Genomic DNA, 72,089 nt, shown 5'->3' with positions numbered 1-72,089 from the left:
GTTGAAATGGTATAAGATCTGTAGGGGGGTGTTGTAGAGCAGAGAAGTTGATCAGACTGATAGACATATCTGTGGGAAGAGAGTCAGCAAAACTGGCATTTTATGCAGTGAAAAGTCCTGCCGTATGTACACTAGTCCAGTGGACGGTCCTACTAAGTGATTGACAGTTCCCTGTATGACCATGCAGGCAAAGATAGCTGTCAATCACTAGTAGGACCGCCCACTGGACTCATCTGTACAAACAGCAGGATTCCACTGAATAAATTGATACAGGAAAAACATCTATCTTTGTACCGTATTAGCCAGTAGATAGAAGAGTATTTAGATTTGAGAGTCCTCAGTGGTTGATACCATCTTTTCCGTTAGCCATTAAAAGGTAACAAATTGCAGGCTTTCCAGACTACTCAGGTCTCAGGTCTGCCTGATGAAGAAGCCGGAGTAGTCTGGAAAGCTTGCAATTTGTTACCATCTTTTCAGTTAGCCATTAAAGGTATCAACCACTGAAGACTCTCAAATCTAATGAATAAATTACAATTTATACTGAATCTTCTCCCACAAACCTATATATCGTTCTGCTCAGTTTCTCACGGATAAAACCTGTACATCTGAATGGGGCTTTAATGTTGTTATTACAATCATGTAACCGCAGATCACAAAATCTTTCATATGATCATTTTTTTAACACCTGAAACCCCAATGGGTCGTTCTTAGACCTGTGTGGCTTACCAAGCCCAATTTCTAAAAGTTGCAAGAGTGCTGTAAAATAGGAAGCTGCACATTTCTGCGCAAAAATGATGCGTCACAAAAGTTTTTTTTTTAACACCAAAAATTGATGTAAATTCCTCGCTACATTGCCCCTTTTCCAGCCACATTTTGTAGAAAAAAATAAAAAGACAAGGTACAGACAGCGAAGTTAAATTTGCCTACAGGAATGATTTTGATCTGGAGCGCATCGTACCCGGATACAGTCACTAGCGGGAACGTCAAACATCTTCTCAATTTGTTTCTCCACCCTTTCCGGATCTGCATTCTTCAAGTCTATCTAAAAGAATTAGTATAAATACTAATTATTTATCAAAGCTGGACAACATCTAGAAACCATATAAGAAAACTGGCTTAAAATATAGTGTGAACAAGAGTTTAGGGAGAGATGTACAACTGGCACTGGCCTATAAAAGGGATTGTGTAATCGTACAAAACTAGCAAAAATGTAAAGCGCCTGGAAAACAAGGAACGTGCAATTTACCTCTTAGTAAAATCCTATGCTTTCTCAAGAACAGAGGAATTTTAATTTCATATTTTTTTTAATCAAACCATTTTTATTGAAAAACTGCAACTACAAATATTCCATCTTTCAAATAACATACACGACATAGTAATTCCATAGTAAAAATATGAACAAAGTATCTGAACTTCAATTCCCATAACCCACCCTAAACCCAAATCCCAACACTCCAGAGAGAACCATTTTCAGAGCAGTTCTAGAATAACGGACTATAGCATTCGTAGAAGGAGAAGAAGATAAAAAAGTGACTAACAAAGGGGTAGCAGCGTTTTAATGTTATCATTTACTGCTTGATGCCGGAGCCGGGGAGTGCACGCTGAAAACTGTTGCAGGCTGCTGTAATCACAGGACACAAGCAAACAGCATGGCATTTCCTATCAGCAGGGAGGAAGTAAAGGGAACAGTAATGAAAGTCTCCTCCTACTCCGCTCCATATTGAAATGAATAGTGTGCATCCTACAAATGAGATGCATACAGCAAACAATTGATTTTCCATACATAGGTTTTGAGTTGACCACTGGATATACACATGTGTATCACTAATTACCAGAACTGGAAATCGAAAAAAAAGACGAGCAAGTTTGGGGTGAATCCTGCCTTCATTACTGCACAGCCGCTCAGAGGGATCGGTACTAGGAACAGCAGGAGTGCCGGCGATGGTCACAGATTTACCTGCTGCGGGACTGAAGGAGTCTGATCGCGCTCAGCTCGAAGCTTTTTACCTGGTTTACGATAGGAATAATTGAAAGCTGTGCTTCACAGGCCAGGAAGAAGTTTGCCACCATCTATTAGAAAATAGACAAACTTAGGATAGAAACAATATGAACATATACCCTGCTATAAGTAAGTAAAAAGCAATAGGAAATATATATAATATAGAGTACTTAGTAAACATGTTGTTTGATTAAAAAAAAAAAAAGCCATCCCACCAGCACCAAGGTGTACCCAGTCAGTTATGTGAAGTATATAATAAAATACACTTTAGTACAATATTAGTATCTTGTCCCTTTAAATCTGCTGCTACTTCTGTCACCATGGTAACTGCATTCATACTCAGCCAATAGGATTGCTCGGTTTGAATTAGAAGAAAAAAAAAAAAAAAAGTCCTATATGGTCAGTTTGTTCCATCTCATCTGAGTGTGAAGACAGACACCTGCGATCAGCGAGATTATAGGTATAAGACGTGATATAATATAACGGACGGAGCCACATCCCATCACACGCACTCAGCGACCACAACTGACCGGAATCAGCACATTTATCAGAGGAGAAGTCATTATTCCCCAACACATGATAAGTGACAACTTCTAGATCTGCTGGGAACCCAACTAATCCCTGCTAGTACCTCCCCGGACCACCGATCCATTCATTCTCTATGCAGGAGAAAGCGGAGTACAGCGCCCCCCATAGAGAATGAACGGACCGGCGGTTGAACATTTGCACTTCGCTCACTTCTATCTATAAGTGCTGTTCTGCTGATTGGGTCATAGCGGCCAAACCCACCGATCTAAGAGTCATCACCTATCCAGAGATCAGTGAGAACTTGTTCCAACTAGACATCCCCTTTAATTGAAGAGATCACATATCTAACAGCCAATCCTATTCATTCCCAATCTTCCCTGTGCCCAGTAATGCCCCTGGGTATATCGCCAATATGAGCCAATCACCAAACCCTCTGCTGACTGTTCCCCATGTTTTATAGATTTTGGATCCGTTTCTACAAGAGAAGATCTCAGCGGCCACCATGGGGATGGGTTACTCTGCCAGCGATGGAGCAGGTAGTATCCACCAGCCGGTGATATCTCACCTTCCTCCATATTCTGCTGTTACATGCGTTTCTTCAGCTTTACCCCTTCCCAACAGAACCAATTGATGTTTTTTTTCTGTTTTTTCCTTGGCTTTTTCCAAGGGCTATAACTTTTTCATGTCTGTCCACATATGTGAGGTCTTGTTATTTTGCAGGACGAGCGGTACTTATAAATCCCACCATTCATTTACCACATAGTACTAGAAAACGGGAAAAAAAGACCAAGTGCAGTAAAAGTGCGAGGAAAAAAAAAGCCTGACACTGTTTATCTGGGAAGGGTTTTAACGGCGTACATAGTGTGGTAAAAATGACCTGGTAATAGGATCCTACTCCTCAGTGTGATCACAGCAACACCAAACTTCTCCAAGAGTTTTGGCAAAAGAAAAAAACTTCATTTTTTCTGAGACCCGTAACATTTTCGTTTTTCGGGTTGATGGAGCTGTGTGGGGCTTATTTTTTGAAGGGCAAGAGGACTTTATTGATAACATTTTGGGACACATATGACATGGTCATCGCTTCTTACAGGGTTTTCTGCAGTATTGTGCCGAACGAAAAAAATGCAATTTGGGCTTTTTGAATTTTTTTCTGTGTTCACTGATCGTTTGTTTTTTATATTTGGATAGATTGTATTTCTCTGAAAGAGACCATACCACAAATGTGTATATTTTTATTATCTTTATTTTTAGTGGGAGGTGAGTTGAACTTGTGGGGTTTTAATATTTTACACTTTTTTTTTTTAATTTTCACTGCATTTGTATACATTATCTGATTGCTTGTGCTATATACAGCGATACCACAGTAATGCTCCATATAGCAAAATCACGGTCTTCTTTACAGCCCAAATGAAGCTTTATGATGACAGGCACGGAGGCTTCAGCAGACCCCCGGATGTCATAGCAGTCCATCTGCACCCTGTGATCGCGTCACAGGAGCACCGGTGGGCGCATGGAACGATGCGTCCCAATGCCGGCGCGCTGTTAATGCTGCTGTTAGAGATTGACAGCAGCACTGAACAGGTTAACAGTGGTGGGCAGATCTTCGCTCCACTCGCAGCTCTTAGAGGCAGGTCCTGGTTGTTTGTCACAGCCATTATCTGCCATGTACGGGGCGAGCTGACTCTGCTCCATACAGTCATGGCCAAAAGTTTTGAGAATGACACCAAAATTATATTTTCACATGATCTGCTGGCCTCTGGTTTTTATTAGTGTTTGTCTGATGTTTATATCACATACAGAAATATAATTGCAATCATATTATGAGTACCAATAGGTTATATTGACAGTTAGAAAGAGTTAATGCAGCAAGTCAATATTTGCAGTGTTGCCCCTTCTTCAAGACCTCTGTAATTCTCCCTGGCATGCTCTCAATCAACTTTTGGACCAAATCCTGACTGATAGCAGTCCATTCTTGCATAATCAATGCTTGCATTTTGCCAGAATTTGTTGGTTTTTGTTTGTCCACCCGTCTCTTGATGATTAACCACAAGTTCTCAATGGGATTAAGATCTGGGGAGTTTCCAGGCCATAGACCCAAAATCTCTATGTTTTGTTCCATGAGCCATTTAGTTATCACCTTTGCTTTATGGCAAGGTGATCCATCATGCTGGAAAAGGCATTGTTGGGCGCCAAACTGCTCTTGGACGGTTGGGAGAAGTTGCTCTTGGAGGACATTCTGGTACCATTCTTTATTCATGGCAGTGTTTTTAGGCAAGACTGTGAGTGAGCCGATTCCCTTGGCTGAGAAGCAACCCCACACATGAATGGTTTCAGGATGCTTTACAGTTGGCATGAGACAAGACTGGTGGTAGCGCTCACCTCTTCTTCTCCGAATAAGCTGTTTTCCAGATGTCCCAAACAATCGAAAAGGGGATTCATCAGAGAAAATGACTTTGCCCCAGTCCTCAGCAGTCCACTCCCTGTACCTTTTGCAGAATATCAGTCGGTCCCTGATGTTTTTTCTGGAGAGAAGTGGCTTCTTTGCTGCCCTCCTTGAAACTAGCCCTTGCTCAAAGAGTCTCCGCCTCACAGTGCCTGCAGAAGCACTCACACCAGCCTGCTGCCATTCCTGAGCAAGCTCGGCACTGCTGGTAGTCCGATCCCGCAGCTGAAACAGTTTTAAGATCTGGTCCTGGCGCTTGCTTGTCTTTCTTGGGCGCCCTGGAGCCTTTTTGACAACAATGGAAGCTCTCTCCTTGAAGTTCTTGATGATGCGATAGATTGTTGACTGAGGTGCAATCTTTGTAGCTGCAATACTCTTCCCTGTTAGGCCATTTTTGTGCAGTGCAATGGTGGCTGCACGTGTTTCTTTAGAGATAACCATGGTTAACTGAAGAGAAACAATGATACCAAGAGCCAGCCTCCTTTTAAAGTGTCCAGTGATGTCATTCTTACTTAATCATGACTGATTGATCGCCAGCCCTGTCCTCATCAACACCCACACCTGTGTTAATGGATCAATCACTAAAACGATATTAGCTGCTCCTTTTAAGGCAGGACTGCTATGATGTTGAAATGTGTCTTGGGGGTTAAAGTTCATTTTCTGGGCAAATATTGACTTTGCAAGTACAGTAATTGCTGTTAAGCTGATCACTCCTTGACATTCAGGAGTATATGCAAATTGCCATTACAAAAAATGAAGCAGTAAACTTTGGAAAAATTACTATTTGTCTCATTCTCAATACTTTTGGCCATGACTGTACACCCGCTACTGACTTATACCAGACACGTACGGCAGATGTTGGTAAGGAGTTAAAGCGGTTGTCCTGCTTTGGGGCCATTTGTTTTTTTTACTTTAATGCAAGTATTTGGGGCTAAAATTGATTTCCGTTATTGAGTTTCATTAAAAATGTTGCCTTCTGTAGCATCTGCGCTGCACTGTCTATTCCTGGCTGCAAAATTAGCTAACTGAGAATCTATCAGTGAGCTCCTTCTGGCAGTCTTAAGGGAGAGTTTGTAGATCTTTCATCTGTTTTTTTTCCTGAGTGCCTTTTAACTGATCTATGCCCAAAGAAAACATGAAACTTGAATGTGCAGGGAAGCAATAAGTCTGTAATAACCAGTGAAAAATGAAATCTAAATGTAAAAAATTACTTTTAGTAGTAAATACATGGACATAAGAAAATACACACTGCTCAAAAAACTAAAGGGAACACTTAAACAACAGAATATAACTCCAAGTAAATCAAACTTCTGTGAAATCAAACTGTCCACTTAGGAAACAACACTGATTGACAATCAATTTCACATGCTGTTGTGCAAATGGAATAGACAATAGATGGAAATTATTGGCAATTATCAAGACACCCTCAATAAAGGAGTGGTTCTGCAGGTGGGGACCACAGACCACATCTCAGTACCAGTGCTTTCTGGCTGATGTTTTGGTCACTTTTGAATGGTGGTTGTGCTTTCACACTCGTGGTAGCATGAGAAGGACTCTACAACCCACAGAAGTTGCTCAGGTAGTGCAGCTCATCCAGGATGGCACATCAATGCGAGCTGTGGCAAGGAGGTTTGCTGTGTCTGTCAGCGTAGTGTCCAGAGGCTGGAGGCGCTACCAGGAGACAGGCCAGTACACCAGGAGACGTGGAGGGGGCCGTAGGATGGCAACAACCCAGCAGCAGGACCGCTACCCCCGCCTTTGTACAAGGAGGAACAGGAGGAGCACTGCCAGAGCCCTGCAAAATGACCTTCAGCAGGCCACAAATGAGCATATGTCTGCACAAATGGTTAGAAACCGACTCCATGAGGGTGGTATGAGGGCCCGACGTCCACACATGGGGGTTGTGCTCACAATCCAACACCGTGCAGGACGTTTGGCATTTGCCACAGAACACAAGGATTGGCAAAGTCGACCACTGGCTCCCTGTGCTCTTCACAGATGAAAGCAGGGTCACACTGAGCACATGTGACAGACGTGACAGAGTCTGGAGACGCCGTGTAGAACGATCTGCTGCCTGCAACATCCTTCAGCATGACCGGTTTGGCAGTGGGTCACTAATAGTGTGGGGTGGCATTTCTTTGGAGGGCTGCAAAGCCCTCCATGTGCTCGCCAGAGGTAGCCTGACTGCCATTAGGTACAGAGATGAGATCCTCAGACCCCTTGTGAGACCATATGCTGGAGCGGTTGGCACTGGGTTCATCCTAATGCAGAACAATGCCAGACCTCATGTGGCTGGAGTGTGTCAGCCTCATTTTGACTTGTTTTAAGTACATTACATCAAAGTTGGATCAGCCTGTAGTGTGTTTTTCCAATTTAATTTTGGGGGTGACTCCAAATCCAGGCCTCCATTGGTTAATAAATTTTATTTCCATTGATGATTTTGTATGAACATTTGCTAAAGAAGAACTGCGCCCAGCGGAGCCAAGCTGAAGGAAGAGAATGGACTTGATCTGACTTCAGACATTTTTTCAAGTTTCCCCCCAGGAGGGGGCCAGTTCACTTTTTAGCTGGGTTAAAATACACTGCTCAAAAAAATAAAGGGAACACTCAAATAACACATCCTAGATCTGAATGAATGAAATATTTGTAAGGTGCCCCAGCGAGGTAGTCGTGGGCGAGCTGTAGCCCCCTCTCGCTATGGCACCCTACAGACAATACGTGTCCTCTCTTTGAAGCGTGGCTGTGTATGTAGTGCTCTTCACTTACTTCACGCCATCCGATCGCGGCTGTCTCCAGGCAATTTTCTTCTGGGACCAGGGCAGCAATAATTTCAGAGGACACGAGGATCTTAACCAGAACTTGGACTTTACTTCGGGAAGAGGAATATTTACAGTATTTACAGTCAGATATAATGGATAAGGCCCGACAGGCAATCATCTCCCTCACAGGCGCTGTTAACTGCTTCAGCCCTGGTTCCCTCTTTAGGCGGAGCATCTCTGTGGCTATAATTCCTGGCCCTAGAGACTCCTCTGTATTAACAGTGAACGGATCCGATATCTCTCCCCACGTCTTGGCTTGGAGTACTGTTTAGCTTCCTCTGCTGCCTGCAGACCAGAAGTGCCCCGTGTCCTCACTACGCTTTGGTGAGTTTCTACGGCGAGCGAACAGGACTCGTGCTCATGCGTGGGGAGAACTGCGCACTGGGATCTCACTGTCTGAGGGTTCGGAGCTCCCGTCTACCCTAGCAGCCACTATAGTAAGGCTGTCTCATCAGGTCGCAATCCCTTCTTGTACTACTCAATCACTTCCTGATACAGGAAATTAAAACAGAGACTTTCCTAATATGCCCACCCTCAGTGAGCTGTCATCACAGAACCTTAACCCATCACTGTCTATAGCTCGGCTAGCAGACTCAACCTGACATCTGCACCCCGAACAGTGGCATCTTGTGGCTGTTTTCAGGTACTACAGCCCAGAAGGAACTACCAGGAACAAGCTCTATATCTCTCTAGGCTTGATAAGGGCACTAAGTTCCCCCTCTGCTCTACCAACTGGACCACTAAAGCTAACCCCCTTAGCTTGGCCTACCACAGTTGGGGAGGTCTGTCTTCAGGAACTCTTCCTTTTACTCTCTCAGTCTCAAGGGAAGGCTACGACCTTCCCCACTATTACATTTTCTCATTGAATACTTTGTTCTGTACAAAGTTGAATGTGCTGACAACAAAATCACACAAAAGTCATCCATGGAAATCAAATTTATTAACCAATGGAGGCCTGGATTTGGAGTCACCCCCAAAATTAAAGTGAAAAAACACACTACAGGCTGATCCAACATTGATGTAATGTCCTAAAAACAAGTCAAAATGAGGCTCAGTATTGTGTGGCCTCCACGTGCCTGTATGACCTCCCTACACCACCTGGGCATGCTCCTGATGAGGTTGCGGATGGTGTCCTGTGGGATCTCCTCCCAGACCTGGACTAAAGCATCCGCCAACTCCTGGACAGTCTGTGGTGCAATGTGATGTTGGTGGATGGAGCGAGACATGATGTCCCAGATGTGCTCAATCGGACTCAGATCTGGGGAACAGGCGGGCCAGTCCATAGCTTCAAAGACTTCATCTTGCAGGAACTGCTGACACACTCCAGCCACATGAGGTCTGGCATTGTCCTGCATTAGGAGGAACCCAGGGCCCACTGCACCAGCATATTGTCTCACAAGGGGCCTGAGCATCTTATCTCGGTACCTAATGGCAGTCAGGCTACCTCTGGCAAGCACATGGAGGGCTGTGCGGCCCTTCAAAGAAATGCCACCCCACACCATTACTGACCCACTGCCAAACCGGTCGTGCTGAAGGATGTTGCAGGCAGCAGATCGCTCTCCACGGTGTCTCCAGACACTGTCACGTCTGTCACATGTGCTCAGTGTGAACCTGCTTTCCAGTGGCGAGTTTGCCAATTCTGGTGTTCTGTGGCAAATGCCAAGCATCCTGCACAGTGTTAGGCTGTGAGCACAACCCCCATCTGTGGACGTCGGGCCCTCATACCACCCTCATGGAGTCAGTTCTAACCGTTTGTGCAGACATGCACATTTGTGGCCTGCTGGAGGTCATTTTGCAGGGCTCTGGCAGTGCTCCTCCTGTTGCTTCTTGCACAAAAGCGGAGGTAGCGGTCCTGCTGCTGGGTTGTTGCCCTCCTAAGGCCCACTCCATCTCTCCTGGTGTACTGGCCTGTCTCCTGGTAGCGTCTCCAGCCTCTGGACACTACACTGACAGACACAACAAACCTCCTTGCCACAGCTCTCACTGATGTGCCATCCTGGATGAACTGCACTACCTAAGCATCTTCTGTGGGTTGTAGAGTCCGTCTCATGCTACCACGAGTGTGAAAGCACAACCAACATTGAAAAGTGACCAAAACATCAGCCAGAAAGCACTGGTACTGAGATGTGGTCTGTGATCCCCACCTGCAGAACCACTCCTTTATTGAGGGTGTCTTGATAATTGCCAATAATTTCCATCTATTGTCTATTCCATTTGCACAACAGCATGTGAAATTGATTGTTAATCAGTGTTGTTTCCTAAGTGGACAGTTTGATTTCAGAGAAGTTTGATTTATTTGGAGTTATATTCTGTTGCTTAAGTGTTCCCTTTATTTTTTTGAGCAGTGTATATAAAAAAATTACTGCAGCTTTAATGCTATTTATTACGTCTCAGGTAATTTTGTGACTAACTATACAGCATCAAAAATACCAAAAAGCTTAAATCGCCAATGGAAGCCGATAGCACTAGTGAGAACATGGCATAAGCGTAATTTAAAGGAAGAGGAGGACATTATTCACTCCAGTTTCCTGCGGCCCCTCGGGAGTATAGGTTGCTGCACAGTAGTCTGCATTCTGTGTAAAACAGGAAAAAACACTTTCTTAGAGGGATGAGGGCAGCGCGGTGGTCAGTAGTAGCACTCTGTCAGTTGAGGATTGCTCCTAATATCTGGTTGTGTTTCCTGAGAAGAGGAGACCCCACCCAAGAGGAGACCCACCCAAGAGGAGACCCCACCGAAGAGGAGACCCCACCGAAGAGGAGACCCCACCGAAGAGGAGACCCAACCGAAGAGGAGACCCCACCGAAGAGGAGACCCACCGAAGAGGAGACCCAAGAGGAGACCCCACCGAAGAGGAGACCCCACCGAAGAGGAGACCCCACCGAAGAGGAGACCCACCGAAGAGGAGACCCCACCGAAGAGGAGACCCCACCGAAGAGGAGACCCACCGAAGAGGAGACCCCACCGAAGAGGAGACCCCACCGAAGAGGAGACCCACTGAAGAGGAGACCCCACCGAAGAGGAGACCCCACCGAAGAGGAGACCCCACCGAAGAGGAGACCAAACCGAAGAGGAGACCCCACCGAAGAGGAGACCCACCGAAGAGGAGACCCAAGAGGAGACCCCACCGAAGAGGAGACCCCACTGAAGAGGACACCCACCGAAGAGGAGACCCCACCAAAGAGGAAACCCCACCGAAGAGGAGACCCCACCGAAGAGGAGACCCACCGAAGAGGAGACCCCACCGAAGAGGAGACCCCACCGAAGAGGAGACCCAGGAGGAGACCCCACCGAAGAGGAGACCCCACCGAAGAGGAGACCCCACCGAAGAGGAGACCCACCGAAGAGGAGACCCCACCGAAGAGGAGACCCCACCGAAGAGGAGACCCAGGAGGAGACCCCACCGAAGAGGAGACCCCACCGAAGAGGAGACCCCACCGAAGAGGAGACCCACCGAAGAGGAGACCCCACCGAAGAGGAGACCCCACCGAAGAGGAGACCCCACCGAAGAGGAGACCCACCGAAGAGGAGACCCCACCGAAGAGGAGACCCCACCGAAGAGGAGACCCACTGAAGAGGAGACCCCACCGAAGAGGAGACCCCACCGAAGAGGAGACCCCACCGAAGAGGAGACCAAACCGAAGAGGAGACCCCACCGAAGAGGAGACCCACCGAAGAGGAGACCCAAGAGGAGACCCCACCGAAGAGGAGACCCCACTGAAGAGGACACCCACCGAAGAGGAGACCCCACCAAAGAGGAAACCCCACCGAAGAGGAGACCCCACCGAAGAGGAGACCCACCGAAGAGGAGACCCCACCGAAGAGGAGACCCCACCGAAGAGGAAACCCCACCGAAGAGGAGACCCCACCGAAGAGGAGACCCACCGAAGAGGAGACCCACCGAAGAGGAGACCCAAGAGGAGACCCCACCCAAGAGGAGACCCCACCCAAGAGGAGACCCACCCAAGAGGAGACCCCACCAAAGAGGAGACCCCACCGAAGAGGAGATCCACCGAAGAGGAGACCGCACCGAAGAGGAGACCCCACCGAAGAAGAGACCCAAGAGGAGACCCACCGAAGAGGAGACCCCACCGAAGAGGAGACCCACCGAAGAGGAGACCCCACCGAAGAGGAGACCCCACCGAAGAGGAGACCCACCGAAGAGGAGACCCCACCGAAGAGGAGACCCACCGAAGAGGAGACCCAAGAGGAGACCCCACCGAAGAGGAAACCCCACCGAAGAAGAGACCCCACCGAAGAGGAGAACCACCGAAGAGGAGACCCCACCGAAGAGGAGACCCCACCGAAGAGGAGACCCAGGAGGAGACCCCACCGAAGAGGAGACCCCACCGAAGAGAAGACCCCACCGAAGAGGAGATCCACCGAAGAGGAGACCCCACCGAAGAGGAGACCCAAGAGGAGACCCCACCGAAGAGGAGACCCAAGAGGAGACCCCACCGAAGAGGAGACCCACCGAAGAGGAGACCCCACCGAAGAGGAGACCCAAGAGGAGACCCCACCGAAGAGGAGACCCCACTGAAGAGGAGACCCCACCGAAGAGGAGACCCAAGAGGAGACCCCACCGAAGAGGAGACCCACCAAAGAGGAGGCCCACCAAAGAGGAGACCCACCAAAGAGGAGACCCACCAAAGAGGAGACCCACCAAAGAGGAGACCCCACCGAAGAGGAGACCCCACCGAAGAGGAGACCCAAGAGGAGACCCCACCGAAGAGGAGACCCAAAAGGAGACCCCACCGAAGAGGAGACCCCACCGAAGAGGAGACCCCACCGAAGAGGAGACCCACCGAAGAGGAGACCCACCGAAGAGGAGACCCCACCGAAGAGGAGACCCACCGAAGAGGAAGCCCCACCGAAGAGGAGACCCAAGAGGAGACCGCACCGAAGAGGAGACCCACCGAAGAGGAGACCCCACCAAAGAGGAGACCCATGAGGAGACCCCACCGAAGAGGAGACCCACCGAACAGGAGACCCAAGAGGAGACCCACCGAAGAGGAAACCCCACCGAAGAGGAGACCCAAGAGGAGACCTCAACGAAGAGGAGACCCCACCGAAGAGGAGACCCACCGAAGAGGAGACCCCACCGAAGAGGAGACCCCACCGAAGAGGAGACCCAAGAGGAGACCCACCGAAGAGGAGACCCCACCGAAGAGGAGACCCCACCGAAGAGGAGACCCCACCGAAGAGGAGACCTCACCGAAGAGGAGACCCACCGAAGAGGAGACCCCACCGAAGAGGAGACCCAAGAGGAGACCCACCGAAGGGGAGACCCCACCGAAGAGGAGACCCGACCGAAGTGGAGACCCAAGAGGAGGCCCACCAAAGAGGATACCCAAGAGGAGACCCACTGAAGAGGAGACCCACCGAAGAGGAGACCCCACCGAAGAGGAGACCCACCGAAGAGGAGACCCACCGAAGAGGAAACCCAAGAGGAGACCCACCGAAGAGGAGACCCAAGAGGAGACCCACCAAAGAGGATACCCAAGAGGAGACCCACCGAAGAGGAGACCCAAGAGGAGACCCACCGAAGAGGAGACCACACCGAAGAGGAGATCCCACCAAAGAGGAGACCCACCGAAGAGGAGACCCAAGAGGAGACCCACCGAAGAGGAGACCCCACCGAAGAGGAGACCCCACCGAAGAGGAGACCCCACCGAAGAGGAGACCCAAGAGGAGACCCCACCGAAGAGGAGACACCACCGAAGAGGAGACCCCACCGAAGAGGAAACCCCACCGAAGAGGAGACCCACCGAAGAGGAGACCCAAGAGGAGACCCCACCCAAGAGGAGACCCCACCCAAGAGGAGACCCCACCCAAGAGGAGACCCACCCAAGAGGAGACCCCACCCAAGAGGAGACCCCACCGAAGAGGAGACCCCACCGAAGAGGAGATCCACCGAAGAGGAGACCCCACCAAAGAGGAGACCCCACCGAAGAGGAGACCCAAGAGGAGACCCCACCGAAGAGGAGACCCACCGAAGAGGAGACCCCACCGAAGAGGAGACCCCACCGAAGAGGAGACCCCACCGAAGAGGAGACCCACCGAAGAGGAGACCCAAGAGGAGACCCCACCGAAGAGGAAACCCCACCGAAGAAGAGACCCCACCGAAGAGGAGAACCACCGAAGAGGAGACCCCACCGAAGAGGAGACCCCACCGAAGAGGAGACCCAGGAGGAGACCCCACCGAAGAGGAGACCCCACCGAAGAGAAGACCCCACCGAAGAGGAGACCCACCGAAGAGGAGACCCCACCGAAGAGGAGACCCAAGAGGAGACCCCACCGAAGAGGAGACCCAAGAGGAGACCCCACCGAAGAGGAGACCCACCGAAGAGGAGACCCCACCGAAGAGGAGACCCAAGAGGAGACCCCACCGAAGAGGAGACCCCACCGAAGAGGAGACCCAAGAGGAGACCCCACCGAAGAGGAGACCCACCAAAGAGGAGACCCAAAGAGGAGACCCCACCGAAGAGGAGACCCCACCGAAGAGGAGACCCAAGAGGAGACCCCACCGAAGAGGAGACCCAAAAGGAGACCCCACCGAAGAGGAGACCCACCGAAGAGGAGACCCACCGAAGAGGAGACCCCACCGAAGAGGAGACCCACCGAAGAGGAAGCCCCACCGAAGAGGAGACCCAAGAGGAGACCCCACCGAAGAGGAGACCCCACCGAAGAGGAGACCCACCGAAGAGGAGACCCCACCAAAGAGGAGACCCAAGAGGAGACCCCACCGAAGAGGAGACCCACCGAACAGGAGACCCAAGAGGAGACCCACCGAAGAGGAGACCCAAGAGGAGACCTCAACGAAGAGGAGACCCCACCGAAGAGGAGACCCCACCGAAGAGGAGACCCACCGAAGAGGAGACACCACCGAAGAGGAGACCCCACCGAAGAGGAGACCCAAGAGGAGACCCACCGAAGAGGAGACCCCACCGAAGAGGAGACCCAAGAGGAGACCCACCGAAGAGGAGACCCCACCGAAGAGGAGACCCACCGAAGAGGAGACCCCACCAAAGAGGAGACCCCACCGAAGAGGAGACCCCACCGAAGAGGAGACTCAAGAGGAGACCCACCGAAGGGGAGACCCCACCGAAGAGGAGACCCCACCGAAGTGGAGACCCAAGAGGAGGCCCACCAAAGAGGATACCCAAGAGGAGACCCACTGAAGAGGAGACCCAAGAGGAGACCCACCGAAGAGGAGACCCCACCGAAGAGGAGACCCACCGAAGAGGAGACCCACCGAAGAGGAAACCCAAGAGGAGACCCACCGAAGAGGAGACCCAAGAGGAGACCCACCAAAGAGGATACCAAAGAGGAGACCCACCAAAGAGGAGACCCAAGAGGAGACCCACCGAAGAGGAGACCACACCGAAGAGGAGATCCCACCAAAGAGGAGACCCACCGAAGAGGAGACCCAAGAGGAGACCCACCGAAGAGGAGACCCCACCGAAGAGGAGACCCCACCGAAGAGGAGACCCACCGAAGAGGAGACCCCACCGAAGAGGAGACCCACCGAAGAGGAGACCCCACCGAAGAGGAGACCCACCGAAGAGGAGACCCAAGAGGAGACCCACCGAAGGGGAGACCCCACCGAAGAGGAGACCCCACCGAAGAGGAGACCCACCGAAGAGGAGACCCCACCGAAGAGGAGACCCCACCGAAGAGGAGACCCACCGAACAGGAGACCCACCGAAGAGGAGACCCACGAAGGAGACCGAAGAGGAGGCCCACCGAAGAGGAGGCCCACCGAAGAGGAGACCCACCGAAGAGGAGACCCACCGAAGAGGAGACCCACCGAAGAGGTGACCCACCGAAGAGGAGACCTACCGAAGAGGAGACCCACCGAAGAGGAGACCCACCGAAGAGGAAACCCAAGAGGAGCCCCACCGAAGAGGAGCCCCACCGAAGAGGAGAACCACCGAAGAGGAGAACCACCGAAGAGGAGACCGAAGGGGAGACCCACCGAAGAGGAAACCTAAGAGGAGACCGAAGAGGACAGACCTGCACCTTAAGATCCCTAGGGGGAAAGGGATGGCCCAAGGCCAGAAAAGACATCAATCGATCCTACAACAAAAAGGAAGAAGCAGAACCAGAACAAAGTCCGCCATTACATCAACCGGTATTTGAGAGGAAAGAGGAACATCATGTGGACCATCCTGCTGGGACCTCTCTGCCGATAACATCATACGGCAATACCGGCTGGTAAGTATAAATCCAACAAAGTAATAATAGCAGGATTGTAGGAATATAGTGGCAGTATGTCAGTATTAGTGTAATTTGAGTAATAATACTAGTGATAATAGTAAGAAAGTAATAAAATAACAGTAGTAATAGTAGTAGGTAGAATAGCAGTGTGATCCAGGGTTCTAGGACTGATCGCCTTTTCTCGGGGTCAAGAAGGAATTTTTCCGCTGTGACACAAATTGGCTGAAGGTGTCCTGAGGTTTTTGCCTTCTTTTGGATCAACACTCTAGGTATAGGGTAGTATTAGTAGCAATAGGAAAGAAGAATAATACCGTAATAAGATAGCACAATGTTAATAATAACCATATCAAATAGTTAGATTTATACAAACAAATTAAAATAACTCCAGTAATACAATAATTAGTGTAATATTTAACTTGTAATAACATTATTAGGTTTGATCCAGGGTCCTAGGACTGATCGCCTTTTCCCGGGGTCAAGAAGGAATTTTTCCCGTGACACAAATTGGCGTTAGGTGTCCTGGGGTTTTTGCCTTCTTCTGGATCAACAGCTTTAGGCATAGGGATTTTAGTAATACCATTATTAGAATCACAAGATTAATAAAAAAATTAGAATTTATTTTTTTTAATTAGTTTTATAACAGTTATAATTAATTGGATTAATGCAAAAATAATAAATAGTAAAAATGGTGGTAATAATAAAAAAAAATAGTCCCAGTTACTAAGTTAGTGTAGTGTTAGTGTAGGGACCCATCTGAAGAGGTCGCCTTGACGTTGGCAGATGGGCTCGCACAATTTGCTCAAAATGTGTGCTAAGAACCTCATATTTCTATGTACAGGAGATCTAGCAGTAATTCCATTCAGGAGATAGATATCTGTGTACACACACACTTTGTTATATACTTTTGTGCAGCACACAGGGCAGGCATACAGGTACAGGGCGAGAGGAGACCCACCGAAGAGGAGACCCACCGAAGAGGAGACCCCACCGAAGAGGAGACCCCACCGAAGAGGAGACCCACTGAAGAGGAGACTCCACCGAAGAGGAGACCCACCGAAGAGGAGACCCCACCGAAGAGGAGACCCACCGAAGAGGAGACCCAAGAGGAGACCTACCGAAGAGGAGACCCTCCGAAGAGGAGACCCTCCGAAGAGGAGACCCACCAAAGAGGAGACCCACCGAAGAGGAGAACCACCGAAGAGGAGACCCACTGAAGAGGAAACCGAAGAGGAGACCGAAGAGGACAGAACTGCACCTTAAGATCCCTAGGGGGAAAGGGATGGCCAAAGGCCAGAAAAGACAACAATCGATCCTACAACAAAAAGGAAGAAGCAGAACCAGAACAAAGTCCGCCATTACATCAACCGGTATTTGAGAGGAAAGAGGAACATCATGTGGACCATCCTGCTGGGACCTCTCTGCCGATAACATCATACGGCAATACCGGCTGGTAAGTATAAATCCACCAAAGTAATAATAGCAGGATAGTAGTAATATAGTGGCAGTATATCAGTATTAGTGTAATTTGAGTAATAATACTAGTGATAATAGTAAGAAAGTAATAAAATAACAGTAGTAATAGTAGTAGGTAGAATAGCAGTGTGATCCAGGGTTCTAGGACTGATCGCCTTTTCTCGGGGTCAAGAAGGAATTTTTCCGCTGTGACACAAATTGGCTGAAGGTGTCCTGAGGTTTTTGCCTTCTTTTGGATCAACACTCTAGGTATAGGGTAGTATTAGTAGCAATAGGAAAGAATAATAATACCGTAATAAGATAGCAGGTTATTATTGAGCTCCTAGATTGGGCAGAGGAGCTCAGTCTTCAGCAGGAGCTGGCCGAGGAGAGCAGAGCAACTTGCATGGGGCTGCTGCACAAGAAGTAACTCAAAAGGTGGAGATTAACCTGGAGATGTGGTGCCCGGGCTGTGATCTGCTGTGCAGGCTGCATAGACGATGCCTCCTAGGACCCGAACTTCACCCCTAACAGGCACAGCAGAGCTCGGACGGCTGCAAGTGAATGGAGAGCGGCTGATTAGTAACTGCTGCGTCTCCTGCAGCTCAGATAAGAGCCGTACAGAGCGGGGGCTCAGTAATGATGAATACGGGAAGTGTCCGCCCCTCACATGTCCTATATGCGGCCTCCAGAGGTAAAGTCTCCCCTGTAACCAGCGCCTTCTCCCACCTTCTCTGCTGGCATGCTCCATTGCTTAAAGGGGATGTCTGAAGAAAACAAGTTATCACTTATCCACAGGCTCGGTAATCACTTACTGATTGTGGGGTCTGACCGCTGCGAACCATTGTCTGATCGGGAAGGAGTGGAAAGTCAGGGATCAACTGCAGCTCCATTCATTCTCTATGGGGCTCCAGAAAAGCTGAGCTCAGGGCTTGAATGCCACATAGGGAAGGAATGGAGCAGATCCTGGAGTAATAACATGTCCTCCTCTCCTCAGCTTTCTGTCTGTGTAAGTGGCTCAGCCCTTGTCTCCCTTTCTCACCGGCTTCTGTACTGGTCCCTGTGGACTTTCTCCTATGAGGAAGAGGAAACCCCTCTGCCCTTCTGTTCTCAGTCCTCTGCGGCTTTTCCCCATCGCTCAGTGCAGCCATTATATGTAATAAGGATCATTCTTGTCCGGCTTTCATTCCGCCCAGCTGACAAGATAATAAACATGTGAGGTGGAAGGTTCACAATTATTAGATGTGTTGTGAAAAGTCTCCACAGCAAATTCAGAGAAAACTGCAGGGTGACCGCTTGTGAAACCAGCACAAAATCCAGCGGACAGCGCCTCCCTGCCCCCCGCCGGTCTCTGTATCCTGGCATTCAGCTATTCCATTTGGTGCTTATTCAGGGAGGAAAACAAAAATGTGATGTTCTTACACAGACGCCTGAAGACGCGACGTTCGCTGCTGTGACGCCCAGCTGAGCTTGGTATCACAGATCCTAGAAGTGTGCATTGATGGATTCCTCCACAAGACGCCCTCATAAGCATTCACACACCTCCACCTTCCACCTCAGACCACCAGAGGGAGCCCGCTAGGGATATATAAAGGGAAGGTGGAGCCAGGCAGCCCAGAAAGTGATTCAGCAGTTTCCTGCTCAGACACAGAAGGACTCAGTGCAGTCGAGCCAGAGCCTAGCAGTTCCTGCAGAAAGAGTTCAGTACAGTCTGTAGAGTGATTCCAGACTAGAACTCAGCTCAGGATAGAGAGCTAGGAGTGTGCCGACGCTCTGAGAGCGGCGAAGAAGAGCAGTGTCCCGGCTGCAGTGTGTGTTGCCTAGTGAGGGCCCGAGCGGGACCAAAGGTGAGTGGAGAGTGAGTACATAGGGGGCAGAGGAGCTTAATTAGCTCACCCCGAAGAATTTACCGGACACCAGGTCCGAAGCTTAGCGGGATCTCTACGACCTAGTAAGGCATAACCGGAATCCCTGGAGAACTACAGGTCCCAGGATCGCTAGAGTGCTGATACGTAACAGAGCCGGGAGACACATAGGCCCCGCAAGCTGAGGAGCGTGTACTCCAAGAAAAGGCCCTACGACAAGGTCAGCCAGCGCAAGACAGAGACAAAGTTAGGCCTAGCTCCAGGCAGGTCAGAAACTTACTACGCAGAGGCAAGAAACAGGAAGCCCTACACCCGCTCATGGGGGAGGATCCTGATATGCACCCTTCACCCTACAGTGCTCCGGGATGTGCCTGACTTTCCATCAGTAAAAGGTACTGAAGTGACTACAGTGTCCGTCCCCGTTCTTGCTCTGACCCGGCTGGGTCTCGCCTGTCCTGCATTCCCCTTGCATACGCTGCCCTGAGGCCTAGCTCCGCCTGTGGGGAGCTATACCATCGAGCAACCTTATCACCGGCCTCAGTGGACTGCTGCAGCGCTGGTGATTATCATCAGAAACCACAGGTGGCGTCACGAACGTTCATAAAATTAACAAACAACCACCCTTTTAAAGAGTGACCCCAGGGTACGGGCCTGGGAGCCGACCACCGCGACATCCCCAAGGCCAGGCAAAGGCCCGGGTACCGAGTCATCCCCATCCCCTGGGCTGGTCACTGCTTTTCATCATCCATGTTGGGCTGTTGTACGACGTGTGGACTACTCTGCTTGTTGGATTCTTGCATTACCACAAACACTGCCTTTATTTTGTGATTTCTGTGCCGCTTCCCATTTCTATTGGCAGCGTGATATACCAGCACGTGAGGGCTGCCACAATCATGTGTCAATAGGTTATTGATGGAGGCCGTGATACAGAGACTGTCCTGGACCAGGGAGGAGTTGGTACAGAAGCACCTAGAGAGGAGGGTACAGGGGCTTCATTTCAATTTTAAAACTTAGCTGGATTGTGTTTAGCTACAAGAATGGAAAGAAAAATAGAAAAAAAAAAATGAAGAGTTTATTATTTGGCAAAATCGTCCATCAGAGGTTTGGCCACTACCAAAAAGTTTTTGATGAACTTACAGTAGCAGCTGGCAAAACCCAAAAAACTTTGTAACGCCTTTAAGTCCTGAATATTATACCAATCCAGTACCATCCGGACTTTTGCCAGATCCATGCAAAAACAGTGAATGATAAGAAATAACCCAAAAAAGGGACCTCCTGATGGAGAACATAAATTATTTGTCAAACCAGAGAAATGTATTATCTTTGAGTATCTGTAAGACCTGCCTGACATGTACCTGATGTGATACGAGGTGAATAAATTAGACTGTGGGGACCCCCAACGAAACCCCGACGCTCAGCCCCCCTACCGCCACCCCTTCCTTAACAATACAATAATGTAACTCTTACAACTGGATGGGTGAGGATCAGTCACAGCTAGTGTTGAGCGATACCTTCCGATATCGGGAAATATCGGATCGGATTGGATCGGACCGATACCGAAAAAGTATCGGATATCGCCGATTCCGATACCGGAAACCAATGCAAGTCAATGGGACAGAAATATCGGAATGAAAATAAACCCTTTCTTTCCTTGTAGGTTAATTCTACATGGAGGAAAACAACGAAGAATAATGTAGAATGTATTGGGGGAGGTGGGGGAGACAATAAAGGCATAGAGGTTTAGCCCAATCAAATGGAATAGCAGGAATTAATATTTTTTTTTAAGACGTTCTGAGTTACGGAAATATTGACTATGTTAAGTATTTTTATATTTTGTCAGATATTTATGTTTCACTACTTCCATGCTCTTCACCTTCTTTTTTACTTCTCCCACACTTTCTCCTTCATCATCCTCAGCATCTTTTTCATCCACTTCTTCTTCACCTTCTTCATTTTCTTCTTCTTCACCTTCTTCGTATTATTCTTTTTTTTTACATTCTTCATATTCTACTTCTTCATCTTCTTCATCTTCTTCTTCTTCATCATATTCTTATTTGTGGCAGGCATTCCTGTAGTTGTTATCTATAAAAGGTTGGACATTACACCTTTCGTTCTGCCCGTCACAAAAGATTTACAACAGGATTTGTCCGCGTTCAGTTTGGCCTGCAGCAGCAGGTCTTTTCCAGGGGCACCACGAGGAGGAACGGACTCACCCCCATACACTGCTTAGTCATCTTCTGCTTATAATTTAGATATTATCTTTTGCTCTGATTTTTAGTCTTATGCTTAATGTTCTTCCGCTTTTTGTTCTGCAGCTTCTTGTATTTCTGCTTCTTGGTTTTCTGTCTCTTGTTCTTCTGTATCTTGGTGCTTGTCTTCTCTTCTTTGTCCTCTTGGTCAACTTCTTCAGGGTCATCTTCTTGGTCTTCTTCGGGGTGGTCTTCAGGGTCGTCGTCTTCGGGGGTCCTCGTCTTCGGGGTCCTCGTCTTCTTCGGGTTGGTCTTCTGGGTCCTCGTCTTCGGGGTCCTCGTCTTCTTCGGGGTGGTCTTCAGGGTCCTCGTCTTCTTCGGGGTGGTCTTCAGGGTCCTCATCTTCAGGGTCGTCGTCTTCGGGGTCCTCGTCTTCTTAGGGTTCGTCTTCAGGGTCCTCGTCTTCAGGGTCCTCGTCAGGGAGATCTAGAGTGATTACCAAGAACCATTTCAAAAAGCTTGAACTTGGAAATGTAGCAGAAGGTACAAGAAAGCTGAGGAACTACCGAGGACCAGCTGACGGTACTGGAACCCGGATGGGTAGCAGAAGGTACAAGAGCCAATGGAACTGCCGAAGACCAGCTGACGGTACTGGAACTCGGTTACTAAGCAGGAGGTACCTGTGCCAGAAAGCACTACCAAGGACCAGCAGACGTTGGTGGAACTTGGATACCGAGAAGGAGTCACCTAATCCAAAGGCACTGCCGAGAACCAGCTGACGGTACTGGAACCCGGATGGGTAGCAGAAGGTACCCATGTAAAAAAAGTTCAAGGCCGCGAGCCGGCCGCAGTTACCAAAACCCACAGTCCTACAGGGGGTGCTTGTCCTATTGGCACTATGGAACCAGCCTTCATTGCCAGATCCCGCAGCCCACAAAGGAGTCACCTAAACTGCAGGCACCATAGAGTCGGCTAACCTGACCGCAACACGACAGGACAACGCATTGGAGGCAAAGTGACGTTGACACTACTCGGAAACAGCTGGCGTGCTGGAACCAGGCTGGGCAGGAGGGAGTACCCGTGCCAAAGTCACTGCCGAGAACCAGCTGACGGTACTGGAACCCGGATGGGTAGTAGAAGGTACAAGAGCAAATGGAACTACCGAGGACCAGCTGACGGTACTGGAACCCGGATGGGTAGCAGAAGGTACAAGAGCCAATGGAACTGCCGAAGACCAGCTGACGGTACTGGAACTCGGTTACTAAGCAGGAGGTACCTGTGCCAGAAAGCACTACCAAGGACCAGCAGACGTTGGTGGAACTTGGATACCGAGAAGGAGGCACCTAATCCAAAGGCACTGCCGAGAACCAGCTGACGGTACTGGAACCCGGATGGGTAGCAGAAGGTACCCATGTAAAAAAAAGTTCAAGGCCGCGAGCCGGCCGCAGTTACCAAAACCCACAGTCCTACAGGGGGTGCTTGTCCTATTGGCACTATGGAAACAGCCTTCATTGCCAGATCCCGCAGCCCACATAGGAGTCACCTAAACTGCAGGCACCATAGAGTCGGCTAACCCGACCGCAACACGACAGGACAACGCATTGGAGGCAAAGTGACGTTGACACTACCCGGAAACAGCTGGCGTGCTGGAACCAGGCTGGGCAGGAGGTAGTACCCGTGCCAAAGTCACTGCCGAGAACCAGCTGACGGTACTGGAACCCGGATGGGTAGTAGAAGGTACAAGAGCAAATGGAACTACCGAGAACCAGCTGGCGGTGCTGGAACCCAGGGTAAATACTAAAAACAGAGTGGAGCCAGAGGTGTAATTGGAGCAAGTTTTAAATCCGTAGTACAGTGGATGTGGACAAAGCAGGAGAATTTGCCGGACACACAGCTGGGGATCAGCTGACGTTACTGAACCCCAATAACACTGGAGCAAGCGTTGACTGTGCAGATGGCACTTCTGAGCAGCAACTAGCGGTATTGGAGCCCAGGGTAAATACTAAAAACAGAGGAGCCAGAGGTGTATTTGGAGGAGGTTTTAAATCCGTAGTACAGTGGATGTGGACAAAGCAGGAAAATTTGCCGGACACACAGCTGGGGATCAGCTGACGTTACTGAACCCCAATAACACTGGAGCAAGTGTTGACTGTGCAGACGGCACTTCTGAGCAGCAACTAGCGGTATTGGAGCCCAGGGTAAATACTAAAAACAGAGGAGCCAGAGGTGTATTTGGAGGAGGTTTTAAATCCGTAGTACAGTGGATGTGGACAAAGCAGGAGAATTTGCCGGACACACAGCTGGGGATCAGCTGACGTTACTGAACCCCAATAACACGGCAGCAAGTGTTGACTGTGCAGACGGCACTTCCGAGCGCCAACTGGTGGTGTTGGAGCTCAGGGATAATACTGAAAACAGAGGAGCCAGAGGTGTAATTGGAGCAACTTTAAAATCTGTAGTAGTGAGAATGTGGACAGAGCAGGAGAAATTGCCGTCCGCACAGCAGGGGAACAGCTGACGTTACTGAACCCCAATAACACGGCAGCAAGTGTTGACTGTGCAGACGGCACTTCCGAGCGCCAACTGGCGGTGTTGGAGCTCAGGGATAATACTGAAAACAGAGGAGCCAGAGGTGTAATTGGAGCAACTTTAAAATCACTAGTAGTGAGAATTTGGACAGAGCAGGAGAAATTGCCGTCCGCACAGCAGGGGAACAGCTGACGTTACTGAACCCCAATAACACGGCAGCAAGTGTTGACTGTGCAGACGGCACTTCCGAGCGCCAACTGGCGGTGTTGGAGCTCAGGGATAATACTGAAAACAGAGGAGCCAGAGGTGTAATTGGAGCAACTTTAAAATCTGTAGTAGTGAGAATGTGGACAGAGCAGGAGAAATTGCCGTCCGCACAGCAGGGGAACAGCTGACGTTACTGAACCCCAATAACACGGCAGCAAGTGTTGACTGTGCAGATGGCACTTCCGAGCGCCAACTGGCGGTGTTGGAGCTCAGGGATAATACTGAAAACAGAGGAGCCAGAGGTGTAATTGGAGCAACTTTAAAATCAGTAGTAGTGAGAATGTGGACAGAGCAGGAGAAATTGCCGTCCTCACAGCAGGGGAACAGCTGACGTTACTGAACCCCAATAACACGGCAGCAAGTGTTGACTGTGCAGACGGCACTTCCGAGCGCCAACTGGCGGTGCTGGAGCTCAGGGATAATACTGAAAACAGAGGAGTCAGAGGTGTAATTGGAGCAACTTTAAAATCTGTAGTAGTGAGAATGTGGACAGAGCAGGAGAAATTGCCGTCCGCACAGCAGGGGAACAGCTGACGTTACTGAACCCCAATAACACGGCAGCAAGTGTTGACTGTGCAGACGGCACTTCCAAGCGCCAACTGGCGGTGTTGGAGCTCAGGGATTACAGTTCAGGTGGTAGAAACATGAACACAACAGGAGACCTGGATACTGTTGCCAACCAATTATTTATTCTGGAAGAGGACTGGCAAATTCATGAGAGATCCAGGCCTTGTTCATTTTGAGAAAAGTAAGCCGGTCAACGTTATCGGAGGATGGTCGCATGCGACGGTCTGTTAGTACACCACCTGCGGCACTAAAGACGCGTTCCGATAATACACTAGCAGCAGGGCAAGCTAGCACCTCCAATGCATACTGACTAAGCTCTGGCCATGTATCCAGCTTACAGACCCAAAACTTGAAGGGAGAAGAGCCGTCTGGGAGTATACTAAGAGGGCAAGACATGTAGTCTGTCACCATCTGACGGAAACGTTGCCTCCTGCTGACTGGAGCCGTCTGTGATGGTGTAGACATTTGTGGCGGCGGGGACACAAAACTTTGCCACATTTCGGCCATACTGGTCTTGCCTTGTGCTGAGGCGCTCCTTCTGCTCCCTCTTTGTGCAGAGCTTCCTCCACTGCCTCGACGCACTGAGCTGCTTTGTAAAGCACTAGCAGCACTGCTCTCGGTTGGAATGGAGAACATGATGGAATGCACCAGTGCGTCTTGGTACTCCAGCATTTTACGCTCCCGGTTCAACGGTGTTATGAGGCTTTGTAAGTTGTCCCGGTAGCGAGGATCTAGGAGGGTGGACACCCAATAATCAGCCGTGTTGAGAATGTGGGCGATGCGGCGGTCGTTTCTCAGGCACTGCAGCATGAAATCAACCATGTGCTGCAGACTGGCAACTGGCCAAGAAACGCTGTCCCCTGCTTGAGGCGTGATCTCTGCCTGCTCTGCATCACCCCACCCTCGCTCTAGATCAGGGGTCTCAAACACGCGGCCCGCGGGCCGCATGCGGCCCCTGAGGCTGCTTTATGCAGCCCGCAGGCACAGACCCCTTGATGATCCCGACCAGGTCCAGGAGGAGCCGCCGACAGCAGCGCTGCATTGCCGCACAGAGACTGTCTCCCAGCACTGCATTTCCAATGCCAGCCGCCGGCCAATCAGAGGCCAGCAGCTGATATCTGCGTGTCGGCGCAGCGAGTATGACGTCATTGCCATATGCAGATGTCAGCTGCTGGCCTCTGATTGGCCGACGGCTGACATTGAAAATGCTGTGCTGGGAGACAGTCTCTGTGCGGCAATGCAGCGCTGCTGTCGGCGGCTCCTCCTGGACCAGGTCGGGATCGTCAAGGGGTCGGACTCTGTGGTGCCTGCGGGCCACATCTGCAGGAAGGCCGCCGAGGGAACGGAGGACAGGTGAGAATCATCTTTTTTTTTTTTTTATGTGTGTGAAGAACAGCACAGGGGGCACATAGCCACAAGAGGGGACCTGGATGGGGCACATAGCCACAGGATGGGGACCTGGATGGGGCACATAGCCACAAGAGGGGACCTGGATGGGGCACATAGCCACAGGATGGGGACCTGGATGGGGCACATAGCCACAAGAGGGGACCTGGATGGGGCACATAGCCACAAGATGGGGACCTGGATGGGGCACATAGCCACAAGATGGGGACCTGGATGGGGCACATAGCCACAGGATGGGGACCTGGATGGGGCACATTAGTACAAGATGGGGACTTGGATGGGGAACATTACTACAAGATGTTTGCCATTATTACTATATGATGCTAATTGTAAGACAATATTACTGAATGTGGCCAATTGGGGGAAACAAAATTGTAAAAATCAAAAAAATAAAAATAAAGCATGAAAAAATATTGTGCACTAAAAATGCTGTTTTATATGTAAACTAAAGTAAACACAAAAAAGTGCATGTTTATTATCGCCACATCCATAACGACCCAAGCCATAAAAAAATAAACACGGAAAAAATGTTCAAAAGGTGTATACAAAAAAAAATGGTATCACTAAAAATGTCACATTGAACAAAGAATGCGGCCCCCCAAATTCAAATTTTTTCCATGTGCGGCCCATATACCCAGCCGAGTTTGAGACCCCTGCTCTAGATACTGACTACTAGAGCATTGTGTACCTCCCTCCTCTGGACAGATGTCTTCCTCATCCATTGACTCCTCCTCATCCTCCTCACAAAGTGTCCCCTGCCTATGCCTTTGTGAGGAACCACGTTGCGCAGACTGTAGAGAAGCAGATTGCATTTGTGACTCCTCATCCTCCACCTCTTCCAAAACCTCGTCCCTTAGTGCTTGCAGTGTTTTTTCAAGCAGGCAGATAAGGGGGATAGTCATGCTGACTAGTGCATCATCTGCACTCGCCATCCGCGTGGAATAATCGAAGGCACGCAAAACGTGGCAAATGTCCTTCATAGAGGCCCACTCAGTGGTGGTGAAGTGTCACTGCGACTTGTTTGCGCCTGCTGCAGCTGGTACTCCATTACTGCTGCCTGCTGCTCACACAACCTCTCCAACATATGTAACGTTGAATTCCACCTGGTGGGTAGGTCACATATGATGCGATGTTCCGGAAGACGTAATCGGCGCTGCAGAGCTGCAATGCGTGATCTTGCATTGCTGGAACGCCGCAAGTGAGCGCACTCTATGCGGACCTTGTGAAGCAGTGCATCAAGATCCGGATAGTCCCTCAAATAACTCTGCACGACCAAGTTGAGCACATGTGCCAGACATGGGATGTGAGTGAGGTTGCCTAGGCCCAGAGCTGCCACCAGATTTCGGCCATTGTCACACACTACCATGCCTGGCTGGAGATTCGCTGGCACAAACCACACGTCGCTCTGCTGCTTGATGGCATTCCAGAGCTCCTGCGCTGTGTGGCTTCGATTTCCCAAAGAAACTAATTTTAATACGGCCTGTTGACGTTTGGCCACGGCTGTGCTCATATTGGTCACCATAACAGGTAACCGTTCACGGGTCGATGTGGAGGTAGACCGTGACGGCTCCTGCAGCGCTGATTCAGAGGAACTGGAGTATGAGGAGGAGTCAATGTGTACAGACTGGATTCCTGCAATCCTTGGAGTTGGCAGAACACGTACAGTGCCACTCTCAAGATCTGTACCCGGCTCCACAACATTTACCCAATGGGCAGTGAGGGAAAGGTATCGTCCCTGTCCATGCTTACTGGTCCACGCATCGGTGGTCAGGTGGACCTTGCTACTGACGGCGTTTTGTAGCGCATGTTTAATTTTTCCCTCCACATGATGTTGCAGGGCAGGGACGGCTTGCCTGCTGAAATAAAATCGGCTGGGCACGTTGTATTGTGGGACTGCCAATGCCATAAAGTTACGGAATGTGTCAGTCTCCACCAGCCTGAATGATAGCATTTCAAGGGCCAGTAGTTTAGCAATGCCAGCATTCAGAGCCTGTGCTCGGGGGTGGTTTGCCGAGTATGGGCGCCTTTTCTCCCATGCCTGTGCTAACGATGGCTGTAGACTGGCCTGGGAGTGTGAGGATGACTGGGAAAGTGGTGCTGTGGGTGGAATTACACTGTGTCTCTGTACAACAGTGCCAGAGATTCTTCCATGGCGATCCTGTGAGGAAGCCGAACCAGCTGTGTGTGAGCTGGAGGAAGAGGCTACAACACGAGCTGAAGAGGTGGTAGGTGGCGCTGTAGGTTGGCCTAGGTCTTCAGTGTGTTTTTGTAACTCCACCACATGCTTGGTCCGCACATGTTTCCACATATTTGTGGTATTGAGGTTGCTGACACTTTTCCCTCTTTTCACCTTCTGATTACACAGCTTGCATTTGACAAAGCAAATGTCATCTGCAACTGTGTCAAAAAAGGACCAGGCACTGCAAGTCTTGGGAGCGCCCGCTTTGGATTTTGGAAGAGCCATGCTCCTAATAGGTGCCGAAGTGGAGGCTACAGGCAACCAAGTCTGCCCCCTCCCTCTCCCTCCTTTTTGGGCTGTTCGGGGAATCTCTTCCTCAGAGCTGCTCCCACCACCTTCCTGTCCCTCACGCCATGATGGGTCAAGGACCTCATCATCTACACCACCCTCTTCAAACAACTGCTTCTCCTGGGTAGTCTCGACAGCACAGTACGCACCAGAAAGAGTCTCATCATCAGATGCGTACTGAGGTGTGCTGCTGACCATAGGCACTGGCCCACCCGCCTCTTCACATTCAGAGAGACAAAACGGTTGTGCATCACTGCATACTACCTCTTCTTCAAATTCTCGAATTCTGCTTGGCTGGCCCCCTCTTTCCAAGCCAAGAGATTCAGAGAACAGAAGTAGAGATGGCTCCTGTCCAGGGCTCTTTGACTGCCTGGGCAATTTGGCAGGTGGTGAAGAGACAGATGGGTGCTCTTCAGTGCTCAGGACCTGAGAGGATCTGGAACTAATTGAAGTCGATGCATTAGCTGCCATCCATCCGACAACGGCTTCAATTTGGTCCTCCCGCAGCAGTGGGGTACGGCTAGCTCCTACAAAGCTGCGCATAAAGGACTGTTCCCTGGTAAAACTGGGGGATGCTGAGTCACTGGTGCCTGCTGCAGGCACAGAATCCCCACGTCCTCTCCCTGCAGGCACAGAATCCTCACGTCCTCTCCCTGCAGAAACTCCACGCCCACGCCCACGATCACATGCCTTACTCCCTGCCTTCTTCATCTTGGTAGACTGATAAAAATAGGCAGAAAAGTACTAAGGGCTTAGTGTGCTTATTCCTGAACAGCTGCTAACAGGTATAAGAAACACTAATTTTATAAAGTGTGGACTAGACTTTAATATGAGCTAATGTGGCCTACACAACTGTAAAGTGGAGTGTTTGGTGAACTTTATTTAGGTTTTTTTTGTCACAAAAAGACACTGGATGTGCCTGAAGATGTAATAACGATAGTATCACAAACTTTTTGTAGCTATTACAATGTAGGAAGGTAACCTACAATGCAATAGATGAGGCTACAAAAAATAGGCTAATACTAATCTGGCTGGGGCTGCAGGGCCCAATGCTGCAGAAAGGCTCCTCTATCTACTCCTATATAGTGTGTTTGGAACCAGTTTAGCTGAATACGGATGGAACCACCACACTAATAGGAGATATCAGGAAAAATTATGAATTGGCAAAAAAGGACAATGTATGAGGCAGTGACACACACTGAGTGCACTACAACCAGACGTGGCTGAAGCACACACTACAGGGTGAGCTGCACTCACACACAGAGACCTTGCAGAAAGCGGTGAACAGCACAGAGAACTGTGCACTAGCACTGCAAGGCACAGCGATTTATAAAGTAGCTTGGGTAAAGCAGAATAGAGCTAATAGGTAGCTAAAACTGTCCCTCAGAACAACAGCGTCCTATCCCTAACTGAATTCACAGCAGCCAAAATGGCGGCGGCGGCTTTTATAGTGCATCATGACATCATTTCAGCAGCCAATCACAGCCATGCCATTAGTTAAGATGCCTACATGCCTAACAGGATGTGCCCACACTTCTTAGGATCCTCATTGGCTGAATAAAATGAAAATGGCTCATTGCATTATGGGAACTTCCGATTCTGGTATACGATATTGCAAAAGTATCGGAATTAAGTATCGGAATTCCGATACCGCGAATATCGGCCGATACCCGATATTTCAGTATCGGAATGCTCAACACTAATGACAATTGAAAAGCACTACAATGATAAATAAGTGCTACAGCTCCTAAGTCTAATAGATGAGATACAAGGGCGGCAGTAGAAGCATTTACCTCACTGCCCACTAATGAATGAAACCAAATATTGCCGAATAAGGCTCATTTGGATATGAAAAGATATCTATTGTGATCCAAATAGTTTTCTATCTATAGAAACTGGAGAGACGGCTGAACACCTTGATGACCAGTTTAGTTGTACATATAAGCAGTTTTCTCTTGCTACGTATAGCATAATCCCTTTTATCCAATTTCCTGATAAATAAGCCCTGATAATAAAGTGAGTAGTGTATACCGAGTAGGATTATATTGAGGACTCACTATTGGTGGTGATTTATTCTGAAGAATAATATATTAGACAGATAAGCCCTCGATACACAACTGCCATAACAGAAGCACAAGCACTTTAACAGTTCTGGCTCATAGAACTCATCGCTGAATTATCAGAAACATCCAGTACTGTGTGATTTTAAGTGTGTGTTATCTTTTCCGTTATTATATCTAATAATCAAAATAAAAGTTATGTTTTATATTTAGGTCTTTATTAAGGGATCTCTATTTTCCTTTGGCAATTTGTGTGTACATGAAGTAAACCCTAAGCCGACCTTTGAACAGAGTTTTTGTGTGTCTGATCCACACAATGTTACTCCACATTATGAGCTAAAGAGGACTTAAAAATGAGCAATTGATGCCTATTTGCTTCTGTGCTGATCTGACACATGGGCCCATCAGGTAAAGTGATGGGATGAAGTTTTCTCTCCTCATGTTGAAAAATGACATTTTCTGCCACCTATTGATGAGAGAAAAAAAGTGATGAAGATTTACAAACTTCTAACATTAGTCAGTGAAAAACATACAGAACAAGGATGCAAATGGATCTTTTTTTGGCAATCCAATCATTTGAATGGGCCAGTTTTATCTGCAAATCAGATTACAATCAAACATGTCTCAAATTTCTTTTGTGAACCATCAGCATCAGAGAAGGTCCATAGACTATAATTATTATGTTTTTATAAGCAAAGAAAAGGAACACAATGCAAACTCTAAAATCAGACATTTAAATGGATGAGTTTGGTGGGCAAACAGGGTCTGACTGGAGCACCGGGACACTGGACGATTATCCGGTGGGCCAGGGTCCTTGGCAGGACCCTGAGCAGGACGTAGAGGGGGCCCACTGGTTTCAACTGAATGTGCATCCGAGGACATTTCATTAATGATCAGTATTGTAATATTCGGTCACTATGTTGTAATATCTGGTCCGGGCATGGTGTGGTATTTATCCCTGTATGTGTTATTATTTGGTCACTATGTGGTGTGGACATGGTGTGGTGGTATTTCTCCCTTGTATGTGCAATTATTTGGTCGCTATATGTTGGTAATATCTAGTCTGGTCATGGTGTGGCGATATTTCTCCCTTTTACAGTCTGAGGTATTGTTCGGTCACTATGTGGTGGTAATATGTGGTCTGGTCATGGTGTGGCTGTATTTCTCTCTTCTACGTGGGATTATTCGGTCGCTTTATGCTGGTAATATGTGGTCTGGTCACAGTGTCACCTTAGTTCTCCCTTGAATGTGGTGTTATTGGTCTTGAAAAAGTGGATTGTGTTGTGTATATCAGTGAATTGTTCTCTCTGATATTAATTAGGAGAATAATCTATATTTAGATTTGTGATTAAATACTTGGAAAAAGATGCACTTACAGGAATTCTACTGTGAAAACAAGTAATCATCTTTCCAAAGGATAAGTGATAAGGTATTGATTGGTGGGGGTCTGACTGCTGGGACCCGCACCGATTGGTAGAATGTGGAGCTTTTATCCCCACTAGACTGGAGCAGCATGTGCGACTTCACCACTGATCCATTCATTCCCTCAATGGCTGTGAGCGCTGCTCTTATTTTTTTCTGGAAGCCCCAAAGAGAATGAATGGATCTGCGGTCAGACATCCCACCTGCCGCTGCATTTTAAAATGGGGATAAAAGTGTCCTGTCAGGGATAAAACTTCCCAATTCTGATCAGTGCGGTTTCCAATGGTCGGACCCAAACGATCATTAAGTTATCACCAATCCTGAGGAGCCCAGGGATCGGTGATAACTTGTTTTCACCAAAGAAGCCCTTTAATGCAAACGACCGTAATTGTCCATCCCAGTTGTGCTGTGCGCACAGTAGATGTGCAGGAGCCGCCTGTGTTTTACAGTCGAGGTCCCACTATAACGGGGATAACGGCTAACAGGTATCTGCATCTAGCTGTAGGGTGGGCCCCAGTCTCCCCAGTCCGACGCTGTGGGCAAATATAACCTGTCTGGGCAATTGTAGCCAATTTTGCTGCAAAAAAAGAAAAGTCTTTTTACCTTTTTAACCATAACTTTCAATGTCTTGGATAAATGTGTAACCCTTTATTAAATTCTGCCTTTATTATGGGGATCTCATGGTAGTAGAGCATACCAGAGGTTGACTATATTTTATTTTTTATTTCTCTTTTACAGAAAGATCCACGTAAAGAAAAAAAAAAAAGTAAAAAAAAATGGAAACCAAAAGAAAATAAACAGACCACACCTTTTTGGTAAATTTTTATACTTTGAGCAGCCCCATGATATAAGCTGGTGCAGGTCACTAATCAGACAAATCCACATGAATGAGTGTAAGAAGTGAATGCAGCACTCACCGCTATAATAAAACATTGTATTCCATCATTAATAACCATCAGCTTCTCACAGAGGGAGGTCGGCGAGTGGTAGATACAGCGCATTGTGAAAGGATTTGGCCCCCTTGAACTTTTCCACCTTTTGCCACATTTCTGGCTTCAAACATAAAGATATAAAATTCAAATTTTTGGGAAGAATCAACAAGTGGGAATGAAATTTATTGGATATTTTAAACTTGTTAAAAAAAAATAAAAAATGAAAAGTGCAATATTATTCGGCCCCTTTACTTTCAGTGCAGCAAACTCACTCCAGAAGTTCAGTGAGGATCTCTGAATGATCCAATGTTGTCCTAAATGACTGGTAATGATAAATAGAATCCACTGATCCAATGTTGTTCTAAATGACTGGTAACGATAACTAGAATCCACCTGTGTGTAATCAAGTCTCTGTATAAATGCACCTGCTCTGTGATAGTCTCAGGGTTCTGTTTCAAGTGCAGAGAGCATCATGAAGACCAAGGAACACACCAGGCAGGTCCGAGATACTGTTGTGGCGAAATTCAAAGCCGAATTTGGATACAAAAAGATTTCCCAAGTTTTAAACATCTCAAGGAGCACTGTGCAAGCGATCATATTGAAATGGAAGAAGTATCAGACCAATGCAAATCTACCAAGACCCGGCCGTCCCTCTAAACCAGTGTTTCCCAAACTCCAGTCCTCACGGACCCCCACAGGTCGTGTTTTCAGGATTTCATTAGTATTGCATAGGTGATGGAAGTATCATCAAGGCATCAGGAATTCTCTCACCTGTGCAATACTATGTAAATCCTGAAAACATGAACTGTGGGGTCTGTGAGGACTGGAGTATGGGAAACACTGCTCTAAACTTTCATCTCCAACAAGGAGAAGACTGATCAGAGATGCAGCTAAAAGGCCCATGATCACTCTGAATGAACTGCCGAGATCTAGAGCTGAGGTGGGTTAGTCTGTCCATAGGACAACAATCAGTTATACACTGCACAAATCTGGGTTTTACGGAAGAATGGCAAGAAGAAAGCCATTTCTCAAAGATATCCATAAAAAGTCTCGTTTGAAGTTTGCCACAAGCCATCTGGGAGACACACCAAACATGTGGAATAAGGTGCTCTGGTCAGATGAAACCAAAATCAAACTTTTTGGCCACAATGCAAAACGATATGTTTGGCGTAAAAGCAACACAGCTCATTACCCTCAAAACACCATCCTCACTGTCGAACATGGTGGTGGCAGCATCATGGTTTGGGCCTGCTTTTCTTCAGCAGGGACAGAGAAGATGGTTAAAATTGATGGGAAGATGGATGGAGCCAAATACAGGACCATTCTGGAAGAAAACTTGTTGGAGTCTGCAAAAGACCTGAGACTGGGACGGAGATTTATCTTCCAACAAGACAATGATCCCAAACATAAAGCAAAATCTACAATGGAATGGGTCAAAAATAAACATATCCAGGTGTTAGAATGGCCAAGTCAAAGTCCAGACCTGAACCCAATCGAGAATCTGTGGAAAGAGCTGAAAACTGCTGTTCACAAACGCCCTCCATCCAACCTCAATGAGCTCGAGCTGTTTTGCAAGGAAGTATGGGCAAGAATTTCAGCCACTCGATGTGCAAAACTGATAGAGACATACCCCAAGCGATTGCAGCTATAATCGCAGCAAAAGGTGGCACTACAAAGTATTAACTCAAGGGGGCCGAATAATATTGCACGCCCCACTTTTCAGTTTTTAATTTGTTAAAAAAGTTTAAAATAGCAAATAAATTTCATTCCACTTCACGATTGTGTCCCACTTGTTGTTGATTCTTTCCCCAAAAAATAGAATTTTATATCTTTATGATTGAAGCCAGAAATGTGGCGAAAGGTAGAAAAGTTCAAGGGGGCCAAATCCTTTCACAATGCAGTGTATAGGCGACGGCAGTGCTGTGTATCTGCAGGATTCCAGGCCAGTATCTGCCACCCGCTGGATTTCCCATGGGAGAAGCTCTGGGATTTTATTACAGGGAAACTGTCATCAGGTTTTTGCTATGTAATCTAAAAGCAACAAGTCGGGGCAGAGGACCTTATGCCAGCGATGTGTCACTTGCTGGTCTGCATGATGGCATTTTGATATAATCCCTCTTTTATCTGCTGCAGATCTAGCAGTTCCCTGAATTCACAGATCATGTAGAGACCAATGCGGGAAAGTTACCCCAAATGTTCTAGAAGTCAGCATTGGATTTTCTGCTTTCAGATCACCTCACAGACCAATGTAAGTTAAGGGACAAGTTCAGATGACTGTTTATCCCACTGTTTTTTGAAAGAAATTCGCCATTAAAACTCATGCATACAGTACAAAAAGAAATAGATGCCACAACCAGGGCCGGCTCCAGGATTTCATGGGCCCCGGGCAAAAGTCTCAGTGGGCCCCTTTCACACCTACCACGATTCATGATGCACAGAAATATAGGTATAGTACAATGCTAAAGATTTCACTTACTTCTCACATTACATGAGTGATATCTATTGTAAAGTCTACAACAGCTCAGAAACCGGCGAATCCTCCCAGCGCACAGTTCAGACCAGACAATATAGTCCTCTATACAGTATTATGGGCCCCACGTAGTCCTCCATATACAGTATTATGGGCCCCACGTGGTCCTCCATATACAGTATTATGGGCACCACATGGTCCTCCATATACAGTATTATGGGCCCCACGTGGTCCTCCATATACAGTATTATGGGCCCCACATAGTCCTCCATATACAGTATTATGGGCACCACGTGGTCCTCCATATACAGTATTATGGGCACCACATGGTCCTCCACACAGTATTATGGGCACCACGTAGTCCTCCATATACAGTATTATGGGCCCCACGTGGTCCTCCATATACAATATTATGGGCACCACGTGGTCCTCCATATACAGTATTATGGGCCCCATGTGGTCCTCCATATACAGTATTATGGGCCCCACGTGGTCCTCCATATACAGTATTATGGGCCCCACATAGTCCTCCATATACAGTATTATGGGCACCACGTGGTCCTCCATATACAGTATTATGGGCACCACGTGGTCCTCCATATACAGTATTATGGGCACCACATGGTCCTCCATATACAGTATTATGGGCACCACATGGTCCTCCATACAGTATTATGGGCACCACATGGTCCTCCATACAGTATTATGGGCACCACATGGTCCTCTATACAGTATTATGGGCACCACGTGGCCTCCATACAGTATTATGGGCACCACGTGGTCCTCCATATACAGTATTATGGGCACCACGTGGTCCTCCATATACAGTATTATGGGCACGACGTGGTCCTCCATATACAGTATTATGGGCACCACATGGTCCTCCATATACAGTATTATGGGCACCACATGGTCCTCCATATACAGTATTATGGGCACCACATGGTCCTCCACACAGTATTATGGGCACCACATGGTCCTCCATACAGTATTATGGACACCACATGGTCCTCCATACAGTATTATGGGCACCACATGGTCCTCCATACAGTATTATGGACACCACATGGTCCTCCATACAGTATTATGGACACCACATGGTCCTCCATACAGTATTATGGGCAGCACAATAGTGGGCCCAATATATTGCTCCATAAAGAATAGGCCCCATATAATGCTCCATAGATAATGGGCCCTATATAATACTCCATACATAATGGGCCCCATATATTGTTCAATAGATAATGAGCCCCATATAATACTCCATACATAATGAGTCCCATATATTGTTCAATAGATAATGAGCCCCATATAATACTCCATACATAATGAGCCCCATATATTGTTCAGTAGATAATAAGCCCCATATAATACTCCAAACATAATGAGCCCCATATATTGTTCAATAGATAATGATCCCCATATATTACTCCATACATAATGATCCCCATATATTACTCCATACATAATGGGCCCCATATATTGTTCAATAGATAATGAGCCCCATATAATACTCCATACATAATGAGCCCCATATATTGTTCAATAGATAATAAGCCCCATATAATACTCCATACATAATGAGCCCCATATATTGTTCAATAGATAATAAGCCCCATATAATACTCCATGCATAATGGGCCCCATATATTGTTCAATAGATAATGAGCCCCATATAATACTCCATACATAATGAGCCCCATATAATGTTCCATAGATAATGAGCCCCATATAATACTCCATACATGAGCCCCATATATTGTCCAATAGATAATGATCCCCATATATTACTCCATACATAATGAGCCCCATATATTGTTCAATAGATAATGAGCCCTATATAATACTCCATACATAATGGGCCCCATATATTGTTCAATAGATAATGAGCCCCATATAATACTCATTACATTAAAAAAAAAAAATCAAATACTCACCGCTCCTTGCTGGAAGCAGGCCTGTCTCATCAGGATCTTCCGACTCTCTGCACTGGGACTGCTTAGCAGAGGGTGCTCTGTAGTGACGTCATTGCGCCCTCTGCCCTGAGATGTCACAGAGTAAGAAGACGCAGAAGACAGAGGAGCAGCAGAGGAACAGGGAGAGGTAAGTATTGCAAACAGTTTAAAGCACTGGGGAAGGCCCAGTGCAAGTGCCCTTTCGCTGGCATCAGGCCCCGCTGACTCATGGGCCCCATAGCGCGCTGGTGTTCCAGAGGGTGAGTGGGCCCCCCTGCTCGCTCAGGGCCCAGGCACTTGCCCGGGTGGTGATGCCGGCCCTGGGTACAACACATACGGCACCCGTTTTTAACTGATCCGCTGCAATGATTATGTAGGAAACTGTATTCATTTACAATCATCCACAGCGTGAGAGAAAACAGCTACAACATTACTGAATAAACAGAAACCCTGCAAGTATAAGAAAATGATTTTATTAAAAATATTTTGCATATCAATCCAGTTTGAAAAAAAATAACTCATTAAGCATTTTTTGCAACGTAGCAGTCCACATCTGACAGACTCCTGTAACTCTGGACACAGTATAATAGTGTGGCCGCTGTTCTCTAGCAGGACCCTCTAATGATAGAAGCAGGACGGCATACTGGATCTCGCACAACGCTACCTGCATGCCATCTGATTGGCTACTGTAAGTGCTCCAGCCGTATAAAGATCACTATGTATACAATATACTCCGAAAAGATGTCAGTGATTACTGTGAAGTCAAAATATTGTGGCCCCCATTGAGCAGGAATGATTAGAGATGGACGAGCTCCAGTTGGCAGACAGTCAGTGATGGCGGAGAGCTGATCATCTTTACTCGCTGCTCATTAGGAAAGTGCTCGCTTTCTGAAACCATTTGACTCTGAACTCGGCGTCAGACGGCATTATGTAAGAGGCCAATGTCTGAGTGGTTTTTGTGTCCATTTGTCCTTCCTCTGTTCTTTCTGCCAAAAGATCCTCACCCATAACCTAAGGATTAAAATAAAGCTGAATTGTTACTAATATTTTTGTAAATTTAGGACATGAATTGAATTTCATAAATTAAAAGAAAACTTTCCCTCCGATGTCCACAAAACTGAGCGCCACTACATAAGCCCCAAATAGTCTCCCCTCTCTCTCCCAGTCTGTGCAGCGGACGGGAACCATTTAAATGGGTGCAGGGCCGATTTTAGATAAAGTGGGGCCCTGGGGAAAAGTTTAAGGTGGGGTCCCAAATGCTGACATACAGCACCACACAAACATTTAGCTTGTATGTACATGCGCTGAGATCAGGCCGCTAAACGAGCGAAATCCACAATACTGAAGCCGTTCGACGCTTGTTTCCCGACCTCTTTATACCAGCTGAGGAAGAATGATGGATACAGAACAATCACTAATAGATCAATCTGTCCCCATACAGCATCATGTTATCAGCAGCACATCTGCAGGTTACACCGGCCGATGTGCTGCTGAGAACAAGGATTTTTGTTCTGGTAAAAACAATCCAATTACTCGATGAATAGGCAGCATTTTGCTTGTTTAGTATAATACATGCCATAGTCCTCCATATTTTATAATGTGCCCCACAGCCCCCCATATTGTATAATGAGGCCCATAGTCCTCCATATAGTATAATACACTCCCGATAGCCCTCCATATAGTATAATGCACTCCCCATAACCCTCTATATAGTATAATATACTCCCCATAGTCCTCCATACAGCCCTCCATATTGTATAATGTGGCCCATATTCCTCCAAATAGTATAATGCACTCCCCATAGCTCTCTATATAGTATAATGCACCTCATAGTTCTCCATATAGTATAATGCACCTCATAGTCCTCCATATAGTATAATGCACCTCATAGTCCTCCATATAGTATAACGCACCTCATAGCCCTCCATATAGTATAATGCACCTCATAGTTCTCCATATAGTATAATGCACCTCATAGTCCTCCATATAGTATAACGCACCTCATAGCCCTCCATATAGTATAATGCATTCCCCATAACCCTCTATATAGTATAATATACTCCCCATAGTCCTCCATATTGTATAATGTGCCCCACAGCCCTCCATATTGTATAATGTGGCCCATATTCCTCCAAATAGTATAATACACTCCCCATAGCTCTCTATATAGTATAATGCACCTCATAGTTCTCCATATAGTATAATGCACCTCATAGACCTCTATATAGTATAAGTCACCTCATAGCCCTCCATATAGTATAATATACTCCCCATAGTCCTTCATATAGTATAATGCACTCCCCATAGGCTTTCATATTGTATAATGTGCCCCACAGCCCTCCATATTGTATAATGTGGCCCATATTCCTCCAAATAGTATAATACACTCCCCATAGCTCTCTATATAGTATAATGCATCTCATAGTTCTCCATATAGTATAAAGCTCCTCATAGTCCTCCATATAGTATAATGCACCCCATAGTCCTCCATATAGTATAATACACTCCCAATAGCCCTCCATATAGTATAATGCACTCCCCATAGCCCTCCATATAGTATAATACACTCCCTATAGTATAATGCACTCCCCAAAATCTTCAATATTGTATAATGTGCCCCACAGAGCTCCATATTGTATAATGTGACCCATATTCCTCCAAATAGTATAATACACTCCCCGTAGCCCTCCACATAGTATAATACACTCCCCATAGCCCTCCATATAGTATAATGCACTCCCCATAGCCCTCCATATAGTATAATGTGCCCCACAGCCCTCCATATTGTATAATGTGACCCATATTCCTCAATATAGTATAATACATTCCCCATAGTCCTCCATATAGTATAATACACTTCCCATAGCCCTCCATATAGTATAATGCACTCCCTATAGCCCTCCCTATAATATAATGTACTCCCCATAGTCCTCCATATTGTATAATGTGCCCCACAACGCTCAATATTGTATAATGTGGCCCATATTCCTCCAAATAGTATAATACACTCCCCATAGCCCTCCACATAGTATAATATACTACCCATAGTCCTCCATATAGTATAATGCACCTCATATTACTCCATATAGTATAATACACTCCCCATAGTCCTCCATATAGTATAATGCACCTCATAGCCCTCCATATAGTGTAATGCACTCCCCATAGCACTCCATATTAGTATAATGCACCTCATAGTCCTCCATATACTATAATACACTCCCCATAGCCCTCCATATAGTATAATGCACCTCATAGTCCTCCAAATAGTATAGTACACTACCCATAGCCCTCCATATAGTATAATACACTCCCCATAGCCCTCCATATAGTATAATACACTCTCCATAGCCCTCCATATAGTATAATGCACTTCATAGTCCTCCATATAGTATAATACACTCCCCATAGCCCTCTAAATAGTATAATGCACTCCCCAAAGTCCTCCATATAGTATAATATACTCCCCATAGTCCTCCATATAGTATAATGCACTCCCAATAGTCCTTCATATAGTATAATGTGCCCCACAACCCTCCAAATGGTATAATGTGACCCATATTCCTCAATATAGAATAATACATTCCCCATAGTCCTCCATATAGTATAATACACTTCCAATAGCCCTCCATATAGTATAATGCACTCCCTATAGCCCTCCCTATAATATAATGTACTCCCCATAGTCCTCCATACTGTATAATGTGCCCCACTGCGCTCAATATTGTATAATGTGGCCCATATTCCTCCAAATAGTATAACACACTCCCCATAGCCCTCCACATAGTATAATATACTACCCAGAGTCCTCCATATAGTATAATGCACCGCATATTCCTCCATATAGTATAATACACTCCCCATAGCCCTCCATATGGTATAATGCACCTCATAGCCCTCCATATAGTGTAATGCACTCCCCATAGCCCTCCATATTAGTATAATGCACCTCATAGTCCTCCATATAGTATAAAACACTCCCCATAGCCCTCCATATAGTATAATGCACCTCATAGTCCTCCATATAGTATAATACACTCCCCATAGCCCACCATATAGTATAATATACTCCCCATAGCCCTCCATATAGTATAATACACTCCCCATAGCCCTCCATATAGTATAATGCACCTCATTGCCCTCCATATAGTATAATGCACCTCATTGTCCTCCATATAGTATAATGCACTCACCATAGCCCTCCATATAGTATAATATACTCCCCATAGTCCTCCATATAATGGAATGCACCTCATAGTCCTCCATATAGTATAATGTACTCCCTATAATCCTCCCTATAGTATAATGCACTCCCCATAGCCCTCCCTATAGTATAATGCACTCTCCATAGTCCTTCATAGTGTATAATGCACTCCCCATAGTTCTTCATATAGTATAATGCTTTCTCCTCAGTCCTTAATAGAGTATAATGCAGCCTCCCTATAGTATAATGCAGCCAAACATACAGTACATATAATATAATGCAACCCATAGATCTCGATAAAGTATAATTGGGCCCCAACCATAGAGTATAATTCCATATGCCTATAATGAATTAAATAAACCATTTTCTGGTCTCCATGGGAATCAAACCCACAACCGCTATCATTGCCGGTAACAACTAAAGCTATGAGCAACAGCCTCTGCTGATATCACGGAGGATTTTCGATATTTGCACAATCTGAACCCACAGGCAAATGCTACTGATACATAGAGATACATCTATACATAGCAGTGTATTTTTTGTCCCTGTATTATAGAGGAAAATTAAAAGATTTTTTTCCTATAACATTACTAAAAAATAATGAAAAACAATTACAATAATGGCATTTCATTGAGCTTTTTTAGATAATAAACATCACAAATCAGCAAATACCATGGACATATGTGTTCCTGTACCTATAACGACCCGCACAACACAGCGATCAGACGATTTATGGCAGGGATGTCAAACTCAAATACACAGATGGCCAAAATTAAAAACTTAGACAAAGTCGCAGGCTAATGTTCATATTTAAAAAAATGTCTAGAATTGCAGACGTTTTTCCTTATCAAATATAATGATGATACTTTTCTTAAAGGGGTTGTGCCACGAACAAAGTACATTTTAATTAATAGATCTTAGAATAAAATAAAACACAATCACAAATAGGGCATACTGGAATAATATAATGTTATGTAAGAGCAGTAAAAAGCAAATGGCCCAATGGCCTAATTTAAATATGTAATAACAAAGGATAAAAAACTTTGACTTAATAAATAATACAGATAATAAAGTATGATGCAAACAAAAGTGCCTCCCAAACACAGTATGATACCCTCACAGTGAATTCCTCCACTGTATCATCCATACACACGGTATGATGACCCTACTGTGACGCGAACACAATATGATGCCGCAACTGTGATTTGCACAAAGTCCTCCATACAGTATAATGGGCCCCATAGAGTCCTCCATACAGAATAATGTGCCACCTCATAGTCCTCCATACAGAATAATGGGCCTCACATAGTCCTCAATACTGAATAATGGGCCCACATAGTGCTCCATACAGTTTAATGTGCCACATCATAGTCCTCCATACAGTATAATGGGCCCCACATAGTCCTCCATACTGAATAATGGGCCCACATAGTGCTCCATACAGTATAATGAGCCCCTCATAATCCTCCATACAGTATAATGGGACCCTCATAATCCTCCATACAGTATAATGGGCCTCATATAGTCACCCATACAGTATAATGGGCCCCACATAGTCCTCCACACAGTATAATGGGCCTCACATAGTCATCCACACAGTATAATGGGCCCCACATAGTCCTCCATACAAAATAATGGGCCCCACATTTTCCTCCATACAGAATAATAGGCCCCACATAGTCCTCCATACTGAATAATGGGCCCACATAGTGCTACATACAGTATAATGTGCCCCACATAGCCCTCCATACAGAATAATGAGCCAACTCATTGTCCTCCATACAGAATAATGGCCCCCACATATTCCTCCATACAGAATAATGGGCCCTAGATAGTCCTCCATACAGAATAATGGGCACCACATATTCTTTCATACAGAATAATGGGCCCTAGATAGTCCTCCATACAGAATAATGGCCCCACAAAGTCCTCCATACAGAATAATGGGTCTCACATAGTCCTCCATACAGAATAATGGCCCCACATCGTCCGCCATACAGAATAATGGCCCCACATAGTTATCCATACAATGTAATGTGCCACCTCATAGTCATCCATACAGTATAATGGGCCTCACAGTCGTCCACACAGAATAATGGGCCCCACATAGTCCTCCATACAGAATAATGGGCCCCACATATTCCTCCATACAGAATAATGGGCCCTAGATAGTCCTCCATACAGAATAATGGCCCCACATACTCCTCCATACAGAATAATGGGCCCCACATAGTCCTCCATACAGAATAATGGCCCCACATCGTCCTCCATACAGAATAATGGCCCCACATAGTTATCCATACAAAGTAATGTGCCACCTCATAGTCCTCCATACAGTATAATGGGCCTCACAGTCATCCATACAGAATAATGGGCCCCACATAGTCCTCCATCCAGAATAATGGGCACCACATGGTCCTCCATACAGAATAATGGGCCCACATAGTGTTCCATACAGTATAATATGCCACCTCATAGTCCTCCATACAGTATAATGGGCCCCACATAGTCCTAGATACAGAATAATAGTCTCCACATAGTCCTTCATACTGAATAATGGGCCCACATAGTGCTCCATACAGTATAATGGGCCCCTCATAATCCTCCATACAATTTAATGTGCCACCTCATAGTCCTCCATGCAGTATAATGGGCCTCACACAGTCATCCATACAGAATAATGGGCCCCATATAGTCCTCCATACAGTATAATGGGCCTCACATAGTCCTCCGTACAGAATAATGGGCACCACATGGTCCTCCGTACAGAATAATGGGCACCACATAGTCCACCATACAGAATAACAAGCCAACTTATTGTCCTTCATACAGTATAATGGGCCCCACATAGTCATCCACCCAGAATAATGAGCCCCTCATAGTCCTCCATACAGAATAATGGCCCCAAATAGTCCTCGATAAAATATAATGGGCTCCACATAGTCCTCCATAGAGAATAATGGCCCCACATAGTACTCCATTCAATATAATGGGCCCCTCAAAATCCTCCCTACAGTATAATGGGCCTCACATAGTCACCCATTCAGTATAATGAGCCCCACATAGTCCTCCATACTGAATAATGGGCCAACATAGTGCTCCATACAATATAATGGGCCCCACATAGTCCTCCATACAGAATAATGGGCCCCACATAGTCCTCCATACAGAATAATAGGCCCCACATAGTCCTCCATACAGAATAATGGGCCAACTCAATGTCCTCCATACAGAATAATGGGCCAAACATAGTCCTCCATAAAGAATAATAGTCCCTAGATAGTCCTCCATACAGAATAATGGGCCCCGCATAGTCCTCCATACAGAATATTGGCCCCACATAGTCCTCCATACAGTATAATGGCCCTACATAGTCCTCCGTACAGGATAATAGGCCCCACATAGTCCTCCATACAGTATAATGGGCCTCACACAGTCATTCATACAGAATCATGGGCCCCACATAGTCCTCCATACAGTATAATGGGCCCCACATAGTCCTTCATACAGAATAATGGGCATCACATTGTTCTCCATACAGAATAATGGACCAACTCATTGTCCTTCTTACAAAAAATAGGCCCCACATAGTCCTCAATATGAAATAATGTGTCACCTCATAGTCCTCCATACAGTATAACGGGCCTCACATAGTCATCCATACAGTATAATGAGCCCCACAAAGTCCTCCACATAGTATAATGGGACTCACATAGTCCTCCATACAGAATAATGGCCCCACATAGTCCCCCATACAGAATAATGGCCCCACATAGTCCTCCATGCAGAATATTGTGTGCCACATCGTCCTCCATACACAATAATGGCCCCACATAGTTTTCCATACAATATAATGTGACACCTCATAGTCCTCCATACAGTATAATTGGCCTCACAGTCATCCATACAGTATAATGGGCCCCACATAGTCCTCCATACAGAATAATGGGCACCACATATTCCTGCATACAGAATAATAGGCCCACATAGTGCTCCATACAGAATAACGTGCCACCTCATAGTCCTCCATACAGTATAATGGGCCCCACATAGTCCTCCATACTGAATAATGGGCCCAAATAGTGCTCCATACAGTATAATGGGCCCCTCATAATCCTCCATACAATATAATGTGCCACCTCATAGTCCTCCATACAGTATAACGGCCCTCAGATAGTCATCCATACAGAATAATGGGCCCCACATAGTCCTCCATACAGTATAATGGGCTTCACATAGTCCTCCATACAGATTAATCGGCACCACATAGTCCTCCATACAGAATAATGGGCCAACTTCTTGTCCTTCATACATTATAATGGGCCCCACATAGTCATCCACCCAGAATAATGGGCCCCTCATAGTCCTCCATACAGAATAATGGCCCCAAATAGTCCTCAATACAATATAATGGGCCCCACATAGTCCTCCATACAGAATATTGGCCCCACATAGTCCTCCATACAATATAATGTGCCACCTCATAGTCCTCCATAGAGTATAATGGGCCTCACATAGTCATCCATACAGTATAATGGGCCCCACATAGTAGTCCATACAGAATAATAGGCCCCACATCTTCCTCCATACAGAATAATAGGCCCCACATAGTCCTCCATACTGAATAGTGGGCCCACATAGTGCTCCATACAGTATAATGAGCCCCTCATAATCCTCCATACAGTATAATGGGCCTCTCATAATCCTCCATACAGTATAATGGGCCTCATATAGTCACCCATACAGTATAATGGGCGCCACATGGTCCTCCACACAGTATAATGGGCCTCACATAATCATCCATTCAGTATAATGGGCCCCACATAGTCCTCCATACAGAATAATGGGCCCCACATCTTCCTCCATACAGAATAATAGGCCCCACATAGTACTCCATACTGAATAATGGGCCCCACATACTGCTCCATACAGTATAATGTGCCCCACATAGTCCTCCATACAGAATAATGGGCCAACTCATTGTCCTCCATACAGAATAATGGCCCTCACATATTCCTCCATACAGAATAATGGGCCCTAGATAGTCCTCCATACAGAATAATGGGCCCCACATATTCCTCCATACAGAATAATGGCCCCACATCGTCCTCCATACAGAAAAATGGCCGCACATAGTTATCCATACAATATAATGTGCCACCACATAGTCCTCCATACAGTATAATGGGCCCAGCATAGTCTTAGATACAGAATAATAGGCCCCACATAGTCCTCCATACATTATAATGGGCCCCACATAGTCCTCCATATAGAATAATGGGCCCCACATAGTCCTCCATACAGTATAATGGGCCTCACATAGTCATCCATACAGAATAATGGGCCCCACATAGTCCTTCATACATTATAATGGGCCCCACATAGTCCTCCATATAGAATAATGGGCCACACATCTTCCTCTATACAGAATAATAGGCCCCACATAGTCCTCCATACTGAATAATGGGCCCACATAGTGCACCATAGAGTAAAATGTGCCCCACATAGTCCTCCATACAGAATAATGGGCCAACTCATTGTAATCCATAAAGAATAATGGGCCCCACATATTCCTCCATACAGAATAATGGGCCCTAGATAGTCCTACAAACAGAATAATGGGCCCCACATAGTCCTCCATAAAGAATAATGGGCCCAACATAGTCCTCCATACCGAATAATAGGCCCCACATAGTCGCCTATACTGAATAATGGGCCCACATAGTGCTCCATACAGTATAATGTGCCACCTCATAGTCCTCCATACAGTATAATGGGCCCCACATAGTCCTCCATACAGAATAATAGGCCCCACATAGTCCTCCATACTGAATAATTGTCCCACATAGTGCTTAATACAGTATAATGGGCCCCTCATAATACTCCATACAGTATAATGGGCCCCTCATAATCCTCCTTACAGTATAATGGGCCTCACATAGTCACCCATACAGTATAATGGGCCCCACATAGTCCTCCACACAGTATAATGGGCCTCACATAGTCATCCATACAGTATACTGGGCCCCATATCTTCCTCCATGCAGAATAATAGGCCCCACATAGTCCTCCATTCTGAATAATGGGCCCACATAAGGCTCCATACATTATAATGTGCCCCAGATAGTCCTCCATACAGAATAATGGGCCATCTTATTGTCCTTCATACAGAATAATGGGCCCCACATATTCCTCTATACAGAATAATGGGCCCTAGATAGTCCTCCATACAGAATAATGTGCCCCACATAGTCCTCCATACATAATATTGGCCCCACATAGTCCTTCATATAGTATAATGGCCTCACATAGTCCTCCATACAGTATAATGGCCCCACATAGTCCTCCATACAGTATAATGGCCTCACATAGTCCTCCTTACAGGATAATAGGCCCCACATAGTCCTCCAGACAGTATAATGGCCCCACATAGTCCTCCAGACAGTATAGTGGCCCCATATAGTCCCCAGCGTCGCAGGTCAAACACAATCACCCTGAGAGCCAGACTTGGCCCGTGGGCCAGAATGTGACACGTGTGCTCTACATAGCGCACCTGTAGGACTGGTATCTACTACTTTATGCTCACCGTATGGTGGGAATATTGGTTTTTGTACAGCAGTTTTGTCAATGATCAGTATATAGTCAGTACTGTAGTGCTGGTGATATGCGGTTATGGCCTGTTGATACATTGTGTAGTATTAATGGTAGTATCTCTATAAATTAAAATTAAAAATTCTAAAAAAATATCTGATTCATGACGGATAATTGGCACAAGTCCATTAACCTTCATTCAGATGCACGTGGTGGATCACTGAGGCGTCACATCACTTTTTTATATACGATATGTATATCTCTTTTTTTATTTTTTTTTTCTTTAGTGCAGACACTGAGGCGTCACATCACTTTTTTATATACGATATGTATATCTCTTTTTTTATTTTTTTTTTTATTTTTTTTTTCTTTAGTGCAGACACTGAGGTGTCACATCACTTTTTTATATACGATATGTATATCTTTTTTTTTTTTTTTTTTCTTTAGTGCAGACTACCCCTCACCTCCAATATACTCCTGCGACCTATACTGTATTTATAGTCCGTAAAATGAGAAACTTTGACTTTAGGGAGAGAAACTTTTTTTTCTGCTAATATAATGAGCCGCCCCTGCTGAACACCCTCCTGCTATAGAAAGCTTAACTACGGCGAAAATTTAGGAGATTTACCCTGAATACACGTTGCCTCTGTCCCTTTTCCCAGAAGCTCATTTGCATATGTCACTGATGGAGCTCAGTGATTGGCTGACACAGTAGCTCAGTAGTTAGTGCAGCCCTGCCCACACAGAGCTTCATTGTAGTCTTCATCCTGCCGCCATAGGCCCGGGCTGCAGACAAACAGCTTATAGTGCGACAGTTATTGGAAAACTTGTTATTCATGATGGATGTGCTCTGCTCTAGGAAACGCCCAGACATCATCCAGCAGGGGGCAGTGTTAATGCCTTCATCAGGCTCTCTTTCCCAACAGTAAGCAGTGATGGATATCTGCTCTGTCCTAATAGAAAGGGGTTGTCTAATAACTGATGCAGATGGGAGCAGAGCGACCCCATTGATTTCTGCATGATGTGATTTTTTTCTGAGAGCGGTGTACGGACACAAGGACTTACCATTGAGCCCCCACACAGCTTATGCAGGCGCTGCGCACTTCAGAGTGGTCTTTTGACCAATAGGTGCTGGGATCAGGACCTTATATCCCATTGATTGGCAGCATAAACAGCACCTATAATATATACAAATGATTGATACATTTTTTAAGTATTTTTATTTTTTTAAGTGGGAAGGATAGATATCTTTATAGTCTCTAGCAACAGCTATGGCTCCAACACCAAGACCGAAGAAAAATGTTTTTTTTTCCTAATCTATAGGGGATTTGAAGATCCAATCTCCTGATCACTTAGATCAGGGCTTTTCAGTCTTCTTATCATTGGGGATCACTTTTTCTTATGGGGACTTTTATGTTCTGTCCCTAACCCTGCCCCCTTTTGGGCTCATCAGAAATTCTCACTTCTAGGTGGGGTTAAAATAAAACCCACTACACTTTTTGTCCAATGGGTGTCAGCACATGCTCCTTGGGGTGGGGTCTGCATCTCTGCTTTGTTCTTACATGAATGAAATAAACCATTTTCTGGTCTCCATGGGAATCAAACCCACAACCGCTATCATTGCCGGTAACAACTAAAGCTATGAGCAACAGCCTCTGCTGATATCACGGAGGATTTTCGATATTTGCACAATCTGAACCCACAGGCAAATGCTACTGATACATAGAGATACATCTATACATAGCAGTGTATTTTTTTGTCCCTGTATTATAGAGGGAAATTAAAAGATTTTTTTCCTATAACATTACTAAAAAATAATGAAAAACAATTACAATAATGGCATTTTCATTGAGCTTTTTAAGATAATAAACATCACAAATCAGCAAATACCATGGACATATGTGTTCCTGTACCTATAACGACCCGCACAACACAGCGATCAGACGATTTATGGCAGGGATGGCAAACTCAAATACACAGATGGCCAAAATTAAAAACTTAGACAAAGTCGCAGGCTAATGTTCATATTTAAAAAAATGTCTAGAATTGCAGACGTTTTTCCCTATCAAATATGATGATGAAACTTTTCTTAAAGGGGTTGTGCCACGAGCAAAGTACATTTAATTAATAGATCTTAGAATAAAATAAAAGACAATCACAAAAAGGGCATACTGGAATAATATAATGTTATGTAAGAGCAGTAAAAAGCAAATGGCCCAATGGCCTAATTTAAATATGTAATAACAAAAGATAAAAAACTTTGACTTAATAAATAATACAGATAATAAAGTATGAAGCAAAAAAAGTGCCTCCCAAACACAGTATGATACCATCACAGTGATTTCCTCCATGGTAACCCTCCACACACACGGTATGATGACCCTACTGTGACCCCAACACAATGTGATGCCGCAACTGTGATCCCCACAAAGCTCTCCATACAGTATAATGGGCCCCATAGAGTCCTCCATACAGAATAATGGGCCTCACATAGCCCTCCATACAGAATAATAGGTCCCACATAGTCCTCAATACTGAATAATGGGCCCACATAGTGCTTCATACAGTTTAATGTGTCACCTCATAGTCCTCCATACAGTATAATGGGCCCCACATAGTCCTCCATACAGAATAATAGGCCCCACATAGTCCTCCATACAGAATAATGGCCCCACATAGTAATCCATACAGTATAATGAGCCCCTCATAATCCTCCATACTTTATAATGGGCCCCTCATAATCCTCCATACAGTATAAGGGGTCTCACATAGTCACCCATACAGTATAATGGGCCCCACATAGTACTCCACACAGCATAATGGGCCTCACATAGTCATCCATACAGTATAATGGGCTCCACATACTCCTCCATACAGAATAATAGGCCCCACATAGTCCTCCATATTCAATAATGGGCCCACATAGTCCTCCATACAGTATAATGTGCCCCACATAGTCCTCCATACAGAAAAATAGGCCAACTAATTGTCCTCCATACAGAATAATGGCCCCCACATATTCCTCCATACAAAATAATGGGCCCTAGATAGTCCTCCTTACAGAATAATGGCCCCCACATATTCCTCCATACAAAATAATGGGCCCTAGATAGTTCTCCATACAGAATAATGGCCCCACATAGTCCTCCATACAGAATAATGGGTCCCACATACTCCTCCATACAGAATAATGTGTCCGACATAGTCCTCCATACAGAATAATGTCCCCACATCGTATTTCATACAGAATAATGGCCCCACATAGTTATCCGTACAATGTAATGTGCCAACTCATAGTCCTCCATACAGTACAATGGGCCTCATAGTCATCCATACAGAATAATGGGCCCCACATAGTCCTCCATACAGAATAATGGGCACCACATAGTCCTCCATACGGAATAATGGGCCCACGTAGTGTTCCATACAGTATAATGTGCCACCTCATAGTCCTCCATACAGTAAAATTGGCCCCACATAGTCCTAGATACAGAATAATAGGCTCCATATAGTCCTCCATACTGAATAATGGGCCCACATAGTGCTCCATACAGTATAATGGGCCCCTCATAATCCTCCATACAATATAATGTGCCACCTCATAGTCCTCCATACAGTACAATGGGCCTCACATAGTCATCCATACAGAATAATGGGCCCCACATAGTCCTCCATACAGTATAATGGGCCTCACATAGTCCTCCGTACAGAATAATGGGCACCACGCAGTCCACCATACAGAATAATGGGACAACTTATTGTCCTTCATACGGTATAATGGGCCCCACATAGTCATCCACCCAGAATAATGGGCCCCTCATAGTCCTCCATACAGAATAATGGCCCCAAATAGTCCTCGATTCAATATAATGGGCCCCACATAGTCCTCCATACAGAATAATGGCCCCACATAGTCCTCCATACAATATAATGTGCCACCTCATAGTCCTCCATACAGTATAATGGGCCTCACATAGTCCTCCATGTAGAATAATGGGCCCCACATAGTCCTCCATACAGAATAATGGGCCCCACATAGTCCTCCATACAGAATAATGGGTCCCACATCTTCCTCGATACAGTATAATGTGCCACCTCATAGTCCTCCATACAGTATAATGGGCCTCACATAGTCCTCCATGTAGAATAATGGGCCCCACATAGTCCTCCATACAGAATAATGGGTCCCACATAGTCCTCCATACAGTATAATGTGCCCCACATAGTCCTCCATACAGAATAATAGGCCCCACATAGTCCTCCATACAGAATAATAGGCCCCACATAGTCCTCCATACTGAATAATGGTCCCACATAGTGCTCCATACAGTATAATGAGCCCCTCATAATCCTCCATACAGTATAATGGGCCCCTCATAATCCTCCATACAGTATAATGGGCCTCACATAGTCACCCATACAGTATAATGGGCCACACATAGTCCTCCACACAGTATAATGGGCCTCACATAGTCATCCATACAGTATAATGGGCCCACATAGTCCTCCATACAGAATAATGGGCCCCACATCTTCTTCCATACAGAATAATGGGCCCCACATAGTCCTCCGTACAGAATAATGAGCACCACATAGTCCACCATACAGAATAATGGGCCAACTTTTTGTCCTTCTTACAGTATAATGGGCCCCACATAGTCATCCACCCAGAATAATGGGCCCCTCATAGTCCTCCATACAGAATTATGGCCCCAAATAGTCCTCGATACAATATAATGGGCCCCACATAGTCCTCCATACAGAATAATGGCCCCACATAGTCCTCCATACAATATAATGTGCCACCTCATAGTCCTCCATACAGTATAATGGGCCTCACATAGTCCTCCATGTAGAATAATGGGCCCCACATAGTCCTCCATACAGAATAATGGGCCCCACATAGTCCTCCATACAGAATAATGGGTCCCACATCTTCCTCGATACAGTATAATGTGCCACCTCATAGTCCTCCATACAGTATAATGGGCCTCACATAGTCCTCCATGTAGAATAATGGGCCCCACATAGTCCTCCATACAGAATAATGGGCCCCACATAGTCCTCCATACAGAATAATGGGTCCCACATCTTCCTCGATACAGTATAATGTGCCCCACATAGTCCTCCATACAGAATAATAGGCCCCACATAGTCCTCCATACTGAATAATGGTCCCACATAGTGCTCCATACAGTATAATGAGCCCCTCATAATCCTCCATACAGTATAATGGGCCCCTCATAATCCTCCATACAGTATAATGGGCCTCACATAGTCACCCATACAGTATAATGGGCCACACATAGTCCTCCACACAGTATAATGGGCCTCACATAGTCATCCATACAGTATAATGGGCCCACATAGTCCTCCATACAGAATAATGGGCTCCACATCTTCTTCCATACAGAATAATGGGCCCCACATAGTCCTCCGTTCAGAATAATGAGCACCACATAGTCCACCATACAGAATAATGGGCCAACTTTTTGTCCTTCTTACAGTATAATGGGCCCCACATAGTCATCCACCCAGAATAATGGGCCCCTCATAGTCCTCCATACAGAATAATGGCCCCAAATAGTCCTCGATACAATATAATGGGCCCCACATAGTCCTCCATACAGAATAATGGCCCCACATAGTCCTCCATACAATATAATGTACCACCTCATAGTCCTCCATACAGTATAATGGGCCTCACACAGTCATTCATACAGAATCATGGGCCCCACATAGTCCTCCATACAGTATAATTGTCCCCACATAGTCCTCCATACAGAATAATGGGCCAACTCATTGTCCTTCTTACAATAAAATAGGCCCCACATAGTCCTCAATATTGAATAATGTGCCACCTCATAGTCCTCCATACAGAATAATTGGCCCCACATATTTTTCCATACAGAATAATGGGCCCCACATAATCCTCCATACAGAATAATGGGTCCCACATAGTCCTCCATACAGAAAAATGGCCCCACATAGTCCTCCATACAATATAACCACATTGGCTGTAACAGGTCATGCCTAGTTATAGTTGTTCATTAAAGTCAGATGCTTCCTAATGAGTCACGATCACACATGGGTCAACAGGTCAATAGCAACAATGCCATAGTGTTAAATGATTGCACACAGTCCTTATAAAACAGCATGGAGCCGGCCCCCCGAATTATCACCGAGGTATTATACACTTTACAAGTCACAAAATATAAGTCCAGCCGTAAGTGGCACAGTATAATGTGTTGGCAAGTAAAGTGACAGGCAAAGTAAGATCAAAGCTGGTGGAGATTATCGTGCAAAACATTATTGGAATTTAGAAGTTAAATTAAAGGGATTCTATCAATTCTGACATCCAAATCAAAGTAATCACAGGTCCTTGTTGGGGTTCTTGCACTTAGGCCATTAATGACATCAGTGTGCAATCAGTGTGTGATCAGTGTGTCATCAGTGTGTGATCAGTGTGCCATAGTGTGATCAGTGTGCCATCAGTGTGCCATTAATGTCATTGGTGTGTGATCAGTGTGCCATCAGTGTGTGATCAGTGTGCCATTAATGTCATTAGTGTGCCATCAGTGTGCGATCAGTGTGTCACCAGTGTCATTAGTGTGTCATAGTGTATGATCAGTGTGCCATCAGTGTGTGATCAGTGTGCCATTAATGTCATCAGTGTGTGATCAGTGTGCGACCAGTGTGTGATCAGTGTGTGATCAGTGTGCCATTAATGTCATCAGTGTGTGGTCAGTGTGTGATCAGTGTGCCATCAGTGTGTCATCAGTATCATTAGTGTGTAATCAGTGTGCCATTAATGTCATCAGTGTGTCATCACTGTGCGATCAGTGTGCCATTACTGTCATCAGTGTGCCATCAGTGTGCGATCAGTGTGCCATTACTGTCATCAGTGTGTCATCAGTGTGTTATCAGTGTGCCATTACTGTCATCAGTGTGTCATCAGTGTGTTATCAGTTTGCCATTACTGTCATCAGTGTGCCATAGTGTATGATCAGTGTGCCATCAGTGTGTCATCAGTGTGTGATCAGTGTGCCATTAATGTCATCAGTGTGTCATAGTGTGTGATCAGTGTGTCATCAGTATCATTAGAGTGTGATCAGTGTGCCATTAATGTCATCAGTGTGCCATAGTGTGTGATCAGTGTGTCATTAGTATCATTAGTGTGTAATCAGTGTGCCATTAATGTTATCAGTGTGTTTTCAGTGTGCCATTACTGTCATCAGTGTGCCATAGTGTGTGATCAGTGTGCCATCAGTGTGCCATTAATGTCATCAGTGTGCCATAGTATGTCATCAGTGTGTCATAGTGCGTGATCAGTGTGCCATCAGTGTGTGATCAGTGTGTCATCAGTATCATTAGTGTGTGATCACATGACCAGCGGTGGTGCATGCATGATGATTCCATATGGATTGCACTGAGTGACAGTTGGAAGTGACAGTTGGAATTGCCCAGCGACAGTGGAGGAGATGTCGTCTGACCCAAAGCAGAGCAATAATATGGATGCAAAAGAGGAGGCGATTGTGGTGAGGACAGAAGGAGTGAAGACTGGAAAACCTTCCCATGACACATCTGATGATGAGAGGAAGTCTTCAGTCAACAGGACAAAACAACCAGTCCACAAGAAAGAAGAAGTAGAGGAGAACGTGGTGAGGAGAGAAGGAGCGAAGAGACTAAGACCTTCCCATGACACATCTGATGATGAGAGGAAGTCTTCAGTCAAACAACCAGTCCAGAAGAAAGAGGAAGCAGAAGAAAAGGAGAAGGTAGAAAGTCAGATGATGGGAGCCAAGAAGAGAGGAGCCATCTTCATCTCATCGGGGGACAAAAAGGAGAAGAAAAGAAGAAGGATTACATCAGGACAGAAACCCATGGATCTAAAGCAGAAGGCTGAAGAAGCTGAAGGAAGCAGCGGTGTTCGGCCAACCGGCTCCAAAAGCACAGTCTCTGATACTGATACCATCAAGAGGAGATTATTATTCCATCATGTGCTTGGCCAGGGAAGTTTTGGGACGGTCCTGCTGGCGGAAGATTCATCTACCCGCAAACATTTTGCTGTTAAGATCATCGGCAAAAGAGCCCTGCTTGCTGAAGGTGATGAGCGTGTGATGGTGGAGCGACGGGTTTTACAGCTGGCATCTGGGAGCCCCTTCCTTGTCCACGCAGACTTTGCATTCCAGACCAAGGTACAGTATTGATTGCTCGATATTAGGAAATGTCACACGTACCACACACTGCTCTGCCTCATGGACCCCACTGATATCATCTTCTTACATCTCAATGTAGCGTGTCCCAAGGTAACCACAGAATATAAGATTAATGTGACACTTATACACATGGGATATTGTGGCCCCTACTGTTATTAATATAATTCATTGTGGGGCGCGGTACATTGGGAATCATTTATTAACAGCTTTTACTTTTCCAGGTCAGTTAAAACAATCTTAGCTGATCTCTAATTGGTTAGTATGGGTAACTAGTTTTCTAGTAGGCAGATTTATTAATGAGGCCCAATGTACCCCGCTCTATAAATGATTGAAAATATCAGATGTTATCACAGAGGTCAATGACCTGTAAAAATTCACTTCCCCCGGATTTCATGATTCTAATTGGGTGACTGGTAATATTTGTATCATTTACAGTATTAGCTGTGCACTCTATCGTTTGTAGGCATCAATGCCATGTAGTAGTCTATGGACATTTATATCCACTCTGTGATCGGGGCTGTTACAAAAGAGGCTCGATATTCTTTGTAATATTCAACCTGCTGCTGCAGAACCTCTTCCTGCCGTCATCACCTTCTTGATATGACTTATACATTGCTCTGAAGGAAATTTTTTGTATAAAGTAAAATGTGTTTATATGTTTTTTTTGGACTCTATGCCATTTCTTTGACACTATAATTTTGCATATTATTATCTTGCATAGACATGGGATTTCAGAATAGATTAAATGTATTTGTTATTTTTTGTTATTTCCTGGATGACATTGTATTTTGTGTATACCATATGGGGGACCCTGTGTACACTATATGTCAGGGCTATTGACTTTTGTGCACTTTATATACAATTTGAAAATGTGTTATTTTTGTATACAAGTATTATCTGTATCTTAATAAAGTTTTTTTAATTAATGGTGGGACAATGTTATGTACTTGGGGTCACTTTTTTTTGTATGAATATACTGTAATAAAGTACCAAATCCACTGTCTTTGAGTGAAACTTCTTCTAACTTAACCAACTAATGGAAAAAATGGTATTATATTGAGCAGGGGCGGGCTGGGCCAGGGGGCAGAGGGGCACATGCTCACTGGGCCGGCCACCAAGCAGCTGTTGAGGGCCGCCCAGCCATCTGCTGCTTTAGAGAACGCAGGGCGGCCCTGTATATGTAAATGTGTACATGTGCCGGCCGGGCGTCTGCAGCGCAGCACAGCAGGCACTGCTCACATTCTTCTGCCTGCCGGAGAGAAGCTTCAGCCGCTGAGCAGTACCGGAGAGCAGACATCTTTGATTCTTATAAGTCTGAGCTCCGGATAGTGGTCAGGACAGGAGATTTATACTTTTTGTAGAGTGTGGAAGTGGCAGGATGCTGCTCACCTCCTGACAAGTCCAGGGCCAGATCCTGAATGTTATCTATGGTCGCTCTGCTGATGATCAGAAAGATTTATTGTAGCAGATGGACCCTTCATGCAGGTTGGGGTCGTGCTGTCAGTGTGAGATCATCGGCTCTCGATCTGTATGAATGTTCAAATCACATCGGACCCGAGATAGAGACACTGCAGACCTGACTATAAAGACCCCTGCCCCAGACTGATCCTGCACCGACTACAGGACAACACAGATTATATCTATACTGCCATCTCTACAAAGTGATATCTTGTAGTCGGTGCAGGATCAGTCCAGGGCATATATGATCTAATGTCAGTGCACAATATAGAAATATGAATATCAAAAGACTGACCGTCACTTCCAAACAGAAAACAGGTGTGTACAGGCATACCTCCCAACTTTGGAAGAAGAGAAAGAAGTACAGATCGGCAAATTTGGCCATGCCCCTGGCCACACCCATTTACCATTTCTTATTCCCAGGGCTGGCTCCAGGTTTTCGCAGGTCCCGGGCCAAAGAGTCTCAGTGGGCTCCTTTAACACATACCATGATACGTGACACACAGATATGGCAGAGAAATCCCTGTGCAAGCCCCCAAATGACCCTTTTCCTGTGCAAGCCCCCAACATTACATCCTACCCTGTGCAAGTCTCTCAACATGACCCCCTTCCCTTTGAAAGCCCCCAACATGACCTCCTACCCTGTGCAAGCCCCCAAATGCTGAGACTTGTAATCCTTATTCCTCACTAAGACTATGTTAATACTAATGATGACAAAAAGTACAAAAAAGTAATAGTACTTGTAGTGCCATACCCTTTCCTACTTCAATTTGCCTGATGACAGAGCTGCTGGGACTTGTAGTGCCCGATCCTACCCAGTAAATAACAGCACATTATAGCCCCTCTCTATATACTAACCCCTTCCTACTGTACTTGCATGATGACAGAGCTGCCTGCATGCTGGGACTTGTAGCTTCGCTCTCCACCCCGTACACAATGCTAATCTTCACCACACCCCTATGTAATAACAATATTACACTTCTGTCTCCCACATCTCCCTGTCAAGTACGAAACTGTATTTCCCGGCAGCCACATAAAACCACATCTAGGGAAACAGGAAGTTCAAGGATGCAGTGTATGCTAGGAAACGTAGTCCTAGTCCAATCTATATACACCCACTATGCACTTAGCATGCGGTTAGAGTCAGCCATCTTCTCAGTGCACAGTGACAATGCGCTCTCTCACCAGCTCTGGTCAGAAGTAATGAGACGGTAACAGAGTGCACTGTCATTACACATTGTAAATAAAAAAGTAGACCAGTGTCGCCCCCACAAGTGATGTCAGATAAGAGATTCAGCAGCCAGGTATCAATTAACTGAATGCTGGACCAGAGTCCCACATATCGATCCGCTCACCTCTGGTTATGTCCTTTCTTTGTAGTAGACCTAGATACATTTAAAAATGTGGTGCAAATTTTGTTTAAGGTCATGTGCAAATGTTGCATGTTTGATGCATTTTTTTCAGCACAAATTTGGCACTGAAAATATGCAACGTTTTTCTGTCCCAGCAAAGTGAATGCAGACATCGCTTATTTTTTTCCTAGCAGATTTGCATCAGATTCAAATCTGAAGCATGTCAATTCTTGCAGCTTTTTTCACCCATGCTAATGAGTGGGGAAAAATACACAACAAAAATGCAAGTAAAAAACGAGGCAAAAACAGGTGTATTTTATGAAGAATTTTCCCTGCCAAGACATCAGGATTTGCAACAGAATTTTCTGCTGCAAATCCTGAATGTTTGCACAGAACTTAAGGTTATATGCACACGTTAAGTATTTGCTGCAGATGTTTCTGCACCAAAAATGTGTCCATTGGCAGGAAAACCGCTGCATAAAATCCACACGTTTTTGCTGAAGTTTTTTATGCGTTTTTCTCCACTCATTGGAATGGGGGAAAACACTGAAAGAATGGACATGCAGCAGATATGAAACTACTTCAAATCTGCAATTAAGAAATAAGCAACGTGTGCATGAGATTTCAGATATCTCAATCACTTTGCTGCGTTTTTTGCAGCAAAAAAGTGGGGAAACCGCAGCACAAAGGCAACGTGTGCACATACCTTAAGGTGGTTGTTCTTGTTAAAATCTAAGCATTAGCTAAACGAGTGCACATTAGAAAAACCACAGAAGGAATTGAGAGGCAGCGCTCTGCAGAGCCATACACTGTACTAGTCAGTGTTACCTAGCCTTATGTATGACTAGCTTTAGGCAGCGCACACGTTTTTAGAGGTGCAGTAAAGCCAGGTACGCTGTGCTGTTCTACACCCCTGAGAAAAACGTATGCCAGGAGTAATGGTGGTCACACAAGTATAGGGGTACTACAGAGTTACCTAGAAATGTCGCTTTTTTTTGTTTGTGTTTTTTTTGCAAATCTACACACTCAAGCAAGTCACAATTGAACTCAACAACATGAAACGGGTAAAAGTATATTATATATGACTAACTTATTATGCTGTATATACCAGTATATATCAGTATTGCACATATAGTATACAGGATATATGTCTGGTATATATTATAGTATGACAACAGACATCAGATATTACACTATCACATATTATCTATATATAATATCTAATGTCTGTGCACTTAGTATGTTGCATACAGTATACAGAGGAATATGTGACTGGTGTGTGATATACAATGTGAACAGACACCATATGTCTGTACGCAAAGTATAAGGCCTCATTCACACGTCAGTGTGTCCGGTACATGTGGTGACAGTTTTCACACGAACTGGAGACACTTACACATGTAGACCCATTAAATGAATGTGCCTGTGCACATGTCAGTGTGTTTCCACGGACCATGTGTCCGTAGGCAAAACATGCTGAAATGTCCATTTTTTGCACACCATACGGGTCGGAAGATGTCCAACACACGCGCACACATCTGTGTGTCATAAGTATGACACGTACCGGCGCCTGGGAATCAGCGTACAGTTAGCGCTGTTACGAAGTGCCGGATGCTGGAGGCATCTCTCATCATTGTCCCCTGCTTGCGCTGAGATCAGCCAGCAGGGGACAATGTTAAGAGTAGTATTCTGCTCCTTCTGTCTCCAACAAGTGTAAAAATAAGAATAAAATAAAAAACACATTATACTCACCTGTCCGAAGTTGAAATAATCCAGTGTTCCACGATGTAATCCATCTAACCGACATTTGTTCATCAGCGTGATCGATGGCTTAAGGCGATCACACATGCTGAGGAACAGAGGAGAATGACTCGTTGCAGCGAGCGGGCCCCTGAACTGCGCTGAGTTCACTGACCAGTGTCCTGTCACTCACTAAGCTCAGAGCAGTTCAGGGGTCCGCTCGCTGCAGAGAGTCATTCTCCTCTGCTCCTCAGCGCATGCGGTCGCCTCAAGCTACCGATCACACTGATGAAGAAATGTCGGTCAAATGGATTACAGCGTGGGACACTGGATTATTCCAACTTCGGACAGGTGAGTACTGAGTATAATGTGTTTTTAGAGCTCGTACCTCTTCCATACAATTTATAAAATATAACTTTTAATATCTGTTTTAAAATATTGATAGCCATAAAATAACAAACCACAACATCAGTGCACAATAAGAGGAGGGGATAGTCCTCACCCTATTTAGGCCCTATTTCACCCTACCTTGCCGCGGAGGTTGGCACCCTATTTTCCTGCGCAAAGGCGCCCCCGCTCAACGATGACTCTCCCTGGGATCCCTATAACACCCTATATTGACTGCCAATGGGGTACAGGGATTCTTAGTGGAGAACACACAGTTTCTTGTGACAAATAGAAACAATGCAAAAAATACTCAAAAAGTTTTTATATATCTGTAGCCCTGATCAGTACAATTCGACCACAGATACAGAAGGGTGCATGAATATAATCAAAGCGCATAACATGGATCAATTTTTAAAATCTTGTTTGCTCGAAATCATGCCACATAGAAAGGGGAAACGCGTTGAGTTGTACAGGCATTGAGTCATATATGCACGATATATTTTCATTCATGACATGTAATCTTAGTTGTGCAGGCATTAAGTCATATATGTATAGATTTGGTAATATATTTTGATTCATGACAGTTAAACAGTGGCCATGAGCTACATATGAATTGCCTTGAGCTATTTGGGCATTTAATTGTGGTTACATCTACTAAGCAATATTTATTTGTATTAAATGGATCCCTGGTCCAGGACAATTTATTAACTGAGATCATGAGCTATATATAAACTGATCGGGTATTGAGTATTATCTTGAAACTAGATGGTGGCCCGATTCTAACGCATCGGGTATTTTAGAACATGTATGCGGCCGACCGGGCGCGACTAATCAGCGAAGCAGTGTTTAAATGGGTTGTGCACTACTTTAAATTAACCCCCCAATGCATCCTCCCAGGGCCCCTAATGAATTTTGTGCTAGTGAGGACCGGGGAGCGGCGCTGCCTGTGTGGGTACTTCCGCAGCGAGCAGCTGACCTCCGGCTACATCCGGTACTTCCGGCTACATCGCCGCTGACCTCCATGCGGCTACCGTAGGGAGATCATCGGCTAGGGCCGCTGATCTCCCGACGGCAAGTGTGAAGGGAGGACCGGGGAGCGGCGCCGCTTTGGCCACCGGTCGGGGTACTTCTGCTGCGAGCAGCCGGGAGATGACCGGCTACCGCCGGTCATCTCCCGGCTGCATCGCCGCTGACCTCCATGCGGCAGATGAGCCGCTAACAGCCGCCATCTTGTTCTGAAATCCCGCGTCGCTGATTGGCCGTGGCCGGACCAATTAGCGACGCGGGATTTCCTGGACAGACAGACAGACGGGATAAGCCGATTATATAGTAGATGGATCCTCTGTCCATGTCATGGAAATTAAGTAGTGCACTTTAAGATTTATCCTTCTATGTGGCATGATTTCGAGCAAGCAAAAAAGATTTTAAAAATTGATCCATGTTATGCGCTTTGATTATATTCATGCACCCTTCTGTATCTGTGGTCAAATTGTACTGATCAGGGCTACAGATATATAAAAACTTTTTGAGTATTTTTTGCATTGTTTCTATTTGTCACAAGAAACTGTGTGTTCTCCACTAAGAATCCCTGTACCCCACTGGCCGTCAATATAGGGTGTTATAGGGATCCCAGGGAGAGTCATCGTTGAGCGGGGGCGCCATTGCACAGGAAAATAGGGTGCCAACCTCCGCGGCAAGGTAGGGTGAAATAGGGCCTAAATAGGGTGAGGCACCCTCCCCTCCTCTTATTGTGCACTGATGTTGTGGTTTGTTATTTTATGGCTGTCAATATTTTAAAACAGATATTAAAAGTTATATTTTAGAATTTGTCTTGAAGAGGTACGAGCTCTATGAATTGTTAGATTGGTTGGTACCATAACTACACTGCTCAAAAATATAAAGGGAACACTCAAATAACACATCCTAGATCTGAATGAATGAAATATTCTCATTGAATACTTTGTTCTGTACAAAGTTGAATGTGCTGACAACAAAATCACACAAAAATCATCAATGGAAATCAAATTTATTAACCAATGGAGGCCTGGATTTGGAGTCACCCCCAAAATTAAAGTGGAAAACACACTACAGGCTGATCCAACTTTGATGTAATGACCTTAAAACAAGTCAAAATGAGGGTCAGTATTGTGTGTGGTCTCCACATGCCTGTATGACCTCCCTACAATGCCTGGGCATGCTCCTGATGAGGCTGCGGATGGTCTTCTGTGGGATCTCCTCCCAGACCTGGACTAAAGCATCCGCCAACTCCTGAACAGTCTGTGGTGCAATGTGACGTTGGTGATTGGAGCGAGACATGATGTCCCAGATGTGCTCAATCGTATTCAGGTCTCGGGAAAGGGCGGGCCAGTCCATAGCTTCAATGACTTCATCGTGCAGGAACTGCTGACACACTCCAGCCACATGAGGTCTGGCATTGTCTTGCATTTGGAGGAACCCAGGGCCAACTGCACCAGCATATGGTCTCACAAGGGGTCTGAGGATCTCATCTCGGTACCTAATGGCAGTCAGGCTACCTCTGGCGAGCACATGGAAGGCTGTGCGGCCCTCCAAAGAAATGCCACCTCACACCATTACTGACCCACTACCAAACCAGTCATGCTGAAGGATGTTGCAGGCAGCAGATCGCTCTCCACGGCGTCTCCAGACTCTGTCACGTCTGTCACATGTGCTCAGTGTGAACCTGCTTTCATCTGTGAAGAGCACAGGACTCCAGTGGTGACTTTGCCAATCCAGGTGTTCTGTGGCATTTCTTTGGAGGGCCACACAGCCCTCCATGTGCTCGCCAGAGGTAGCCTGACTGCCATTAGGTACCGAGATGAGATCCTCAGACCCCTTGTGAGACCATATGCTGGTGCAGTTGGCCCTGGGTTCCTCCAAATGCAAGACAATGCCAGACCTCATGTGGCTGGAGTGTGTCAGCAGTTCCTGCACGATGAAGTCATTGAAGCTATGGACTGGCCCGCCCATTCCCGAGACCTGAATACGATTGAGCACATCTGGGACATCATGTCTCGCTCCATCCAACAACATCACGTTGCACCACAGACTGTCCAGGAGTAGGCGGATGCTTTAGTCCAGGTCTGGGAGGAGATCCCACAGGAGACCATCCGCAGCCTCATCAGGAGCATGCCCAGGCGTTGTAGGGTGGTCATACAGGTACGTGGAGGTCACACACAATACTGACCCTCATTTTGACTTGTTTAAAGGACATTACATCAAAATTGGATCAGCCTGTAGTGTTTTTTTTCACTTTAATTTTGGGGGTGACTCCAAATCCAGGCCTCCATTGGTTAATACATTTGATTTCCATTGATGATTTTTGTGTGATTTTGTTGTCAGCACATTCAACTTTGTACAGAAAAAAAGTATTCAATGAGAATATTTCAATCATTCAGATCTAGGATGTGTTATTTGAGTGTTCGCTTTATTTTTTTTGAGCAGTGTATATAGATCATTTACTGTGATTCTTATAATGTGTTTTTAATTTTATTCTTATTTTTACACTTGTTGTAGACAGCGGGGGCAGAATACAACTCTCAACATTGTCCCTTGTTCGCGCTGATCTCAGCGCCAGCAGGGGACAATGATGAGAGCTGACTCCATCACCCAGCGCTTGGGAACAGCGCTAACTATACCGCTGATTCCCAGGCGCCGGTACGTGTGATCCTGCTGTGGCATATGGGCGGCACATGGTTGCCACACGTATGCCACACGGGGAGACACGGACATCTCCGGTACTGGTTTTTCCAGTACCGGAAATATCAGGACGTGTGAAAGAGGGCTAGCACATACAGAATAATATATTACTTGCATATAGTACAGTTATACAAACATCAGATGTTATACAGGATACACATTGTTGTATGTATATTCATATATCTGACAGTGTGTATACTGTATAACATCTCATGTCTGTACACAAAGTATAAGGGTATGTGCACACGTTTAAGCACCACTCCAGCGTTTGTTTGTTTTCAGCACTGGAGTGGCGCTTTAAGTGTAAGTCCCCTGCCCCTGGTCATATACTCATCCTCCAGCATCTTCCCCGGTTTTCAACACTGCTCCGGTCCAGCGGCGCCATCTTGTGAGTGCAGCTTCTGAGTGTTCGGAAGTCAGAAGTTACGTCACAAGCTCTCAATACAGGTCTATGAGAGCCAGAACGAGGCTCACATAGACTTGTATTAAGTTTTGACCTCCAGCGCACTCCTTGAAATACAGGAGCTGCAAGCAGGTCACTTTTCACAGGAAACAAACGGGCGCGGTGTCGAAAACTGATGAAGGCTACAGGTGGGTATCAGACAGGGGGCAGGGGACTTACATTTAAAGCACCACTCCAGCAATGCAATAAAAAAATGCTGGAGTGGTGCTTTAAGTATTTGGTGCAGAAACTTCTGCACCCTTTCTGCATCTCTTGGCAGAAAAAATGCTGCATATAGTAGACACGTTTTTGATGTGTTTTTTTTACTTGCGTTTTTATTGCAGATTTTTCACCACTCATTAGTATGGGTGAAATCTGCAGCAAAAATACTTAAAAAATTTACATGCTGCAGATATTTTGCCCTTCAAGTTTTGTGACGAATATGTTAAGAAAAATCTGTCATAATTTGCAATGTGTGCACAGGTCCTAACACACAGGATAATATATGACTTATACAGTATATACATTGCTGCATGTATATACAGATATATCACAATGTGTATACTGTATAACAGCTGATGTCTGTATTATTCTTTATACTATAGTGGTATACTATGTGCAAAGATATACAATGAACTATGCACTGGATTGATCATTCCTGCACCTGGCACAGGATATACTGTACAAGTGCTTCTCACAAAATTAGAATATCATCAAAAATTTAATTTATTTCAGTTCTTCAATACAAAAAGTGAAACTCCTATATTATATAGAGTCATTACAAACAGAGTGATCTATTGTAAGTGTTTATTTCTGTTAAAGTTGATGATTATGGCTTACAGCCGATGAAAACACAAAAGTCATTATCTCAGTTAATTAGAATACTATATAACACCAGCTTGAAAAATGTTTTAATGTTTTTAAAATCCGAAATATTGGCCTACTGAAATGTATGTTCAGTAAATGCCCTCAATACTTGGTCGAGGCTCCTTTGGCATCAATTACTGCATCAATGCGGCAATGTGGCATGGAGGCGATCAGCCTGTGGCCCTGCTGAGGTGTTATGGAAGCCCAGGTTGTGCTGATAGCAGCCTTCAGCTCGTCTGCATTATTGAGTCTGGTGTCTCTGTAGCACCCTGAGGACTCGGCTGCTACAGGGGTATTGCACCTCGACCCAGAGGTGTGGTATTCCACTCCCGGGTAAGGATGGAGTGTGGAACTGAGCTTAGTAGGCTGCATGCACTACATACATCCCATTTCCGGGGGACAGAACAACGGTACTCCCACCAGTATATGTGCAGGTACGACAGCGTCTGTCCCTGGCTGGAGTGGGAGGGGGGTGGAACATCTGTAGCACCCTGAGGATTCGGCTGCTACAGGGGTATTGCACCTCAACCCAGAGGTGTGATATTCCACTCCCGGGTAAGGATGGAGTGTGGATCTGAGCTCGGTAGGCTGCATGCACTACATACATCCCATTTCCGAGGAACAGGCCGACGGTACTCCCACTTAGAAATGTGCAGGTACGACCGAGTCTGTTCCTGGCTGGAGTGGGAGGGGGGTGGAACATCCCAAGTAGTGTAGGGGCAGATAGGGGGAGCAGCCTGGGTAAAGATAGGAGCTCATTGGGTGCTGGTCACCTGAGCTCACACATAGAGGGTGTATATAAGGTGGGCACCATCAAAGATCAGGGTCAGTCAGTCAGTCTTTGCAGAGGAGTCAGTCTGCCACAATCGGTCAGTCTGTCAGAGTCAGAGGAAGAGGAGCAGAGAAGCCCTAGAGAGAGCGAGAGAGGAGAAAGAAGGAAAGACCCAGAGAGGGGACAAAGAGAGGACTCTGAGAGCCCAAATCCAATCTACGGGTGAAGAGTCGGCATCAGGGTACCGGAACCCAAGCTGGTGGGGGCAAAAACACACCCCAGCCAGAGACCGGAGGCCGTGGGCAGCGTCTGCCACGGCCACCCACCATATCCACCACGAAGGCATACCACGTGGAGGGTCAGGGAACCCAAGGCCAAGGGTCACCCAACAGAAGGCCCGAGGGAGCTGGACCTGGGTGGATCAATAGTGGGGACGGCCAGAGAAAGGACAGAAGGAGAGCTCAGGGTCACGCTCCGGACTCGCTTGGGGGTTGGCTGGATCCAGGACCTGGTGGACGCAGCACGGCTCGGGAGGTCACTTGAAGCTGGAGTGACCGGAACATCAGCAGTGAGTAAATACCCTAAACTGCACAACCCGACTGTCTTCCTTTAACATCTATGCTGCACCACCACAACCCCCATCCTCTGCACCTGACCCCCTGAGGCTATACCCCACCCGTTGGGGGTTATACCACCAAAAGCTGCACCTACACCATCAGCCTCAGCGGACCCTGCTGCAGCGGCGGCCATAGTGACCGCAATACAACGGGTGGCGTAGTCGACAATAAAGAACTTATAACATCTGTAGGACTGCCACATACAACTGAGTTTGACACCCTGGGCACGGACCGGGTCACAGCCACTCGGAAGACTACAACCCCCATCTGATCCGGCTCCGGATATTCCCACTAAAGAATATGGCCCAGGGGGCGCGTCACATCCCAGTAGTGTAGGGGCAGATAGGGGGAGTAGTCTGGGTAAAGCTAGGAGCCCATTGGGTGCTGGTCACCTGGGTTCACACATAGAGGGAGTATATAAGGTGGGCACCATCTTAGAATAGGGTCTTTAGTCAGAGGAGGAGCAGAGCAGAGGAGCTCAGCCAGGAGGGCTGACAGGGAGCTGTGGCTCCGGCTGGGCCCAGCTCCAGAGCAAAGCCTGCAGTGAAGAGAGAGAGGAGGAAGAAAGGCCCAGAGAAGCAGAGACAGAGGGAACCCTAAGATCCCAGAATCAGACCAGAAAGGGTGAAGGGTTGGCAGAAGAGGGCACCGGTTCCCAAGCTGGCGGAGGCAGAAGTAACCCTTAACCAGGAACCGGAGGTCGTGGGCAAGTTTTGCCATGACCCTCACCATATCCACCAGGAAGGCACACCACGAGTAGGGCCAGGGAAGCCAGAGAAGGTTCAACCACTAAGAGGCCCGAGGGAGCTGGACAGAGGTGGATCCCTGGTGGGGACGGCCAGGAGAGAGAGAGTGAGAGGGAAGCTCAGGACCACGCTCCGGAACTGCCTGGGGGTTAGCCGAGTCCCGCACCTGGTGGACGCAGCACGGCTCGGGTGGTCACTCAAGGCCAGAGTGACTAAAGCAACATCAGTGAGTAAAAACCCTGAAACTGCATCTCCTGACTCTGCCTCTCCTTCCTGCATCATCACAACCCCCATCATCCACACCTGCTGCCCTGAGGCCATACCCCTCCCGTTGGGGGTTATACCATCACTGCTGCACATATACCACCGGCCTCAGCGGACTGCTCTGCAGCGGCGGCTTCAAAGCCGCACTCAACGGGTGGCGTAGTCGACACTTAAACAACATCTACAAAGACTGCCACACACTTAGTTTGACACCCTGGGCACGGACCGGGTCACCGCCACAAGGACTACTACCCCCATACAGATCCGGCTCCGGGTATCCCTTGAACATGGCCCAGGGGGCGCGTCAACTTTGGCGTAGTCGGCAGGATCACGTGCCCGCAACCACCGGGTACTGCGTGCCTGAAAAAGAGACTTTTAAACTTACCTGTGGTGAAGATTCCCGCCATCCGGCGCCATCTTCAGCCTTCTTCCCGCCATCGGTGAAGATTCCCGCCATCCACGGAGTTTCCCGCCACTGGGAGACGATTCCCGCCATTTCAGAAGATTTCCCGCCCTGGCAGAGCGGACGCCATTATGGGCGTGCCAGAGGGTGGCAAGCCACCTCCCATCGTGGGCCAGGACCAAGAATGGCGCCAAAAACGAAGACCGCCCCCACCAGCAGAGACTGCAATGATTGAGATGTCCATCAGCGTGGGGGGTCTGCCCCTGGAACAGACAATCACCAAGTTGCCCCAGGACCGCCCTCAATGGGGGCGGAGAGAGAACAAACGAGAGAAGATGGGAGCAGCTTGGAGGAGTCTGGAGGAGTCGTACCCGGAGATGGAGGGGGAGGCAGGCAGCACCGACCCAGCGGTCAGGAGCCTGCTGCAAGCTACCACTCCACAAGAACTGGTGGAGATCCTGGCACAGCTCCCCCGAGACCGGGAGTGTGCGCAGACCGAGCTGGAGCGCCTCGCACGGCGGATGGCCCAGGTGCAGCGAGAAACGCTGACGGAGTGGAGCAGAGAGATGGCCATGCAGGCAGGAACCCGCCAACGGAGCACGCCACCCGAGATGAGGAGTCAGACCGCCTCTGAGGATGGCACAGGAGGAATCAAGGCCGGAGACGACGCCGAGGAAGGAGCTAAAGAAACGGAGGCAGGTAAAGGGGACGTCACTACCCCGAGCCGAGAAGCCGTGAGCCTGCCCCAGCTCCCCGTCGCAGAGCCCGAAATTTCCCCTGCCGTGCCCGTCGTTGCACCGTCACCGCTCCCGACTAGGCCTCAAACAGAAGCCGCGGCCACGCCCCCTGTGACGTCACGCGCCTCAACCCTGAGCGCGGCCAAGCGGGAGACGCCACCGGCCTGGTCGCAAGGCCGAGTACCCCCGGGCGCCGCAGTACCCACAGCGCCCTCTACCTCCACTGAGTCACCGGCCTGGTCGCAAGGTCAAGTAACCCCGGGCGCCGCCGTCTTCACAGTGCCCTTTACGTTCAGGGTGCCCCAAGCCTGGTCGCAAGGCCTGGTAAACCTGGGCGCCGCTACCACCACCGCGCCCTCAACTTCCACTGTGCCGCACCTGGGTGAGGACTTGTTGGCCCAGCACACTTGCCCGGATGGGCAGCCCTTTGTGTGGCCACCGGAGTACCACCATCCCCGACTCCGGAAAGAAAGACCTCTGGATGAACCCCTGATCCCGGCTCCGGCGCCCGTCAAGATGACCCCGCTCTCGTTAGAGGAGGCGCAGTTCGCGTGGGACCCCACTGGAGAAGACCTCATCGGGTTCACCCAAGAGACCCGGGCGGCCGCAGCCCAGCGTGCAGAGTGCTGCCGACAGCAGTTAGAGGTCTTCGACAGAGAAAGGAGAGAGAGGCGGGTCCGCGAGGAGCGGCTGCAAATCCGGAGTGCAGAGCAGAAAAGCCGGACCCGACGGAACCCCCGTGCAGCCCACGGTCCCCGTGCCACCGGGACTGTAATCAAATTCCAACTGCAGCACGGTTGGGGCTTCATCAGAGATCATCACACCCCCGGCGACGTCTTCGTGACCAGAAGAGATGTCGAGTCCCACCTACCGGAGGGACACAGAGGTCGTGACCTTTACCTGGGTGATGAGGTCACCTTTACCCGGCACCAGTGTGCCAAAGGACCCTATGCACTTCATGTACATCGCCTGACGGAAGAGGAGTTGCGGTGTGAGGAAGGTCAAGAGGACCCGGACGGGTCTGAAGCCTACCCTCAGGAAGGAGCAGGAGGGCATCGTCACCATTAAGAGGTGAACTGAAACTGTAAAATAGTTACCCGTAAGGGTATATGCCATGCTGCTAATTTAAATATGTTCCCCGTTGGGACAAGTGTGAACTGTTCCAGTGTGTCCCATCTCCCCACAGGCTGAGGACTGTGAGCAGCCATCCCTTTTCCCCACTGGCCGAGGACTGAGAGCGGCCATATCCCTTGTAAATAGTTGCGCTTCTTAAAGCGCCCCCTACTGGTTTTATAAGGAACTGTGTTTTTCCCAGAAGAGACTGTTGCACTTTACCCGGTCACAAGTGGCACCGTGGCCGGAGGAACAAGAATGTTAATAATGAAAAGTTTTATATGAAGAGTTTTATGCTGCTGATAATATATATAGTGTTTTATATGTTTATGATGTTTTGAAAAAAAAATTGTATGTTTTTGGATATTTTATTCTTTTACAGCCCGAGGACGTGCTGTGATTTACCAGGGGGGAATGTAGCACCCTGAAGGCTCGGCTGCTACAGGGGTATTGCACCTCGACCCAGAGGTGTGGTATTCCACTCCCGGGTAAGGATGGAGTGTGGAACTGAGCTTAGTAGGCTGCATGCACTACATACATCCCATTTCCGGGGGACAGAACAACGGTACTCCCACCAGTATATGTGCAGGTACGACAGCGTCTGTCCCTGGCTGGAGTGGGAGGGGGGTGGAACATCCCAGTAGTGTAGGGGCAGATAGGGGGAGTAGTCTGGGTAAAGCTAGGAGCCCATTGGGTGCTGGTCACCTGGGTTCACACATAGAGGGAGTATATAAGGTGGGCACCATCTTAGAATAGGGTCTTTAGTCAGAGGAGGAGCAGAGCAGAGGAGCTCAGCCAGGAGGGCTGACAG

The sequence above is a fragment of the Phyllobates terribilis genome, unplaced genomic scaffold (assembly GCF_046119375.1).
Source record: "Phyllobates terribilis strain yellow unplaced genomic scaffold, ASM4611937v1 Scaffold_168__1_contigs__length_4147262, whole genome shotgun sequence".
In the NCBI taxonomy this organism is placed as follows: Eukaryota; Metazoa; Chordata; class Amphibia; order Anura; family Dendrobatidae; genus Phyllobates; species Phyllobates terribilis.
Note: the sequence above shows the minus strand (reverse complement) of the source record.